The sequence below is a fragment of the Rhinolophus sinicus genome, linkage group LG04 (assembly GCF_036562045.2).
Source record: "Rhinolophus sinicus isolate RSC01 linkage group LG04, ASM3656204v1, whole genome shotgun sequence".
Lineage (NCBI taxonomy): Eukaryota > Metazoa > Chordata > Mammalia > Chiroptera > Rhinolophidae > Rhinolophus > Rhinolophus sinicus.
Window position 1 is genome coordinate 162,916,652 of NC_133754.1, and position 72,089 is coordinate 162,988,740.

The following is a 72,089-nucleotide window of genomic DNA, read 5'->3' on the forward strand; positions in this document are numbered from 1 at the left end:
GCATCATTGCCTAATTTCTAACTTGCATGTCAGGGGTAGAGGCCTGCTTTCTTTATTCCTTAAACCCAGGCGAGGGTCCTTGGGAGAAGGTCTCTACTTCTTACAGTCTAGATTCTACTAACCACAAGACCCAGTGTGAGGAGTTCCTAGCTTATTACCAGCCTTCCTTTCTCTCCGATCAGTCCTTATTTTCTGATCTCAGATCTTCTTTCCTAGGATGATATTGGGAATATCCAGAACAGTAAGAAAAATTATCGCTTTGCTGATAGGGCATGATCATGACTTGTGGTCTCTCAACAAAACTAAACCAGCAAAAAAATATTAAAACATCAAATGAATTTTGAGTTTTTAGACTAAAACAGATCATATCTTTTATATGGTTCTTTCTCAAGAAGATGTGGGGGCAAGACCTCACAGTATTTCCTGCAGATTCAAGGTCTGTATTCCAGATCATCTATGGGAAATTTACATTTGCATGAGAAAATTCAACTGCCTGAAGGCACAGCACAAAGTTAAGACACAACTATTTCTCCAAAGATAGGGCAAAACACCTAATTCCCAAGGCCCAGGCCTTGGTTCCAGAAGTACTAAGGCTGGCTGCAAAAGAACACAGGAAGCTTATTCAAATACATTTCTTGGTCCCATAGACAGAAATTCTGATTTGGTGGGTTTTCTTTGGGGGCTCAGGAATATGCATATTTTACAAAAGTGCCACAGGTGGTTCTCAAGCCAGCCAAGTTTGAGAAACACAAAGTTGATGGCCTTTTACATTGTTATATACAGCCAGTTTCACAAATACACCATTTCAGACACTTCCTGGAAATTTCTTATTACAAGCGATTGGGCTGAAACAAAAGTGAGTTCAAAGCTCCTTCTTCTGCAAAATGGAGAATTTCTTAGTTTGAACTTTGAATTGATTTATCCATGTGGGCTTCTATATCTATCAAATTAAAAAAAAAAAATTCCAAGACTTTGGCCCTAAATTCCTTGTATTTCTTTTCTTTTCTTTCTTTAATTAAAGTTTATTGTGGTGACAATTGTTAGTAAAGTTACATAGGTTTCAGATGTACAGTTCTGTAATACATCATCTATATATCACATTGTGTGTTCACCACTCAGAATCAGTTCTCCTTCCATTACCATATATTTGATGCCTTTTACCCTCATCTACCACCCTCCGTCCCCCTTATGCTCTGGTAATGACTAAACTATTGTCTTTGTCTATGAGTTTTTGTTTCTTCATTTGTTTGTCTTGTTCCTTTGTTGTTTTCAGTTTGATATACCATGTATCAGTGAAATCATATGGTTCTCTACTTTTTCTGTCTGTCTTATTTCGCTTAGCATAATAATCTCAAGATCCATCCATGTTGTCACAAATGGTACTATTTCATATTTTCTTATGGCAGAATAGTATTCCATTGTATATATGACCCAGCATTCCCTCTCCTGGGTATCTACCCCCAAAATCTGAAAACATTTATCCACAAAGATATATGTGCTCCTATGTTCATTGCAGCTTTATTTATGGTGGCCAAGAATGTAAACAACCAAAGTGTCCTTTGATAGATGATTGGAGGATAAAGATGATGCGGTATATATACACAATGGAATAAATTCCTTGTATTTCTTCTTTTCTTCCCATTTCCTTCCAATTCTTTCAAGAAAAGTGTCTCACAATTACATGGACTAAGAAAGATAGCTAAATTTTGAGATGAAAGTAGTTCCTTTCACTTCTTGAATCATAGATATATGTTATTATCCAACCTACCTGATTTAAACATCAGTGTGATGCATATTTTAATTATTTTTCTTATTGTGGCTTAAAAAAAAAATCTGTCAAACTTCAAGATTTTATCCTGGCTTTAGCTAATTAAAATTAATGAAATTTGAAAGGTGGCAAATATGCATTTAACAATAAATAAATGAGAAAAACCCTTTGCCAAAATTGAATTAGGAAAATGGACAAAAACATTAAGTAGACATTTCTCAAACAGGACATCAAATGGGTATATGAAAAGAAGTCAATATCACTAATCATCAATGAAATGCAAATCACTTCATATCTATTAGGATGTCTATTTTAAAAATAAAGATAAGTGTTGGCAAGAATGTGAAGAAAAGGGAACCCTTGTTTGCTGTGGTAATGTAAAATGGTGTGGTGCTATGGAAAACAGTATAGAGGTACCTCAAAAATTAAAAAATAGAATTACCATATGATCCAACAATCGTACTCCCAGATATATATCCAAAAGAACTGAAATCAGGATTGAAAAGAGATATCTGTACTTCTGTGTTCATTGCAGCCTTGTTCACAACAGCCAAGACATGGAAGCAACCTAAATGTTCAGTAAATGAACTGATAAAGAAAATGTGGTATATGCATACAATGAAATATTATTCAGCCTTAAAAAAGAAGAAAAGCCTGCCATATGTGAAAAAATGGATGAAACCAGAGGACATTATGCTAAGTTAAATAAACCAGACACCAGACAAATACTACATGGTACCACTTACACGAAGAATCTAAAATAGTCAGACTCATAGAAGCAGAGAGTAAAATGGTGGTTGCCAGGGGCTAGGGGGAGGGTAAACCTGGAAAGTATTAGTCAAAGGGTGAAAAGTTTCAGTTACATAAGATGAGTAAATACTAGAGATCTACTGTACAGCACAGTGCCTGTAGTTGACAATTCTGTACTGTATAGTTAAACATTTGCTAAGATGGTAAATCTCATGTTGCCTCTTAAAACAAAACAAAACAACACAAACAAATAAACAAACAAAATACAACTAAGGAGTAGGAGAAAACTTTTGGAGGTGATGGATATATGTTTATTTCCTTGATTGAGATGATGGTTTTACAGGTGTGTGCATATCTCCAAACTCAGAAGATTGTATATATTAAACATGTCCAGTTTTTGTATATCAATTATACCTCAATAAATGTTTGAAAACTGAATTAGGTACATTCCATATATTAATTGGGTCGGTGCAAAAGTCAGCGCGGTTTAAAAGGTTGAAAATAATTGCAAAAACTGCAATTTTGCACCAACCTAATATTTTTTCTCTAGGCTGAGAAATAGACTATTTTGTTTTAAGGGCTACTTTTAGATTTAAACAGTGATATTATTATAAGACTTGCACCTCTATGACAAACATTTAAATGTGCAAGCATTTTCTTTAGATTATTTCAATAAATAAATACAGACCATATGTTTTTATAAATGGACTCAATTTTGGGATGAGAAAATCCATATTCTAATCTGTTTTGCCACAGACTTGTATGATCTTGAAAAAGTCACGATTCCTCAAACTTCATTCATTCATTGAACAAACTTTTGAGTGATTTCCATGCATGCCAGGTCCTATTCTAGGCACATTAGACATTATCTTTTCATGTGTAAAATGTGGAGACATAATGAGATTGCATTCAAGCTCCCCTTCAGCTTTAAAATGAGGAATCTAGGACAAAATTCACACTTTCTCTTCTTAAGGATTAAAGAGGCTGCTTGGATTTCCTCTGGAGAACTGAATGACAATCAGATATTTGAGAAAAGATGTGAAAGAAAGCAATAACTCCCTTAGAATTGCTAAAAGTGCTCTGGTGATTGTAATGGAAAATAAGTCAAATGGCATTTGGAGCTGGAGGGAGAGGCTGAGTGGGGAAGGTGTACCCCTGGGTTCACTTCCCCATAGAACAATAACAAATCGCTAAGAGTTGTCACAGCAACAAGAGCAGTGGCAGCTGCAGCTGCGACACTGAATGTGCTGAGTACACAGTACATAAAGAAGTGGAGCCAGAATGAGTAGGGAGACACACACCACACACACACACACACACACACACATACACACACGGCAATGCTGTAGGGTATGCACGCCAACCCAGTGTGAGCTTTTTCTCTGGATGATGCCCATGGCCTCCAGAAGGGACACTTCCTTTCCCAAGTGTGGAGATTTTATTTGTCAGCAGTATTCACATCTTCAAATATAATTTCCAGGCCTTACGGGACTATCCCTCTAGAGTGGACTGCTATTTAGGAATATGCCGTGTGGTCAGTGAACCTTCTGTTCCTCGTCTGAGGGTAAACCCAGAGCTATCCCCATACTTGGAGTTTGTGAGGTTCCAGAAGGCACAGGGCACCACATTTTTATGAGGACTCTGTTGGGTTGTAATCAGTTTGATCAAGGCTAATCCTTTGCTCTTTGTCTCTGAGCAACAACCCTGGTGCTGGCTGCTGGCTCAGACTTTATAAAGATGGGGAGAAATCAGTCAGGAGTGGAAAGATCCAGTGCTTGGTCTCAACAGATGCTGCAGATGTGCAGCTTATTAAGTATGCAAATTCCTGAAATACTCACCTCACACTCAAAATAGCAATAGGAGGATAATAGTCAGGGACACCTTAAATATAAGGTATTTCAAAAGGTCTGAATTGTTATAATTTAATCTGAGATCTGAAAGATCTAGCAGAAGAGACAGTTATGATGAAGGAAGATTATCTGAGGCAAAGGGAATGGCAAGTTCAACGACCCTGAGACAGATGCAAACTTGGATGGTCAAAGAACAGAAAGATGGCCACTGTGGATAGAGTTCATGAACATGGAAAGGCCTTGTACAAGATAAGAACGTGGGAGCCCAGACAAGTCTGTTAACAATAGAAATGGAGTGAAGTGAACATATTTATAATGCAGAGGAAAAAGTGATGGATTAATTTAAAGGGCAAGGAAAGAAGAGAAATAAAGGCTAGTACTTAGGTTATTGGCTTGACCAATTGAGTAGATGGTAGTACCACTTAATGAAATGAGGATAAATGGAAAGAGGAATAGTTAAGGAGTTGGGAACCAAGAATTCTGGTTTTGGATTATTATCACAATAAAATAAAATAAATCAGTGGAAGAGAATAAATAGTTATAATGAGAATGAAATATAAAGAGAATGAAATAGTTATAATTATGAATAAAAAAGTAAGAAATAATATTTCAATACTATAGGAAGAGGACAACTTAGATGATAGAAAATATTGATATAGTTGATTATCAATCAGGAAAAAATTAAGCTAGAATCCTGACTCATAGTATATAAAAGTTAATTCCAGATGAATTCGCAATTAAAAAAAAATAGTGCTGGGACAACTAGGTTTATCTGTATAGAAAAAAATAAACCTCAATTCTTAACTTAGCCCATACACAACAATTAACTCAAAATGGATCAGAGATATAATTATAAGACCTTAAACTATTAAATATTTAGAAAATAAAATCTTTGTGAGATTAGGCTAGATAAAGATTTTTTAAACACGACATAAAAGACACAAAATGAAAATTGATAAAATGTCTTCATCAAAAGACTTTGTTATTTGAAAGAGACAGTTAAAAAAATGAAGACTAGCCATAGACTGCAAGAAAATATTTGCAAAACATATTTCTGACAAATGACTTGCATCAAGAATATATAAAGAAAACTTGGAACTTAAGAAAAATAACTCAATTTTTTTAAAAAGGGGAAAAGATTTAAAACTGACACATCACTTATGAATGGCAAATATAAGCACATAAATAGATGCTCAACATCATTAGTTACCCAGCAATCTCAATTCCAGACATTTACTCGAGAGAAATGAAATAGATATGTCCACACAAAGTTCTTTACTCAAAGACTTTTACATTTGAGTAAATAATGATATTAAATATCTCACAATATTATAACAATGTTATAACAACATTGTGCATAATAACCAAAAACTAGAAGTGATTTCAAATATCCATTAACTGGTAGATAATCACGTTATGGATTATGGATACTATGAAACATTACTCAGCAATAAAAGTAAATTAAATATTAATATACATGAAACTGCAGATGCATCTTAAATATACAAATTAAAGGAGAGAAACACGAAAGACTACGAGTATACACTCTATGAGTCCATTAATACAAAATTCTAGAAAAGGTAAAGCTATAGTGGCAGGAAGCAGACCATAGTTGCCTTTGGTCCAGGGTCAATAAAAGGGCATCAACTGTGAAATGGTATGAGAAAACATTTTAGGATGATGGATCTGTTCAACAGCTCAATTTTGGTGGCTGTTACACGACTATATACAGCTACCAAAATTCGTCAAGCCATATGCTTAAAACGAGTGAATTTTATTTTATATAAATTATACCTTAATAAAGCAAAAAAGTAAATAAAAAATAAAATACCAAAAGCATTAGAAGAAAATTTAGGAGACTATAATCTCGGGATGGAGGGGGCAGGGTAGGGGATATAGCATCCTAAACAGAAGTGTAAAGGGCAGGCATATTTGCCTGCATAACAATGAAAAAAAAAAGGTAAACTGCAAAAGAATACTTGCAACATATATGACTGACAAAGAGTAAATATCCCTAATGAGTAATAAGAGCTTACAAATTGTATTACATGAAAAGACAACACAATAGAAAAATAGCCAGAATTTACAAAGGTTAAATAGAGAAGACAATATTCAAATGGTCAAGAAATGTATGGGAAAAAAATGTCTAACCTAACGAGGAGTGAGGAAAATGAAAACTAGAATATAAGGCTATTTCATCCACCAGATTGGAAAAAAATGTGGAAGAGCAATGATAAGAGGTCTGTGAGAATGTAGGGAAATGGGTGATGGTAGTGTGAATCCTTAAAGCCTCTCAGGAAATTCATCTAGAAATATATGTTAAAATTAGAATGCACATATCATTTAATCCCCAAATCCCACTTTAAGGGCTCTAGCTTGTGAAAATACAACCACCAATACATGAGGATATATGTACAACAGTATGTATTAAACAATGGCTGGAAGCTGAAATAAAGAAAAAATTGGAAACTGTGAGTGGGGGGAAATGGTTGAATAAATTCTGATGCATCTATGCTACAGATTATCATATAGATATTTAAAAATAAGTTAGAGATTTACTTACTACCTGTGATATCCATGATGTACATTAAATAAGAAAATCAAGTAGAGAAATATGATTTTATTTTTGTAAAAATTACCACAATCATAAAACCTGCATAGGGACATATAAGTCGAACAATTAAGTTCTCAAACTCATCCTAGAAAAGTGCTACATACCTCATTGCTGAATATCACTACGGTCACCTTTGAAGTGCTCACTTGGGAAGTTATGCACCAACGCCAGTGCCTAGTCCACCTTTCAAAACTTTTTCTGGAATGGCCATCAGAGCTGTTGTCGTATTACCCTTGATGTCCTGAATGTCATCAAAATGTCTTTTCAATATTTCCTTTACCTTCTGGTAAATAAAGAAGTCATTGGGGGCCAGATCAGGTGAGTAGGGAGGGTGTTTCAATACAGTTATTTGTTTACTGGCTAAAAACTCCCTCACAGACAGTGCCGAGTGAGCTGATGCATTGTCGTGATGCAAGAGCCAGGAATTGTTGGCGAAAAGTTCAGGTTGTCTAACTTTCTCACGCAGACTTTTCAGCACTTCCAAATAGTAAACTTGGTTAACTATCTGTCCAGTTGGTACAAATTCATAATGAATAATCCCTTTGATATAAAAAAAAAAGGTTAGTAACACTGTTGCAACAAGTTTGCAAACTTAATTGTCAGACATCGTATACTGTGTCTGAATTCTTCGGGTCATGTGAAAGGATATCAACATATTGCTAAGGTAGGTTAACCTCATGACAGGGAATGAGGCCAAGAAGAGATTGTTAACCTTTTTTCATACACCTTTGCACATCTTTATCTTTGCAGTTACATCACCAGATGCAATGAGGAACTACGACTTTTGTATAATCATAATTCAAAAAGTAAATAAAGAAAATTCTAACATGGCATTTTTTTTTGTTGTTGTTGTTTTGTTTTTTGATTTTCAGGTAGTATATATTGTGAAATGGCTACCAATCTGGGTAAAAATTTTGGAGAAAAACAAAACACCAGCACAGTAAATATACATATCAATTGTAAGGTGCATCCAAATTTCAGAAACATTATAAAGGTGAAGACAAAATTAAGCTTAGTATGACAGGAAAACATTCTTTTCATAAAAAAAGATTATATTCCCCTTTGCACCATTTCTTTTCTCCTTTCACAGAAAGGAGAATCTGTTAACTACCGTATATTTCCTAAGTTCGTACACACACACACGTAATCTTTATCCTGTTTACTGGTCTTTTGCATACTTGAAAACAACTTTAAATGATGGGTGTGGTGATGCAATTTGGAGGATCAGACACAGATACATTTGTCTGGTAAAGAAAGGGGAAGTAATAGAAGAGAGAACATAATCAGGAAGGTTGAAAGAGGGCTGGGGAGGAGAGGAGGTTGAACAGACACAAGAAAATTTGGAAGCCAGTGTGGAAGAAGACAGTTTTCAGGAAGAGATGTCTAGAGAAGGTTACTTAACATCGAAGTAAAAATGCTGTTTTGTCATATATACATCCCTGCTCATGTCTTCTATGTAACCTCCAGTACAGCCTAAATTGCTCAAGAATGCTTTGAGAAGTGGTTTAGGAAACATCTTGCTTCAAGACACATAAGATGAAATCAGACACTGGCCATGGAAGTTGTGCACATCTTGCTTATAAGAGAATTCAGGAGATGCGGGCTTTACTGATACATTATTTGTATGAATGGATTTGCCTATTCTGGACATTTTCTATAAATGGGGTGATATAATATGTGGTCCTTTTTGACTGGCTTCTTTCAAGTAACATAATGTTTTCAAGGTTCATCCATGTTGTAGCATGTGTCAGGATTTAATTTTGAAAACTCTAAAGAGCAATATATTTTAGTCTAGTTGAGCCAATCCGAAGATGAAAATTTCACAGAACAGTCACTCTCAGTTGGAATTGTCACACGTTTATGTTTTTGTGAATAAAACCGCATCTCCCTGTAGCTTTTAACATGTACTTTGAAGATACTGTTGCTTCATAAATGCTGAATAAATGAGTGAATGAATGGATGTGAAAAAGGAGCTAACTCTAAAGTTGCCCAGTTTCAACTGCTACTAGATTGCAATTAATGGCAAACTATGCCAATGAGACAAAAATATAATCAGCAACATTTAGGCAAGTAAATTTTTTTTTTTTTGGCACTCAGAACTTTTATTGTCCTTAAACTTCATCACATATACAGATTTTCTTTTTCTCCTTATTCTTATACATATAATTGTGTTCTTTTATGGGCAATAAGCATTTCTAGAAAGGGAATATGTTATCTTACCAGCTCCCTGTCCTCTTTCCCTCAGTGGTCTATAAACACACACACACACACACACACACACACACACACACACACACACACACAACCTGACTTCAAAGACCGCTGATGTTATTTTAGATAAGGCTGAGCACTATATACTGTTTCTAGCCTTCCATTATCTGCTAGGGGTTTTCTCTTTGCTATCCCCCATGAGAAAGTCATAAATGTTAATCAGACTTTATAAGAAGTGAAAAAAGACTGTATACAGCATATGCAAGGGTCTTGTTTTCTTATCCACTCAGCCACCTTATGTCTTTTGATTGGAGCATTTAATCCATTTACATTTAAAGTGATTATTGATAGGTACATAGTTATTGCCATTTTTTATTTGTAGTTAGATTGTTTTCATGTTTCTTGTGCTTACAGAAGCTCTTTTAATATTTCCTGCAATGCTGGCTTGGTGGTAATCAATTCCTTTAGCTTATTCTTTTCTGGGAAGCTCTTTATCTCCTTCTATTTTAAATGATAGCCTTGCTGGATAACGCAATCTAGGTTGTAGGCCTTTTTTTCCATCACTTTGAGTACCTCCTGCCACTCCCTTTTGGCCTGCAATGTTTCTATAGAAAAGTCATTTGATAGTCTTATGGGAGTTCCCTTGTATGTAACCCGCTGTCTTTCTCTTGCTGCTTTTAGGATTCTCTTTTTGTCTTTAACCTTTGCCATTATAACTATAACATATCTTGGTGTGGACCTGTTTGGGTTCATCCTGGTTGGAACTCTCTGCACTTCCTGGGCTTGTATGTCACTTTCCTTCACCAGGTTAGGGAAGTTTTTGGTCATTATTACTTCAAATATGTTCTCGATTCCTTGCTCCCTCTCTTCACCTTCTGGTATTCCTATGATGTGCATATTGTTGTGCTTGATGTTATCCCAGAGGTTTCTTAAACCATTTTCATTGTATTTTATTGTTTTTTCTTTTTGTTGTTCCACCTGGGTCATCTCTGCTAACTTGTCTTCTAAGTCGCTGACTCGATCCTCTGCCTCATTTAACCTACTGGTAATTCCTTCAAGTGTGTTCTTTATTTCAGTTATTGTATTCTTTAGTTCTAACTGGTTGTTCATGATGATTTCTCTATCCTTATTTATGTCATAACTAAGCTCCTTAAAACATTCTTATGATCAGTGTTCTGAACTCTGTCTCTGATAGGTTGGGTACCTCTGTTTCATTTTGTTCCAATTCTAGAGGTTTCTTCTGTTCTTTTATTTGGGACATGTTTCTTTGTTTCCCCATTCTGGCTGACTCTCTGTGTTTGCTTCAATGTACTAGGTGGATCCCCTAGGGTTCTTGGTTTTTGCTGGGTGATCTTATGTAGTATGTGTCCTTTATATTTGACTTGCACCACTTCCCTATTCTCCCGTGCATGTGCTCCAAAGGTGACCCCTGTGTTGTGTATATTGTCCTGTTAAAGTTGAGCTTTTATTGCGTCTGTCTTGTCAGTTGGTGGGATTGACTCCTAGGTTGACCAGTTTTGAGACTTGGCTCTGCCCACAGTGGATGATCTGCTGCGTCCACAGTGGATGATCTGCTGCGTGAGGGTTGACCGCTCAAATGAGGCTTGGCCCCTATGGGCTCCTGTGCCTGTAGAGAATTCCCTCTGGGTGAGTCACTTGTAGGTCAAACTTGGTAATTTTCTGGTTTGGTCTGGAGTTGGCCTCCAGGTGTGTTGAATCTTGTGCCTCTTGGGCTGGGCCCTGGTAGGGCAATTTCAGAACAAAGCAAATCACCAAACACCACAACAACAATGACAACAATAAAGAAAAAAACAAATATACTCACATATAAAAATAACTGATAACCCACACTCAATACAGGCAAAAATATCAAAAATATAAAAACAAAACAAAACAAAAAAAAGCAGTGCCAGTCTTGGCTTAAGCCCACCAAGTAATCTCCAGTTTGTCCTCTGCTGTACCAAAGATCCTCTGCGTCTTGTGCAGGCAGAGCCAGCACCTGGTGCCCAGAGTAACCCTGGCACTGCAGTTCTAGGTGAGTGTGGTGATGGGGTCTGGATGGTAGTTTTTACAAAGTCAGTGCAGTTTCTGCTCTTGCCTGCACATACGTGCACTGAGAGTACCACAGCCAGCCCTGTGCCCAGGTCTCCTGAGTTTTAGGGCACTTCTTCCATTGGGGGGATGTGGAGGGCGCAAGATTTCTGAGCTGCTGAAAGCCCAGAGCTGCCTCTGCCACCTGCTGCTGACCCTTGGGGGTGTGTGTCTCCACAGTTGTAAGTGCCTTGCCCTAGGCAGCCCAGGAAAGGTGGGGGTTGGGGATGGAGGAGTCTTGTGTCTCCCAGCCCAGCAGTGTCACACTCTTCCCAGCCTCTTCCCTAGGTCACAGCTGCAAACTGGGTCTTCCCAGATCCTGAGCTATATAGTTCCTCTGTAATCTGACACTACTCATCAGTTGAGGGGCCAGCTTGATTCTCTGGAAGGATGGGGGTAGAATTGCAGTGGGAGAGTGGGGGGAGGGGCCCAGGTATGGTGATTACTTCTTTGTCTGACCTAGGGCCCAGCTGGAGGTCTCAGCTGAGGTTACTACCTCAAATGCTGGATATGCTGTTGCCCATTTTCAAGTAATCCTCATATGAGTCTCTTAGCTGTTCTGTGTGATGAGCAGAGAGTCCTTTGATGGGTTATAGATGTTCAATTTCTGGTAAGTTCCAGAGGAGAACTCAAGAAGACCACCTTGCTGTCGCCATTCTTATAACATCACAAGGAATTCTAGGCAAGTAAAGTTTTAACTAAGTAGTTAATAGACCAGAGGTGGCTAAGAAATGACATTTCCATTTCTAAAACCATGTGTGGTTAATAAACAAAATGACAGGACTTACCAATCAAAGAAGAGTCAAAACAGATGAGTGTACACTGAAACTTGCCCGAACACACCAGCGACTGTACTAATATGTACTTTCAAGAATGACCTGCCAGAAAACCAATCTGTCTTGGTGAATACTGTGAGAACAACCAGAATTTTCACAGTGAGGCTTCTGCTGCTGAATGACCATTACATTTTTCCATGTGCACACTCTAAGGGAACTTAGAGGGCAGAGTCAGCTGTGAGAAATAGTGGAACCACTGGGAGGTCAGTGAAATGCCATTCAGACAGTGAAAAACCTTCCAAATAGTGCCAAGGATCTTTTTAAAGCAGACATTTAATATAACAATGGTGCTTTCAAAGGAGAATAAAGGCTGATGTATGTTTTTAAGAAATCATAACTCACTAGAAAATGAAAGTCTTGAAAGAAAACCCTGCTAGTTTCAAATATTCTGCAATTTTGCACAGATGTATTTTTGATTTTCTAAGCAGTGGTTGTACTGAAATGTCAGCCGGGCCGGGGGAGTATTTCTTGTTAGCATTGTGGATGATTTGGCTGCTTTGTTATTTGCCAGGGGAGCACAGGCTGAGGGTTGCAGTTAAGCTTAAAGGCAACAGGAATTTGCATATGTAGTTGGTGATCTTTGTCAAACGTGTTTTTCAAATCCAATTTACAAACCTAAAATACTAAGAAACAGGGAAAGAGAATTACATTGCATAACTATTCCTGCCCTGGTAGAATAATTATTAGTTGGGGACTATTAAATATAATTCTTTAAAATAATCTGGATTTAAATACGTAAACTACTTTTAGACTAGCCACTTCAGAATTATCTAAAGTGTAGAGAACATGAGTAGAGCCATAGGTTTAACATTATAATTTTTTAAATCAAGTAAATACAAATAGATTCAAAATATCTAAGTATTTATTGCCGTGTTTTATGGCTAATTATGGGCATAAGAATCCAATTATAAAGTGAAAGTTGTAACTGGATAAACTGCAACTATTAATCTTCTTAAAACCATAAGATATTATTATTGCAATCATAGTCAAAGAGTAGAATGTATGCAGAAATTTATTTCTTAACTTCCCATTAAATAATTATGTCTTTTGAAGTAATCCTAAGTAGGATGTTAATTTTCTGGTTTCTGTGTAATCCAATTAAGTAAAATTGCTGGTTGCCTCTCATGTTCTAGGTGCTGTGCGATAAATGAGGTGCATTCAGAATGACTAAGATGCAGTGCTTATGCCCAGCAAGTTTCTAGTCTAGTAGGGAAGCCAGACCTTTAATAAATGGTTCTACTATGTGATAATTGCAATATAAATATATACAAAGAACAAATATTTCCTAGCGAATGGAACAATTTGTAATGAAGAGGTGTTGGCCAGGGAAATTTTTCTCGAGGAAGGAATATTTGAACTGAGGTTTAAGATGGTAACCACCGATTTGTCAGACAGGCAAAGTAGGAAAGATAAAAGATGCTCCAGGAAGGCGCCCTTCAAAGGTAAGAAACTTGACACATTATGATATGTTCTGGGATACAAAGAATTATAATCATTCCTATCTGAGTTGTAACTTTTAAAATATAAATATGAAAAGCTTTTTCATATATAGTAGTTCCCCCTTATCCTAGTGGGGTATGTTCCTAGACCCCCAATAGATGCTGAACCCACAGATAGTAACAAACCCTATATATACTATGGTTTTATTTCCCCCTAAACATACACACTTTTTCACGTAAAGGAGACACTTTACAGCTTCTCTTTGGCATCTCCAAATTGCCAGCATCACTGCTCTTGTGCTTTGGGGCCATTATTAAATAAAATGTGGGTTACCTGAACACAGGCATTGAGATACTGCAACAGTTAATCTGATAACACAGAGAGCTGCTACTGAGTGACTAACCAGTGGGATATGATGAACAGAGGGATTGAGTCATATCCCGGGTGGGATGGAGCAGGACGGCTTGAGATTTCATCTCTTTACTCAGAATGGTACGAAATTTAAAGCTTTTGAACTGTTAATTTCTGGAATTTTCCATTTAATATTTTTAGACCACAGTTGACTGTGGGTAACTGCAACCTCAGAAAGTGAAACTGTGGGTAAGAGGGGACTATTGTAATACAATCATTAATTTGATCCTTTTCAAAACAATGTGGACTAGAATAGCCATTAAAAAAATGCCACTTGTAAAGATACATAGATTTTCTTTAATGGAAGTGTTTTTTTTTTTTTTTACATATTAACAAATATATTTTTACTGTAATTAAAAACAAAGCTCTAAGAGTATAGCTTAAATGACTTTTAAAACTGTAGCTTAGAATGAAAGATTTATTATGCTTTTCAAATCTTTGTTTCACCATTTAACGGCCATATGACCATGGGCGAGTCACTTACCTTTAAGCATCTGTGAACTAAATATGTCAGTCACAGTCCTGCCTTGCAGATGCCCCTTCTAAAGGAAATTACCCAGATCACAGACTCTGTCATCTAGGTGACCATCTTTTGTATTATACTACATGACATTTCAACTTCCATTCATCTGCCACTCACCCTTCTTTTAGGAAATATTCCTACTATTCCTATGAGTTATGAATGGCTAAGAGAGTACACACCTGTATTATTCATCTCATACATAAACAAAAAGGGACATTAAAGGGGCAGGAACTAGATGCCAATATTTTCTCTTTTCCTCACAGTGATGGAGGCTGAAAGTCCAATATCAGGGTGCCAGTGTGGTCAAACTCTGGAGAGAACTCTCTTCCTGCCTTGCAGGTGGCTACCATTTTACTGTGTCCTCAAATGGTGGAGAGAAAGTGATCTCTCTCTACCTTTCTCTTTTTATAAGGCAACTAAACCCATCATGAGGTCCACATCCTCCAGACCTCATCTAAACCTAATTACCTCTGAAAGGCCCCATCTCCAAATACAAGCACGTTGGAAATTAGGGGTTCAACATATGAATTTCAGGGGGACATAAACATTTAATCCATAGCAACATTCCTTTTGATTTTCATTATGGAATTTTATGTACTAATTCTTTGAGGAATCTGGAACTGAAAGACCATGGATTTTGGGACCCGAGAGATAAAAATGAATCTAAAGTCCCATTACTATTTACCTTTGTGGTGTGGACAAATTATTTGACTTCTGAGCCTCATTTTATGAATTTGTTAAGTGAACAATAGTGCTGATCTTTTATTTTGCTTCCACATATTGAATACTTGCTATGTGCATTGCACTCTGCTAAGAATTTTATTATAATTATCTCCTTAAATCTTCAAAATAACATTATGATCTATTTCACCCCTATTTAGAGAGGAAGACACTGAAACTCAGAGAGGTTAAGTAATTTGACTGTCACTTGGCTCGTGAATAGATATGAACCTAAATGAAGCTGATTCCAAAGCCTGTGTCTCTATCCACTGTACTTACTGCTGCCACATTTTTAAAAAGATTGTCGTGAAGATTGAAGAAATAATTATATAATGAATTGTGATCTTCCCAGCAAAGTATCGGTACCTAACACATGTCAGTTCCACTTTCTTCCTCCATTCTTTTCTACTATTTTATTTAAGGGCCCTATCGAGTTGAAATGTCTTCGTAAGCAATGTATTTTACTACAAAAGAAATCATACAACAGCAAAAAGATTTTTAATGGACCATGGAACTCATTTTTATGAGATTTTAAAAATATGATTTCCCTTTGGTCTCCAAAAATGAGTTTAAATAAAGGCTTCAAATATTTCAGAAATTAATTTTTTATGCCAAATTTTTGATGAGCTGCTGGAGATATTTCTATCAAATATCAGTGACTTCTCCATTATTGTTTCGTAGTACTTGACTGCTGCTCAGAGATACCCACAGACGCTGGTAAAGCTAAGTCTTGTGGCTGCCAGATTCTCTGGGGGTAGAAAAAGAACTTTGCTATGTGAGATGCATTTAATATAAACTAGTTATGAAAGAATAAGAAAAGAATGTGTTGCTTCACTGACAGTTCAACTTTTCAGATTTTAAGTTTCTGTAGTAACTAAAATAGAATAAAATATTAAAGCTCAGAAACCTATGTGAGTCAGCCATCTTTATATTTCTTCTAAGTCAAAACAGAGTTATGTCCATGTAATAAAACATAGGTTAGCCCTTATTGCTGTGTGAGGGACGGCTGTATTTCTCATTTGACTCAGATGTACAGTCACACATTAAGTCAGGAGCCACCATATTTTTTTTTGTTACTTGTGAGAATGTGGTATAATGTGAGTTATAACAGAGAATGATTTCTTCCCTTTGTTCTAACAGGGCTCATTAACTCCGTGGTTTAGCTGTAACCAAGATCAAGGTTTGGACATAAAAAATATATTTAAATATGTTATCAAAGCAGCCTTTCCTCAAATAATGGGTTGGAAATTTCAGGAGCAAAGGAGGATTATAAGGTCACTTTGGATGATGGTTTTATGTAGCTTTGATCATGTCTGGTAGTGAAATGTGGACAGGTGAATTGATTAAGCCAGAATTAGGCCCTTTATTTCCCCTTCTCTGTAAAACTCTTAGCCAATAATAGACTTTATATTGTGAGGCAGACTGAAGCTGTAGGGACTCAAATTTTGTTCCCATGCAAATAAACCTACAAGTTAAATTAAAAGTAATTATACCTTTCCTGCTTAATGTCAGTAGAGGAAATAGAAGACAGACAAAACAAGTCTTTTGAGGCCCTTAGGGTGAACTGCTGGAAAGTATTTGAAAATTATCTTGTCTAAAGAAAATCTGTCAATCCAGTTTTCTCCAAGAAGATTCCAGATTACATCCAGTGGCTTGCAACAATGTTTTAGTATTAGCTTTTGACTTCGGGTAATTTGTAGCACTACCGAAACTGATCTAGGCATGAACAGTGGGACCAAAACAGGGGGTCCAATCCATCCAACAGTCATGTTGATAGTCGCAAAAGTTTCCTAAAGACTAGCACTAAAAGCCAATGTACTAAGTTCCAAAGAAAATGCTTCATTTCTTGGAAACAAGTCACTAAATCAAAAGTGACAAGCCACCAGGAAGTCAAAGACTTTGTTCAGAACATTTGCTGAATGATTTCCTCTCTGAGTCACTTGTGCAAGGTTTGAACATTGATGTAACAAGAATGCATAGAGCTCTACCACGTATTGAACCAGGTTCTCTGCTAGTACGAAACCTGGAAATACTGGGTTGGCTAATATTGTGGTAGTTAAAAGATATTTCTGAGAAAATTTGATATTGTAGAGGACTAAACTGTAAGACATTTATTGACTTTTTACTATGTGTTAGGCACTGGATTAAACCTACAATTTGGATTATTTCTTGGTGAAAAATACCATAGGATAAGGTAGCAGAAATTAGTTTTCTTAGTGCTTCTCCTTTAATGCTTGCTACAAACCCAAGAGGTAAGTATTATTTCAATTTAACAGGTAAGAGAATGAGCTTAAGAGTGTAAGACATGTGATCATGGCCACACAATTAATCATGGTGGAGACAGGTTTCTAATTCCAGGGCCATTTTCTTAATAATTTGTCTACTCTTTGTGATTAGGGGGAGGCTCAGAATTTAGTGAGAACAGAGGTGTCTATAATTTTCTCCAAATGGATTCCTGGATTTCCACTTAGTTTTTCTGATAATACAAAGAATTCTCATGTCTTTCCTACACTGGTGTTGTCTTCTTTTTGTCACCCACTTCTGAGGGAGAGACATTTGTTAATATAGCTAGTTAGAGCTTGACTCATTGATTGGGCTACAATTAAAATAGATACGATTATTGTATCTTTAAATCAGAGAGATCCATATTCCCTTCTCTCTTTAGGGCTTCCAGTGTGAGGCATAAAAGCCAAGACTGCAATTTCTTTCCATTCTTGCTTGTATTCCTGTGGAAGAACTGATAAACCAACATCAGAACACTATTTAAGGTTAGTCCCCTTGTTTGTTCTATGTAGGTATTCCTGAGAATGCTTTTAATAAATTATATAGGAGAGGGGAGTGTTGAGAGGTGAGAATTGGAGGACGAAAAGGCTCAGATGAGACCCTGAGACCAAGGCTTGTGTTCTGAATCAAATTTTAATGCATTTGGAATATTAGTTGCTTGTATAGATGTTAGCTGTTAGTAAATGGTAGTTTGATTCAAGTTCTGCTTTGATTCCTTACGTAAGACTCCCTTGGAAACCTCCTGTATGGAGGTAAGAGTGGCTTGGTTTGGCATTGTTTTGGGATATCTCTGAACTAAAGGCAGGGATGCTTTCAAAATGCTATCACAGTTTCATCCATAATGATAACAACCCTTTGTCCAATACATGTTGAACTGTACTTTCAAAATGTTTCATCTGTCTTTTTTAACTTTCTTTATGGTACCTTTTGCCATAGAGAAACTTCATTTGGGATGGTAGTCAAATTTGTTAGTCTTTCCCTATATTATTTTTAATTTTGGTAATATGTTAAGAAAGGGATTTCCCATTATAAAAATTAAAAATATACTTCTACATTATTATTTTTTTTAAGTTTTCCTATTTTTTTTTATAATTTAAATCAATGGTATATCTGGAATTTATATGTGTGTGGTATATGGTAGGTGCCTAACTTGTTTTATTCCCTTCCAATGTTTAGGCATTTGTTCCAATGTCATTGATTAATTTTACTAGTTTTGAAATTCCAACTGCAATTAATCCACTACTTGCCTTTTCAATTCTTGTCTACAACCAATTACACTCTAACATAATTTGTTTTCCTTAAACAATCATATTTCTTTATAAAAATGTGCAAAATATGCATATGCTCTTTTGGAACCATCATAAATACTAATGTTTGACGCATAACTAAGCATATTTATCTCCTGATTGAATCTCAAATGTGAATGCTTTTTACAGTCACACTGACTACTCTAGCTTTCCTTAGAGACATTCTAAGATATAGATTAAGGCAGCTTGCCTATCAACTTGGGAAGTGACACCCCAATACTACCTTCACATAGCGCAGATAATCCCAAGTCATAATCTTTTTGCAAAAGACAGTGACCTCTGTCCTATTGAATTTTAATAAGAAAAAAATGTCACTGATTTAGAGTGCCAATTTTTGTTAAGAGTCTTGTTAGGCTTTGTATAGTTCTAAAACAAGTCAAGACTTGATGGATGAGCAAACAGAGGCTTACCGAGGCAAAAATGCAGAGCTATGCCTAAAATTCAGATAAACCGTAATGATAACTATACTAATGGCATCAGCAATAATTTGAGGATGTCTGATGTTGTAGGCCCTATGTGAGGCGTCACTTAAATTCTTATAATAACCACAATGATATTTTGATGTTTTAAGTGGGAAAACCGAGGTTCAGAGAACTTAACTTTTTCATTTCATACAACCAGTCAGTGGTACCGCTGGGTGCTGGGATTTATACCCAGATTGGTCCAATCTAAAGGCTGGGCTAAATTTTCAGTTTGCTATTTCATCCCCTCTTTCCTTTTCCATTGTGCTCAGTGACTGAGGCTAGCAAGCTGAATACGGTAATCGAAGAAATGTCTTCCACTGAGAATATCTGTGTCAAATGACAGCCAAGGCTATCAATTCAGCTTTGTCTTCCTGCTACACTGCAGGGAAGTCGTAGAGAAAAGCTATTTGAGCCACTGTTTCATTGAACAAAGATGACGTTATGGATGAAAGATTTTGGCAAGTATTTTAAAGGCATTTTTATGCAAATATTTATATTTACCTATAATTAGGACAATCTTTATGATTTTGCCCTATATTTGCAGTTTCTAAACTCTCTGTCAGGACAAATTCACATTCTGAAAGGTCAACACCATCTTTAAAAATTTAATAAAATAGAAACATTTTATAATAACAACTTCATTTAAAGGAACAGTTTGAAATGTACTGGGTATGGCTTCTGGGTTCACTTAATTTACAGACAGCTTGTTTCAATTTTCTCTAACTTATACCCTCATGGTTCAAGCAAATTAAATAAGCTTTAAAAATTGAAAAGAGGAAGGGAGGCTATTTACTGGACAAGATGGGGAACAGTAGATAGCCTCAATTGCTCTCAGCCTAATGTCCCACCTCAAGGACCCAAAGATAAATGATGTGGCTGGAGATGGAGGGGATGTTATATCTCTCTTGGACCTCGGCTGATTCCTGGCCCCCTTCTTAGGTTGCTTGGTTTGGTTTTATTGTGGAAACTGAGAGGCATTAAGTTGTGTTTCAGATCACCTAGACAAGAAAGCTGGGCACTGCGGCCAATTCTACTTTCTTTAATTATACTTCTTCTACCCTCAGCTGCTGTCCACCAAAGCAGGGCTAGGTCTTAACCTAGGTCATCACATCAGAGATGGTAGGTGGGGGAACAGCCTTGATGCTTTGTTTCACCTGTGGGTTTAATATTTGGCAACTTTTTAAATTAAAACATGTCTTTGGCTACATGACAATAGCTAGTCAAAAATTATATCCAATACATGAATCATGTAAAATCTAAACACAACTACTATTTAAGTCCTGAACAAAACCTTACTTTGTATTTTTTAGTTTTTTAAAAAGAAAAATAACACTATTTGAATGTCATTAAACTGACAGTATATTGAAAAATGTGTACTTCCCTCCTTATCCTAATTTACAGTAAACATTCGCAGTCAGAGCTTTAAGGAATAACTGCTACAAAATGAAAGATATTTCTAGGCAGAGGAACTAATGGCTTTTATTGGGAGGGGATGGTCCTTTGCAAAAACCAAGCAAATCCAATGGACTCCTCAGATATTCAATAAGGAGGTGAAGTGATGATATTCTTTTACGAGATGAAAAACTGACATGAAAAATGTAAGTATCGTTTGTTGCAAACTATTCTCAATATTTTGCTTTTCAGAAAAAGGAAAAATGCAACCCAGAGCCAGCACATTTCATCATTTGAGTTTCATTATAAAAATGCCAAAAACTTACTGGCTTGGAAATATTAAAGGCAACAGGATGGGATGTAGAATCCTGTTAACAGTTGTCAAATCTAGAGAAATTTCAAGCAAGGGAAGAGGTGAGGTGCCAAATGGAAAGTTTCTCAGGCTCTCAAAAAAAAGTCTTTACAAAACTGCACTGTTCCCCAGTGGTTCTCTCTGGGGTGAAACCTATTCTACCTTTGGAAGATTTTTCCATTGTGGGAGGAGGTCATCAGGAAGCCATGACAGCCACTTGACCCATGAGCTGGACCCAGGCAATTGGAGGTTCCTCACCCTCTCCTGTCCTTGGAATGTGCGTTCTGCGTGGCCTCATCACTCCCAGAAGCTGCTCCAAGGATACAGCCTTGAGATATAAATGTGTGGAGACAATCTGAACTGGGTATGTGACTGAACCCTCTACATAAACTTTTAAGATTCTGGTGGGTGGGTGTGTAGGTAGACTCGTCTTGCGGCCACCTAAGACAGGCCTCTGTAAGTTCCCTTGCTCATTAAACCTGTCACCTACCGTTCGGGAGTGGTCTGCCTCTTTCTTCAGTCTCTTTCTGTCCTCAGATTACACCTGGGAAGCTTCTGAGGTTTCCAGTCAACACTCATTTTGTGGGGCCCAGCGATTATTAAACCAACCTTTCTGCACTAACAATGGCAGACAGACAGAAAACAATTGCTAAAGAAGACTTAGGACCCCAAATAGCAATGCTTATAAATCTAGTTTGCTTCAAGAAAAGGATACATACAACAACATCACTAAGGTAAGGAGAAGCATGGCAGCCAAAGGTTGTCTGACAGCAAGGGACCAGAGAGACAGACATGACTTCTAACTAACTGCCTTCTCTCTGTAAGGGCCACATTGGGAAAACTTTTCCTCTTGAATCAGGAAACACAGGCATGTGTACAGAACCCCTGGAAACCAGGGAGCCCCAAATAGAGTTGTTGCCAGAATTTCTTATAGCCCATTGGTCAAGCAGGTATATTCTTACCAGGTAACAGCAAAGAACCATGCTCCCCACCTCATTTCTCAGCTGCAGGAGTCTCTCCTAGAGCAGTTGTAAATCATCAATCTCACTATTATCAAACAACAAAGCTGGCAAGATGGTACGAATGATCCTGAAACTCCTCAGATTCTTAGTTACAAACCAATACTATTAATCAATAACTCCCCTGCTTTGGCCAGAGATTGTGCCTTACATGTACTTAAGCAAAAAGTTCAGGTCAATTCCAGACTTGCTGGAGTTAACCCTTACAACCACCTATAGACTTACAGGAACTGCTCAGGAAACCACAGTAAAATGTTGATTTATTTCTAGGTAATTTGAATGATATTATTTGAGTAGATAGATGTAGTGATACTTTCGGATTTCCAGTAAGTTAATTGTATAAAACAACTTTTAAGAATTGTGTTGTGAAAGGGATATCATTTTGGTCTTTTATTTTAACATCAAAGGTAAGCGAAACGCTGCAGTTCTTCTAGAAAATGGCATCATTTTAATGCTATGAAATGTATACATGATTAGGAGCCTCCAGGAGGCTCGTATTCCTGGACAGTACATAGTAGAATCTTCATGACGTAAGTGAAGGTGAATGTATCACCGCTTTGTTCATTTAGGTATTGGTTTATTAAATTGTCCCAGTTATAAATTTATGGCCTCTTAGCTCCAAACCTACCCTTCAGTGCCCTGTTTGTGATGCTGGAACATTTCTTTCCCACCAGCTGGCACAATGTTAATCTTTGTTAGTAACAGGCTCTCGAGGGACACTGGAGGAGGAAGGGGCTTCTCTTTCTGGGTCTGGGGTGCTTTGCTTCTTTCTGCTTGTATGGGGTTATGCTGATACGTAGGGTATCCAATGGAGATGACCCTTGATGAGTTCAGTAGGTGGCTTTGGGAGTGTTATAGATATGACCTCATGGAAGCAAGTTCAGGGGCACCTTAGCTTCTGAGCAAGCTCTGTGTGCAGCACAGCTATCTTCCACAGAATGAGTTCCAAGAGCACCCAGTTGACTTCCTGGAGCTTTCCCATTGATGGCCATTAGGTGAGCTCCCTGTGGGAAGCTTCCTAGCAGCATCCTGGTTAGGTCACCTGGTGTCCCATCTGGCTTTCCAAGTTCAACAGCAACGCTGGCATGCACCTTCCTGGACAATTTGTGGGCCCCACAGCAGACAGTTCTGTTTCTACGTTGGCCTTCTGAATTTGAACAAGCTCGAGCCCAGGACAATGCAGAAATATTCTGTCATCCAGTGGGCTGCAACCTTACTTTCCACAATGAGGTCTGAATCCCCACCCTAGTAAGGAACCCCATTTCTACCACTTTCAAGTTTGTTCCTTTCTTGGGTGTATTTCCTGAGCCCTAGAGTATTTTGGGGAGTTTTATTTTGTTTCTTCTTAGTTCATTCCTTGTAAAAAGTTAATAATTCTTTATATTAAACCTTCCTTGTTTAAATTACTATGTAGTTTCTAGCACATGTATCCACGACTGATATAGACATAGAAAGACTAATATGACTGTAAGTAAATTGGGAGATTTTGTTGTTCTCATGAGTCAAGGAACCCCATTTAAAACAGCAATGAGATACTTCAGTTGAATTCAACTCAAAGAGCTACATCTTGACCCAAATTATATAATTAATAAAAAAATTCTTTAAAATGTTTCCAAGTCTTCCAATTTCACCCCATCTTTGCAATTTAAACTTTCATCTTGATTGATAGGAAGTGGAAATAGAACACTAACTAGTGACTTAAGAGGAGCCAGTAAGTACTGTGTGTGCACACACACAAGTATATATAGTCTGGATCTTCTTTTCTTTCCTGTATCACTATATTAGGTGATCCAATGGATGAGTCTCCCTTGAACACCTTTGTACCGTAATTAAATGTAATTATGAGGAAGAAATTGACATAAGTACTCAATCATTGTCCCAAATGAAAAAACAGCTGAAAACTCTGAGCCTGACTGATATGCCTGTACTATGCCACCATCACCATGACTCTGCCTCCAGCAGATAAAACATACATTCCTCACCTAGAATTTTTTTTTTTTTTTGCCATGAAACAGGACTTCTCAGGCTATTACTTCTCATAGCCAGAAAAGCAGACTTCTCAGGCCAAAAATATGCAGAAATAATTACTCCTAATTATTGGAACATTAAAATGCCGTTCTGATACACCATTAGGGTTTTCCCAAGAGTCTAATTTCGCTGATTTCTTTTTTTTTTCTCTAGAGAAAGAGGAATCAGGGAGTCAGCCATCAGCAAACCTTTAAGTACATTTAGTCCCCAAAGAAATGTTACTCAGACTGGAGCAGAGAAAAATATTCTTATTCTGTACTCCTCACAAAATAAGGCTTTTCGTTAACAAGATCTAGAATAATGTTTTATTCTTCTACTTCCTTAATTCTAATTAGAATGTCCTCATCCTTCAAGGGACGTTTTTTCCCTCCTCTTTTTTTAGGGAATGCAGCGTGTAAACTCAAAGTTACAGACTATTAATAAATTAGTATTTAGCTGTTATTCTCACACCCATATGCATCAAATTTGGAGTAAGTCAGGAGCTTTGCTGAACTTGGGTTTTTCTTTATTAATTTTCTCTTCACTTTATTGGTCTGTTTTAAAACTGCAAGTTGACTCAGGCCTTGCTGTATTGCTTAAAAGCTGCCTTGAGTTCTTAATGAAGCATCCTTGATCATGTAACTGTGAGCTGAAATAGCTCTGTAGCGCTTTTGTCTTGGTTCTGACATGTTTTCTCCAGAGACTACTTCAAAGTATTTTCTTAAAGTAAGGTCTCAAAGACTCACCAAAAACACCCGTGGGGAATTTAAAAAAAAAAAATCAGTATTTAGAGAATGGATAAGGAACATATTCAAATTTTATCATTGTCATGGTTTAAGCTGCTGCATTAGATATCTAGTTACTATAGTTTCACCCAAAAGTAATCAGCCAAAGGCTCAATTTTTAGGCTTTTAAATCTTAATAGGAAAATCAGATCGGAACAAGATAACAGTGTGCAGACTTGGCATCTTGTCAGGCTTCTTTGTAAGTTTCCTAACTGGCAGACCAACAGGTTTATTTGGGGATTTGTAATGACAAATTCTTCCTAGCGTGTCTCACATCCACAGAATTGTGCCTAAGTTTCCATCAAAAGGACATTTTTGACCTTTCTAATTAATGCACACTAAGCAATGCTAGAAAAAGGACATTGCACAAATTGGGAATGCAATGCCAAGGGTATATTATAATAAAATATATTTTATTTCTTTGAAACCATTTATATTGACCTATTTTTGTGGGACAGTTTACTGATAATATTGATTCAATGATTTGCAAATGTTGAACAACTGTTTTAGCAAGGAATAATACTAATGCTAGCATTAAGGCTCTCAAGAAATGATGACTGGAAATATTTCTTTTGTAGTCTCTGTAAAATCTCCAGTTGCAATAAACGGTGTTTAATAAAGGTAGGTTAAGGGTTATGTTATCTAATTCTGAAGGTCAGTAGTTTGCCAATGCCAGAGAAATTTTCTATTTAGTGAAATGCTTTTCATTAGTCCTTGAAAATTGAGAAAAATAAAAATAATGTAGTAAGTTTAAACTAAATATATGAATTCAATTTGAAGGACTTTCTTTTGTTACTATGAGATTATTCTTACTTTTTGTTTTACATATCCTTTATTTATGAAATAATAGTAATAGCATAGTAATTATTTTCTTTTCATGCCTTTATTTAGTATAATAAAAAGTAGGTAATTGTTATTTTTCTAAGTTATTTTTAACCAGTTCATTGAGTTATAAGTGACATACAATAAGACGTTTTTAAATTTGATAAAGTCAAATTTATCTAACTTTTATTTTATAAATTGTGCTTTTGATGTCATATCTATGAAATCTTTGTTGAACGCAAGCTCACATAGATTTTTATCATATAGTTTCTCCTAGAATTTTCATGTTAGATTTTTTCCATTTAGTTCTATGATTTATTTTGTGTTAATTTAGGGGTGTGATGTGAGGTATGAATCAAAGGTCATCTATTTCTTTTGTCTTGCATAACATAAAAAATAAGTCATATTCTGGTAGTTCTGGTAGGAAGGCTGGAGTATAAAATAATTTTTTTTCTTTATCATCTTAGAATTCAAGGTACATAGCATAGATATAATTTAAGGCATCTTGGTCTTATGAGACATCTACTAAAAATGCTGTAAGAGTTGGGGTGGGGTGGATTTCAGAGAAGTTTTCATGATCAAGATAACAGTTGCCCTGGGCTCAGGGGGCAACAGGACACCAGTAAATGCTTTTAAAGAAGAGAGCTACTTGCACAAAGCATGGATGGAATGAGTAGAGGCCTCAGAATCGAGCATATGTCTGATCCTAGTTTCATTAATTAATAACTATGCAATGCTGGTTAAGTTTTCTAACCACTCTGAACAGTAGTTCACACATTTTTAAAATTGGGAAAATAATACCCGTCTTTCAGAATTGTGGTGGAAAGTAATAATGATATATTTAAAGGACCTGGAATAGTTCTTATCACATTGGCACTCAATAAAAACTAGCATTTTTGTGGATGATTTTGTGTGCGCTGTCAGAGTTGTGCTCTAGCAAGCTTAATTTTGATGTAATATATGGGGTTGCTTAGCAGTAGAGTAGGAAGGAGTAGGAGGAAATTACAAAGCCTGGGGCAAAGATAATATAAGTGTGGCATTAAAATGGACAAGAAACAGAAAAGAAGTGGAAAAATAGAATTCCCAGAAGTAGCGGTAGCTTATTGTTGAGTTCTTACTAAATTCCAGGCACTATGCATATTTCAGTCTGGGTCCAACTCGGAGATAGAAACTACACAGTAAGTTAAACAGGGGAAGTTTAATATAAACAAGTATGAACTATGATAAAAGAGTAACTATGAGATGTAAGAAAATTCTTTGCGGTACAGTAGGGTGAGGGAGAGTATCCAGGGAAGTACACACCTGGACGGGGTTCAGACCTTGCTGAAGAAGGTGTGATTCAGCCCACCAGTCAGCAGAAGTTGGCTGATTCGGCCACACTGGACCTGATCTAGAGCTGCTGGGCAGGAATACTCTCGACTGCAGGTGAGGGAGCAGGATATCAGCAATTAGCAGTATGAATGTTCAGTGGAAATTTTGATGCTAGTGGGGGTAAATGGGGCTTTATAGCACATGGGCCATATGGGGGTGTGATTTCTTAAGACCGAGGCTACTAGGTCACAGAGGGACTGTGTTCTGAGTCTGTGGTTGGGGGTCCTTACATCTACAACATGAAACCCCAACCCATACAGGAAAATGGAGGAGAGCCTCTTCCTCCTATAATGTCCCTCAAGCACCCTGTACCTGAACTTAACATCACGCTCACTTCAAAGGAGAAATGCTTAAAGAACTCCCTTGCCTATCACAGAGTATATATTGAAGAGCGCATTCAGAACAGAAAGGCAATAAACTGATACCCGACACACTGCCATGTGGTGATGCATGTTGAATAAGACGGGATTTTGGATTAGACTGTGGTTGAGGACAGTTCTGAGCAGGCTTTAGGGTGAACAGCCATGCAAATGAGTTGCTTCATTTGTTACTACTATGGGGAAAAGCGAAGCAAATGAAAATAACAGCAAACAGAGAAATTACAGATAAATTTCTTGGGTTTTTTTTTTTTTTAAATTCTAGAAAGTCAGGATATTCTTGAAGCTATGATTTTTTAAAAGAACACTTATTTTTTTCTCTTGTTAAGATAATTTTCTAAATGAATAGTAAAAAAGTATTTCTTAACCTTGGAGAAAAAAAATAGTTTTTCCTACACTAAATTTCTATCTTGCTTGAAAGGGTATAATCCTGATTAGATTTTTAACCAGAATAGGTCTATTTTTAAAATTGGGAAAATAAGACCCATCTTTCAGAATTGTTGTGGAAAGTAACAATGATATATTTAAAGCATCTGGAATAGTTCTTGTCACATTGGCACTCAATAAAAACTAGGATTTTTGTGTGTGATTTTGTGTGCCGTGTCAGAGTTGTGCTCTAGAAAGCTTAATTTTGATGTAATAGATGGGGTTGCTTAGCAGTAGAGTAGGAAGGAGTAGGGGGAAATTACAAAGCCTGGGGCAAAGACATTATAAGTGTGGCATTAAAATGGACAAAAAATAGGTGAATCCTATACTTCTTTCCCACATCATAAATCTGGGGCTACTTTTTAATCGTTAGGTCCTATCTTATTTTAAGATGTGAAAGTAAAAAATAGTACTTTAAAATTGTCAAGAGATTTGCTTGTTTAGATGTATCTTTTGGGATATGAAAACTAGGCTTGAAAAGGAAGTATTTCCAGGCTAATTAAACAAGTCACTGGAAGACAGAGACTTGATTTACAATCAGACTCCAAGTCTGAGCAAAGGCCTAGCTATTTTCAGGCTCCTTCACTTCATGTAAGTGACAGGGCTGGAAGCTAAAGGAGGCCCTGTAAGAGGATGCTCCCCACAGAGGTGAGGTCCCGAAGGCTGACGTGACTCCAACTATTTTGTTCACAAATGTAAGAACACGTTTGGGAGCATGGTAGAGTGTTGTTTATTCACATTTCGGGCACAAATCTGAAATCTTGAAAAATGATTTATTTTTTCCCAATGTATGTTATAAATGATATACAAATGGTAGGTAGGTATGACAGAATGCTGCTAATAGAATATTTTCCTAGGCTGTGGTTCATGTTTCTGTGTTCTCTGGTTATTGTTCCACCAAAAAGATACAGGTGGTCATTTTATTCTGTCAAAGATATTATGGCTGATCAAGAAAGCTGAAGGCTTATGCCCCTGCAAATTCTAGGAGTCAAACTGGATTAAGTCTCAATTAAAAATAACATAGGAACGATCATAATATATGGAGCAAAGAGATTCTGACCTTTCCAAATTCAAGAAAAAGTCAACATAGGACAGAGGCTTTTTAAATGACTCATTTATATTTGAATCCCCACCCCATGAGAATCTAAGAGTGCTGGAATAGCACACTGGTACACAGCCAACTCATCTCACTCCTGATTTTGCGGCCTGGCATTTTCATTCTTGAGCTCACATTTGTGAATCCTCATTTCCTCATAAAGCTAAACTAGTTTCATCAGAAATAACTTCCCTTCCTAGATCCTTGCTCAAATGTTGTTAGGTCTGATCCTGTGCCTTTTAACCTACGGCTGCTCTGCCCATAGTTCACATCATTATAATTGTTACACTGCAGTTGCCTGCGTTTCTCCCAGCAAGGCATCACACCCCCAAGAATCTCAGCAGATAACCCAGGATCCTGCATGCCCCAAACATCAGCAGCAGCTCTAGTTTGGTCCCATACTCAATAGTGGCAATACATGGAATTTTTCTCACTGGTCCATTATCAAGGGATAAGCTGTCTTTTTCCATCATTTCAAATTTCAGGAGGAACAAATCTTTCTTTTCAAAAGAAAAAATAATAGGTAGATGATACAAGTGCAGATAAAAGAGAATTCCTAACCTCAGGCTTCTGAGATTTGACCTCTTCTTCAGCTGTTGCTTCAATACCCGGTTACAATGTTACAGCCACCTCTCCTTGAAGATGAACTTCCTATTCAAGGACATGTTGCTCTGTACTTAGCAAATCACCAAGGACAGGACAGGCATTGAACAAATTAAAAAATACACTTGGGGCTAAAGTTCATTGAAATACACATATTTATTTCTAAAGTTTTGCCTTAGATTCCAGAGTAATAATTGCCTGATAGCTCTCCAAGGTATGTGATGGGAATGATGGCTCAGTCCTCAAGGGCCATGTGAATTATGTTTGGTCCATGTGCTTCCATAAAGTTTAAGATAGATATTAGATGCATCTTCACATCAGATTTTTGGGGAACACATTGGTGTCTGCTAATGAGCCTTCTCTGTAGTTCTTGACAGTGGAGAACTTAGGGGTCCTCTTAGACGCTTAAGGGGACCCATGATGATTAACAGCTGTTAGTTTCCTTAGGAAATATTTGAACAGAATTCTGTATGGGAAACAACCTGTTTTATTTTCAACATATTCTTGTATTTGACTCATATTCACAAAATTCTGTCTGTCCATCAAAAATTAAATACAGATTTGTAAATAGTGCATGCTTGGCATTTTCTTGTCAGGTATAGCAGAACAGCAAATGCATTTTCTTTTTAAATAAGTCAGACAGAAAAAGTCGAGAACCATATGATTTCACTGATATGTGGGGTATAAAACTGAAAGCAACAAAGGAACAAGACAAACAAACAAAGAAACAAAAACTGATAGACATAGATAACAGCTTAGTGGTTACCAGAGGGCAAAGGGGGAGGAGGGTGGTGGATGAGGGTAGATGGGATCAGGTGTATAGTGATGGAAGGAGAACTGACTCTGGATGGTGAACACACATGGTGTGATATATAGATAATGTGTTACAGAATTGTACACTTGAAACCTGTGTAACTTTACTGACCATTGTCACCCCAATAAATTTTAATTAAAAAAATTTTAAAAATCTGCAAAATTAATACAGGTATATAGTAAAAAATAAGAGCAAAATGACAGCCATTCACAATTAGCAACTCAAGTTTCAGTGGGATGTGACAGGTCAGCAGAATTTCTGAAGGCCCTATAATGTTGATATGAAGTCTACTATTCTCTACACCCTTAAGTGTATTTATGCATCACTCAAAAATTACTTTCCCCATATGTGTAGAAATAAGCTCAACTTTCTTTCTTAAAATTGTATGTTAACACTTCTTTCCTCTTCTCTAACATTGATCTATCTCCCTCCTTTCTGACATAGCAAAGCTTCCTAAAAAATAGACTCTATGTGCTATATTCATTTTATCCCTGTCATTTCATTAAAATTTTTTTCCTGTAAATATTACAACATTACATTTGATGTATGTATAAGAATATATGAGACATATATGTAAGTTATAAAACCATCATTTAGGCAGGAAATAGAATGTTATCAATATCATTGCATTTACTAAAGTGTTTCTCCCCTTCTGCCTCCCTCCATCATTCTGAATCCTGTGTTTGTTATTCTTTGGCTTTTTAATTCAAAATTAGGCTGGGGACTGGCTTTATGTGAGTTCTGCTGTACTCTGTTGGTCAAAATTATCTAATGGGTAAAACTTGTTTTCTCTTGCTTTAATTTGTGTGTTCTTGATATTATTGTGGTTGAGTTTCCTTTAATATGCTTATTTACCATTGTTTTTAGTCTTCAGAGATTTGGCTGTTTTAATACTTTGTCTATTTTTAATTGGATTTTTAAAAAAATAATTTGTCAGCTATCCTTGTCTATTAGGGACATTAATTCTTTGCCTATTATATGTTTTACAAATATTTTCTTCCTACTTGTAATAACTTTTATTTGGTTTATAGCATATTTTGACATAGAGAAAATCAAAAATGTTAGAGTAGTCAAATTTATTTCTCCCCTTTATAGCTTTTGAGTTCCCTGTCTTGCTAAGAAAGAATTATCGAAAGATTTGTGGCAATAGTTTGCTAATAGCAGCACAAAATAAACACACCTTCCATAATGTTCTTTAAAGTAAATAAAATAATCATAAACATGTCACCATACTGAATTCAGTTCAAAATAGCTCTATTATAATGATATATGGACACTAACTTGAAGGATTGATTAGCACAACAAGAAACAGCTTTTACATGAACTGAGCTTTGAAAGAAATGTTATCCTCCAGGACTTTATTTAAACCAGACTCCTGGCAGCCACATATCTTTTCCCCTGTGTTTAGGCAATGTGTCGCCAGGACAAAAAGCCCCTATCTTTTCTTCTCAGCTTATTTAATGTAGGTAGAGCTTCATCTCCAGAGCTCTGGGAGCGATGGTATCTGTGCAGAGAGATCCATTCGATGGCCTGGGTTCCCCTCCCACTCTGCCCTGACTTCCCACTAGCTTTGAATATTCTTGATTTCACCTCTACTGGAGTCTACCCCCTCCCCAACCTGCCTCTGCTTCAGGTCAGCAGCTGTAGTCTTATTTGTGCCACTGTGGAGCTTGTACCTTGGGCTATACAGTCAGTTTTTCTGCCTCTAGGCTACAGCCCTTGTTGGTGGTGGTCAATGCCGGCAGCTCAAGGCTTTGATTTCCTTCAAGTTCACTCTGATCTGAGGGAGCTTGAAAAGTGAATGAGAGGCCAGCTTAGGGTAATTGACAAATGCAGTGACCCACAGTTACCTCTCCTTCTGTTAAGAAAGTAGGCTAGTTCTCCGAAGTCTGAATGGAGACTGATTCACTGGAAGTGAAACTGGGGTTATTTTCTTTTCCAAAACTCTCTTCGTGACCATGATTCAGTGAGTATGTTCACTGACCATATCTCCTTCCTGCAAACCCCTTTCCCTTGTCTGGGACACGAGATGATTCTTTTTTTTCTTTTTTTCTTTTTTAAGGAATCCCAATGAGGCCTGCAATAGAGAGTTCTCATGGTACGATGGCTGGAGTCAAGCTGACCTGAGATCCAGTCTCAGCTCTGCCACTTATGAAGTCAGGGAATTTCACTTATTTTAATGCCTGGGAAATATTAACATAAATTTTATCTTGTAGGATTGTCATCAGAATTACTGATAATGTAAGAAAATCAATCAGAACAGTTCTTGACCCACTGTCAAGTGCTCAATAAAATGGTAAGCTTAATGTACTATATTTCTTTAGAGTATGTCAATCCATATAAAGGAAACTGACTATATTATTTAGTAGTTTTTATCAAGGACTCTGCCCAACGGAAAGAGACCTCCAGGACATATCAGCATAGGCTCAGGACTCCCAGAGAGAAAATACGTAGAAAAGCGTTCAAACAGTATTCCAGGGCTCCCATCAATTTTTACGTTCTGTATTCCATATTCTTCTCATTGGTCTGCATCACTAAAAATATATATTCTTTATATTACGATATATAAATTTTAACTTATTCCACTGTAGAAGTTGTACTTTTGCCTGAATCTAGAAATCAGAGAAATAAGTATCCCAGATTTTTATAGGCTATCTTGTGACTTTAATCCTAAATTTATGGGTGAGATTTTAGGAGGAGAAGAAATCACTTGAACTTCAACTTTTAAGTCCAGGCCCTCAGCTCTCAGGCCTGAAATTCTCCATCAAATTTTAATCTGGAATCCTTTTTGCAAACTAGTATTAGAATGTGAAGAGGGAAAATAAATTATCAGGAGATAATTTATTAAAACACATATAATACGGCTCATTTCCTTGAATGATGTTTATATCTCTTTGTCTGAGCTCAATTCCCAAAGGTTCCATCCCCCAAAAGTTCAAAAAATCAAATAAACAATATCGTTTTCATCACTTCTCTGAGCCCTCAACAGAAGCATGCCTAGATCCTGTCTATTCTTCCCAGGAAATACCTCTCAGCAAAGATACTTGGCAGTTTCCTGTAATCTTTACACTTTGGCCTCTACAAGGCAGATTATTTTATTTTAATTGTTTGATCCTTAACTGTAATTAGTAGTACCAGCTGTACCCTCTCCTGGGCTTTCTTGACATAGTGAAGCCCATATGAACACTAATTAGAGATGCTGGGATTGATCGCATTATCTTTCCCACACAGTTTCTGCCACTGACACGATCAGTCGTTGCATATAAATGTCCCATTACACACAGGGTAGAGGAAGAGGACTGATGAGTATGGCTTGCTCCACTATCTGTTGTTACAGGATACAAAGTCCTGAACTGAATAATCTGGCACGTGGAACACACTCAATGAAGAACATGCCCGGGACTGATCGGCCTCATTTTATATTTCCCAGCATGTATGCACAGTGGATGCTATTATTTTCTCCCATGTTGCATGAATGTTATACATCCTGAATAATTTTTAAATTGCTTAGGGTTCACACAGCACAACTTTTTTCTTTTGGGTTCCCAATCTCCAAGGTGGTTTAATGTTTAAACTGGAAGGTTTTCAAATAGACTAATAGAGAAATGTATAAATATTCTTTCACGATTTTAAATTGTTTTTTTGTCATTTCTTTGCCATTCTCATTTCTAAGTTTAGCTTTTATAATTCCATAATTCTACTTCCAAGGTTTATTTTGCTCTGATTCTAACTTTTAAGTTAGCAATTGTTGGAGAGGTCATCGAAAGGATGTGACTTTCAGTTGACCCACAAACTGGACCCAGGCAATTGGAGGCTTTTCACCCCCTCCCATGTGCTTGGAATATATTTTCCACCCACTGTTGCCACAATTGGAGCCATTTTCAAAGACATGGTCTTGAGAGAGCCATGTGTTGTTGAGACATCTGGACTGGATGTGTGACTAAGCCCTGTAAAGGCCTCTGTGTAAACTTTTAAGATTCTGGAGGGTGGGTTCAGAGCTCTACTCATCTTCTGGTATCCCATGACAAGATCTGTATGTAAGTTCCCTTGCTTTTTAAACATGCCATCTACCAATGTGGAGTGGCCTCTTACTTCAGTCTCTTCTTGCCTTTCATGTATGGGGGCCAGTTTGCAAACCAACAGTAATTAACTGATAAATTGTTTTCCTGTCTAGTAAGTAATGTGTTTAAGGTAGGCATCTCCTCTACATACGTATATTAGAGTTTTTAGTTGTAGCCCTTTCCCATTATTGTTGGAAGTTATAGTCCCTTCTTTTGTTCATTTGGAATTTACTCAGATTTTTCTCGTGGCTTAACACACAGTAATCCCCCCTCATCCCCAGTTGCACTTTCCACAGTTTCAGTTACCAGTGGTCAATTGAAGTCTGAAAATATCAAATGGAAAATCCCAGAAATGAACAATTAATTGATAAGTTTTAAACTGCATGCTGTTCTGAGTAGGGTGATGACATGTTGCATCTTCCCAATCTGCCCACCTGAGACGTGAATCATCCTTTTGTTCAGTGTGTCCATGCCATGAACACTACCCACCGGGTTAGTCACTTCCTAGCCTTTCAGTTATCAGATTAACTGTCACAGTACGTGCCATGCTTGTTTTCAAGTAACCTTTGTTTTACTCACTAATGCCATATTCACATTACTTTATTATAGTATATTGTTATAATTGTTTCATTTTATTAGTTAATAATTATAATAATAATTAATAATGATGTTGTTAATCTCTTACTGTGTCTAATTTATAAATCAAACATTATGTGTGTATAGGAAAAATCATAGTCTATTATAGGGTTCGGTACTATCTGCCCTTTCAGACATCCACGCGGGTCTTGGAACATATCCCTTGCAGATAAGGAGGGGCTACACTACCTAGAAGTGGAATTGTTGGGTCATAGAATAAACATAGCTTCATATTTAGCGGATAATGTCAAATACTATTTTGAAGTAGTTGTATCGGTATACTCACATTAATTGTTTATGATGTTTTTATGAAAAATAAAAATAATAAAATTGAAACCTACCAAAACAAATGAGTTGGGGAACCCAATAGGACTTTTAATGGTTTATATTGATGTTTGCTTCCCTGATCACTTTCTTCTTTTCTCACCTGTGATCCTGAGACACAAACTGCCTTTGTCCAGTCTTAAACATATCATATCACCACCCTGTCTATTTCCTGAGGCTCTTCTCTTTCTTAAATTGTCTGTGACAAAGTAAATGGTCTACTCAGTGCCTTGCTTCCCTGATGGTCAGCTTGCTCAATTACTTCAATTCTTTGAACAGAACATACAGAGGGAGGAACGGGGTAAAGAAAAGACATAGGATGGGATTCCTTTTGGTTTTAGAGGTTTTTCTGCTATTTATAACTACGTAGATAATAAGACATAAGGGTGTGCAAAGTTTAGAAAGTTTTGACAGTTATTCCGGGATTATAGTTTCTTACTCTTTTCACTATAGAAACTTGGAGCTCCATTTGACTTTTAACCTCTCCATTTATAGCTAAGAGTAAAGCTAACTGCTGAAACAAACCAACCTCCACATTTTAGTTGTTTCAAGTAGGTGGCTTGCATTTCTGAGAATGTTACCCAGTTGGGTAATATCCATGTCACTAGGTATTTACCCCATTGGAGAATGATCCCCAATGTTAACTTCTCACAAGTTCTTCTAATATTTGGAGGTCTCTCTTGCAGTTATACCCACTTTTGGAAAACTTAGAAAATTCTCATAATTTGAGATCTAAGCTTCCAGCCTGCAGAGGCCATCGATTCCCATTGTAATGGGCCCTTTGAATACTGAGAGACCTACTCCTGCTCTAGTCAAAATATGATTGTGTGCATCCTTCCCAAGTTGTTCGTATCCCAAGTTCTAGTCACTCGGTGTACGGAGGATGAATTATAATGAATAGAATCAACAACCTTGATTGGCTGGAAACTTGCTCTCAAAACTATAGCAATAGAGTAGGGTTTTTGGTTTGTTATTTTTCCAAAGAAAGAGAAGTATACAGAAATCTGGACAATAAAATGTTAATCAAAGAGAACTGAATCATTAAATTATTATAACTATAACCACAGTGTCATCATATTCCTAAAGGGACAGTGAAAACCAAATACACATAATGTTAAAAAATGGGATTGATTTTACCGTTATAATATAATTTATCTAGCAGAGGTTTATCTTTATCATCCATAATACTCAAGATGTCTTTTACTCTGCAGGACATCAGCAGATTTGTAGTTCTGCTTTAGGACACTTAGGAGCAAAATACTGTGTGTGTGTGTGTGTGTGTGTGTAAGTGCTTAGACACAGCACGTGTGAGTGGGTACACACAGTAAGATTTCCTTTCAGAGATTCTTTTAGATGTTTATTCAGGAAGGAAGAAGAGAAATAATATTGAATATAGCTTCCCTTAATAATGGGTCTAAGAACATAATTTAATTATGTATTTTAGAACTTATTCTGTCCCTGCTATCATAATTAGGGTTTGGTAACTGAAATAAAGGAAATGAATTTACAGTCTCAAAAAATGACATAAAACAATATATTGTTTGTTATTATTTTTCATGAAATGGGAAGAGGAGAGAAAAATTTGCTTCTATAGCTAAACTTTATAATACAGCTATGTAGTACCAAGTATGAATTAAAGGCTTCATACCTGTAATTTTCAATGAATACCAGTAGATGGCAGATTTATTTACTTTATCATTAGGCCAGCTGAATCTTATGGCTCTTCTAGTGAACAGGGAATAAAAAAAAAAATCTCAGATTTATCATCTATTGAATACTTTTTTGACAAATTACAGCCTTATTTATTTTACATAATTCACTTACAATACTTTCACAAATGGATGGTTGGAATATGGTGACTGGGTTCTGCTTGGGAAATTGAAACAGCTCGGGTGTGTTCCTATAAGATACACTTATAGGGGTATCATTGGTAGGGGTGCTCTGAGGGACCAGGTTCAGCTGGAAGGATTTTTTTTTTTCAACCAAATTGTAATTTATGTAAGTTTCCAGGCAAGGGAAAGAAAGAAAATTGAAATCAATAAAACAGTTGAAGTCAAATGTGAGAAAAATTAGACCAAGTGTCCAAATGGAAGCTGGGAGACCAAACTATAAATGTTTAAGCAGATTGTCAGAAGTCAGGAACATTACAGACTGGAGCCCAAATGAGGTAAAATCTGGGGTCAAGATAGTTTAGGATCTAAGTCCACACACACTGTATTTGTTTTTACTGCTGCTGTAATAAGTTACTACACTTACACGGCTCAAGAAAACCCACACATTTATTATCTTACAGTTCTGGAGGTCAGAAATTCAAAATGGGTCTTACTGGGCTAAAATCAACATGTCGTCAATGCTGTGTTTCTTTTTGGAGGCTCTAGGGGAGAGTCCATTTTCTTGCCTTTTTCCAGTTTCTAGAGGCTTCTGGAATTTCTTGGATCATGGCCCCCTTCCATCTTCAAAGCCAGTAATGATCTGCTAAATCCTTCGCAAAGTAGTCACTGACTATGACGTCCTGCTTTCTTCTTTCATTTACAAGTACCCTTGAGATGACATTGTGCTCACCTGGATAATCAGGATAACCTCCCCATTTTGTGGCAGCTGATTAGCAACCATAATTATTGTAATGCCATCTGAAATCCTAGTTCCCTTTTGCTATGTAACAAAACACATCCACAGGTTCTAGGGATTAGGACATAGACATCTGTGGAGCTATTATTCTGCCCACCATAGATATTGACTATGTTCTCATATGACTGGCTGGGACAGAGGATATTTCTTAAAAGTGTTATGGACTGAATGTTTACATCCCTCCACAATTCACATGTTGAAACCCTAACCCCCAATGTGATGGTATCAGGAGATGGGGACTTCGGGAAGTAATTAGATCCTGAGGTTAGCGCCTTCATGAATGGGATTAATGCCCTTATAAAGGAGACCCCAGAGAGCTCTCCAGCCCTCTTCCCACCATGTGAGGAAATGAGAAGACAGCAGTCTGAAACCTGGGAGAGGGCTCACCCCAGAGCCTGACCATGCTGGCACCCTGATCTAGGACTTCCAGCCGCTACAATTGTGAGAAATGAATTATATTTTTTATAGGCTCTCAGTCTATAGTACTTTGTTAAAGCAGCCTCAAATGACTAAGATAAACAGTAAAAATAAACCACTGGACCAAGTAAACATACAATTCTGTGATTACCTCTGTCTCATAGAATGTGCAGGTTAATTCTCTCACAGAGATGACAATTAATGATGAAGGAGGATTGGGTTGGGATCACCTTCCAAGTTGTTTAAATGGTAGCATAAAGTTTGTATGATTCTTTTTCATTCTTTCAAGTACAGAGGATCATTTCAACAGTTTTTATAATATTTCTGTGTCCTGGCCATATCTGTTTCCCTGAAACCAGACAGAGTAAGAATCACAGATTTGCTCGCAATTTACTTATTTAAATATTCAAATTAAGTAAATGACAGACTGTTCGCTCCACTTTTGGTGTTGACTTTTAGAGCCTCAACTCTGATCTTACTAATATTCGGGTTACTGTGGCATTCGTGAACGTCCAATCGCTAAGAAATCTTTCAGGTAATATTCTTATAAATTAATAGTCTGTCAAGAATTATCTCATGGCTCACGGACATCCTCTATTTCGGTGGTTCTCAAAACCTGCTTCCATATTAGAATTATCTGGGGCATTTTAAGAAATACTACATACGGACTCCAGTCCAAGCTGATTAAGTTAAAAAGCCTGGGGATGAGAACTGAACATTAGTATTATTTGACAGCTTCTTAGGTATTTTGGATGTGAAGCCACAGTTAAGAACTATGCTGTTTAGGTTGTTTCACTATTTTTTCATTCTTCTCTTGTCTGCCTTTCTTTCCCTCTATTTTGGGCTTGGCTGCAAGGTTACCTTTTCTGTGTAATAGAAGGAGTTAATTGGAAGCCACTGTTTTTATTGAAGCTGCCAGGCTATATTTCCTGTAGAAACCCAAACTGGCTTGTTCCTGACGGCAACTGCTTTACCTGTTTCTCTGAATCAACAGAAAAATAAAGGTACAAACATACTCGAACAGACAACGATCGGTGTTTCTCTACAGGCATGGAGCAGTGTTAAGTTACTCAACTGTTTATATTTATTGATGATAATGTTGTTAACAAAACACAACTCAGAGGCTGAGTTATGATTACTATAAACCACTGGCAAGTTGGCCAATTCAAGTTGGAAGTATATGTGTAATCCAAGTCATTTGCATTTATCTTTTTTATCACTCGAAACCAGCCAGATTTAAGCTACTTAGAACTGACTTCGTAGCAATTATGTACAATGTTTGGACATGAATGATATTAAAGGCACCATGAGATGTCACAAAAACTAAGTGCCTCGTCATGACATCTCTGAATACTACTTTGTTTGTAGAGCTTTGTGTTCCACAAATATCTAGTGGATACTGTACAGTGATGATACAGTATTTGATTACAGACAATTCTGAATGAGTATAACCTCATGTTACAGATTTGGAAGAAAGGGAAGTTTTTTTCTTACCTCTCATGTCTGCAGCCAACAATGTAATCATGCTTTTGCATGCCAGACGATTTTTGTGTGTCCTTCTTTGTGTGATAATGGATTTGCTCATTTCTTAAATATATAATTTTGAGTAACTTATTACGCGAAATTAAACATTACATACAAGTCTTCCTGCTTTAAGGCTTGTTGACATTTATTCATGTTTTGGCTTGTCCTGAGTGCTCACTGCGTCAGCCCACTGAGAAGTGATTTACATGTTGAACTACATAGTTTTACAGAAGAGATACCTGACTAGAGTCTGAAGTGCGAGTGGACCTCTAGGACTAAGACATCAAAGCTACAGTAAAAGAAGGGTCTCCCCTTCTTTGCAAGGCCCTCAGAGGGGAATGGACCTTGCAAGGAAGGAAAGGGAGAGTGGAGGTTCATCACAGTGGATGGGGCACCAATGTCTGATATATCCAGTTCTAAAACACTGAGATTATCTTTCAGTCTCCACACTAGTGTCAAAGTAAAAATTGCAGATTTAACCAGGCAAGGAAGAATTTATTTATTTAAGACTATTGCAATAGGGGAGAGAGATTGAACTCAACTACACTGAAATAAAGGGTGGGAGAGGTTTTTGAGCACTGGGGTGAGATCGTGGATAAGTAGTGGTGGACACTAAAGGAGAGGCTGATGAGATGTGTTGAGCACATTAAGTTATCCCTGAGTTTGCAAATGTTTTTCTCTGCTATCAGGGCATCTGTGTTTGCTAATTGACATCCATCCAAGTTAGGCTCCTACTCTCCCACAGACTTTGGGAGATAGGGATGCTGTCTCCTTCATTGTTTACATTTCAAAGAGATGGTTCCCAGGTCCTGAGGAAGACACTTTCTGATTTGTAAAACTGGTAACAGGCTGGAGATTTACATACATTTCAAAATAGAAAAGAAAGAATTTATAATTGCAAGTTTTGTAAACTAAATGTTCTAAGAAAAGGGAGGTCAGGGGCTTATAGTCAGGAAGAAGCCTATGTAAAGTGTAATCAAGCTGAGGGGAACACTAGGCCATCTTTGGCACTGAACTAGTGCTAAAGTCTCAAGGAGAGATGACCTCAATAAAGGATGTTCAAATAAAAAGTGATGTGATGAAAGTTTCTGTAATAACACAGAGATCTGGGGCAGTGCTGAGAGAGGAAGGGCATTTCTCCGTTCCATGACCACACAGCAATTGCTGAAGCAGAAAGGAGAAAAGCCTCTGTCAGGGCCAATGAAGAGCAAGGGTCCATGAAAGATCAATAGGAAGTAAGGGCGGAGCTGACAACAAGAGGCATTCTTATAGCAGCATCTTTCTGGGAGTAACTGGGGAGTTCAGGTTTCCATTTGGGTTGTGTGACAATTGTGGTGCCAAGCACAGGAAAATCACTGGAAGTAATGGAAGATGGCAATTACTTCTCATGGGCACCTGTGAGTATCCCATGAACCACTCTGGGGCCAAAGAGGTTATGGTTTCAAGTGACACTGCTGAGAGAAGTGATCCTAAGAGTTTGCCTTATTTTTCTTTTGATTGCACAGTACCTTTCAAATTTTAGTTTTTGGAACAATGTATTTTCCTGAAAAATAATCACTTATTTCTATTATTCCATTCCAGTCTCAGTTTTGCCACTTACTTATGTGAACTTGAGCAAGTTACTCAAATTCCCTGTGCTTGAATTATAATTCTTCTTCTGAGAAATAAAAGCAAAAATACTTATAGTACATCATTAGTGCAATGATTAAATGTATAAAAAAATAAAGCCCAGTGTCTGGCACATGAAAAGCTCCCTAGAAGCGTAAGTCCCCTTCCTTTATTACATTTTTATGAATGTACAGAGATCATAAAGTATCAAACATGTTAAATTATCTCAATATTCAAGAATTTAATTGTTATTGAAAACTTGACTAAATTATTTGCTTTCCTTAGCTGGCCTCTATGCACAGAAAGTTTATAGACTTGACAAACTCTTCAGTTATTAAATTTCTTGAAATGCTTGGCCTCAATTATGCTTGGACTCAATTACTTGGATAATTCAGATGAAAAAGAAGTAGTATTTTCTTAGCATAATGGCCTCAATTCTTTGATCAATTTTGCATGTTTAGACATAACTAGTAAGTCAGAAGACCTGGAACAAAATGACTGCAATTTGTAGCTAGTATGTAACTAAATTAGTTTTAGTAACAAATTTTGACAAGGGGACATTTCATCATGCAATAAAGCACTAATATATTAACAAGAAATCTCTTTAACCTTTCTCATACTTTACTAAAAGAATACAGATGCCACAATACATCGATGAGCGGTACCTTTAATTTTATTATAGCTAACCTATGGAGCATATATGAACATGTATAATCTAAATGCACAATTTACAAAGATTTTATGCCATTAAAATAACAATTAGCAAAAAGTTATATGAAAAAAGAGGGATAATTTTTGTGTCTCTCTGTAAGTGTGTATGTATATGTGGGGCCGTGGGGTATGAATTGAATCAATTTTACTGAGTTTCTTGGCTCTATATAGTTGGTATTTGAATGTTTTCTTTTTTCCCCCCAGTGTTCCTTGCTTTGTGTAGCACCTGTGAATTTCTCTAGATAATTGGTTTCATGTGATTATACCTTCCCCCCAGCATCCCTAGAAACATCTTAAATACCAATATCTCACATCTTTTGTCATGCAGATATAAGAAGATGGGTTATCAAAAACGACTGTTGAACCTTAGATAGGTGTGCTGCTGTGCCTAGAGCATTTCTTATTTCTAACATCTGTCTGCGAAAGCCCATTTGCCTCTTCTGTATCTATTGATACTCTATATCCTTGTGTTGTAGGCAGAATAATGCCCCCAAAGATGTCCACATCCTAATCCCTGGAAACTATGATAATGTTACCTTACATGGCAAAAGCGACTTTGCAGGTATGATTAAGGTTGAGGACCTGGAGTTAGGGAGATTAGCCTGAATTGTCCAGGTGGATCTAATAGAATCATGCAAGTCCATAACAGTGCAAAGTCTTTTGGAGTTGTTGTCAGAGATAGAGGTGACCACTGAAGGGTCAGAAAGAAGTCACATTTCTGGCTTTGAAGACAGAAGAAAGGGAAGTGGAAGTGGAGATAAGGAATGTAGGCAGCCTCTAGAAGTTGAAAAAGACAAGGGAACAGATTTTCTCCTACAGCTTCCAGGAAGAAATGTATATCTTATGACATCTTGATTTTAGTCCAGTGACGATGTGCTGGATTTCTGACCTACAGAACTGTAAACAAATGAATATTCATTGTTTTAAGCCACCAAATTGCCAGTAATTTTGACAGTAGTGATAGAAAGCTAGTACCACTTAGGTCCATATATACAACCTTGGTATAAGCTGGATAGTGGAAATGGGATGGGGATGGGGGCATTCTGCTTTACTTTAAGGGCTGCCACTTTTCCTAGCATTCCACTGAAGATATGAACATAAACAACTTTCAAGATTCATTCTGGACACATTTTTAACATAGTATATTGATCACTTCTCTCCCAGAACCAGACTTTGTATGCAATATGCTTTATATCTTGTGGCTGTATATAAAAGAGAACCACTCCCACTGTACTGCAGTCTTTACACATTTCTAAAAATCTACAGATCGTGTGGTTCTCACCAGCTACTTAACCCTTTCACTCAACCTGTGATTTCTCATCGCTGAACTCTTCTTAATTTAGCAGAGGGAGAGGAGAACCTAATTAGGTCCTTTTCTGTCTATTCTTAGGGTCTTTAATATTTCTTTTCTTATTGCCTCTTGAGGCTATTTCCTCCAAATCAATCCACAAAAACCTTTTCCGACATACTAACTCCAAAAAGGGTTGGGGGAGTGGAGGTGTCTCTGTTATAAGTTTACTACAGAAGTGTAGGTTTCTTAGTTTCTTTTGATCCACTTTTCTACCTGTGATAAGTTTTTTTGTTTTGTTTCTTCCCCCCCAGTTTGCCTTCCTAGTTCTTATCACATGAATCTTTGGCTTTACATGTTTACAATATAGAACTAAAGAATGAATTATGTATGTCTGTATTCGTATGTGCATGTATATGTAGGTCTACATGTATTTATTTAATAGCAATTAGATAGAAATTGCTATTCAATGTCATATGCATACATATACATGTGCACATATGTTAACCAAAAACAAAACAAATTAAAAGTAAAATAATTAACATTAGGTAATTTGACTTTGCATTTTTCTCTGTAGGCTGATAGATCTTGAGGTCTTGATGGGAAAATGAGTCTATAAATTGCTAACATTTTGAAAGTCTTTTGTTAGTCAAGGTTGTAGTTTTCATTCCTTACTGAAATTACACCATACATTATGATTGCCAGTGATTGTATTTGGTTCATATTACAAGTGATGACAAAAGTCTCTTTTTTGATGCCTCCTCTATCTTCTGCCCATTAAATAATTCATTGAATCAATATGTATTACCTAAAAATTATAGGCTGCACATAATTTAAAAAAAATGTAGACAAACATTTCTTCTCCTAATTAAAAGTACAGCAAAACTAGCATGGTATGAAATTGAGTCAACGGTATTCTTACTGCCAGTCTTTGATTTATTGAAGCTTTTTACTATTTATGAAGCACCTGAGCTTCCCCAGTCTGTGCCAACTCCCACTCCTGTTCCCACCTCTCTAATATTCCTCCTCTACTATCTTTCTTACACATATCCTCAAATAGATAAAATATTTATTATAGATAAACTCAAATATTGGTTTAAACAAAAGCTAAATATTCTTGTAGCTGTAACACTGCATGTAACTTAGAACGAGCATCTCTATACCACTTAAAGAACTGGAAAATGACTTGCAGCTGGTTGGATACAGACATATTCCTATAGAAGTTACTTTCTGGGCAAAACTTGGAGTATAATGAGAAATTTGGAGCAAGTGAAAAGAAATTGAAAGTAGCTGGTAAGTAGAGAAGATGGTAGTTCAAGGGATTTTGTGACTTTTAATTTAAATAGTTCTATGAAGCAAACATCCAAAGTAACCAAGCCCAATTTCTTTTGAATTGCACTCCAGGAATAGAAAACTATAGGCCTGATAATAGTCCATATTACTTAGAGATAATTAAGAAATAGCTATTCTTTCCCATTCTAAGTTGATTAAAGTAGGGACATAGAATAGGAAAGGGCAAAACACGACCATTAAAAGTTCTTATCGTACTTATGCTTGTATTTTTTTTTTGCATCATAATCCATGGCAGCAGCTGTATTTAACTGCTTGCTATATATTCTAGTTAAATAAATTGTGCTTTCTTCAGAGCTAACTACTCATGGACATATTCTGATGACTCTGGGGTGAATTCACTCACTTCAGTGAACACAGTAATAAGCTAGACTCTGCACTATGTTCTAGTGCAATTCATATACCAAGTACATGGCATTCCAAATTTTTGGAAGCAGCAAAATGCAGTCAATCAAATGCTATTCTCTAATTGGAAGATAACCTAAAAAAGTGAGGATTTTGGGGACTGTTTTATACAAATGCACACAAAATCACTGCATATATGTGCGTATGTATGTCTGTGTATATTTTTATATATGTATATATGTGTGTATATATATACATATATATTTCCAAATATATATATATACCTAAATATATATATATATAAATGTATATATTTTATGTATATTAAATATAATGTGCTTGTAATGGCACAAGACTTTCTAGTTGTGTACATTTTTCAGCTTTACTAAGAATTACAAGTAGACAAGCTAGAATTTAGAATGTTTCCAGTGTTCGAGTTTTGTTAAGCCTGTGCAATAATGTGTTTAGAGTTTATGAAATATTTTTTGAGATGATCAAGCATCAGGTCTAGACCAACAATAGAAGATAACCCAAGATGGATGTGATATAATGGTAGAAAATGAGAAGAAAAATGGGTTAGTAAGGTCCAAGTAAGATTAGGAGTGAAAATAATAGGGTAGATAAAGCACCAAGAGATTCAATAGGATCAGAATTATTATTGAAGTTCAATATTTCAAAGATGGAACCATTTTAATTAATGTCAAGAATGGATGACCAAACTGAAGAGGACCTGAAGATCATTAGAGTTGAGGTCAATGATCAGGTCAGTGTATATACACATGGGCTTTGAAATCACTCAGAATATGACAGAATCAGGATGGATACACTGAATAAATCATGGTCGATACGTCTTCCAAGAATGTGGAGTGACCGTGAGAATTGTAAATATCAGGGACAAAGAGGAACCAGTAGTGCTCAATGAAATTTCAAGGAGCTGGGGTTTAAAAGAGGGTAGACTAGTAATTATAGCAAATAGGCTTAGGAAAAGAAGGGAATCCTATCTCATTTTCTCACTTGTAGGTCCATGGAGAGTGTGAGAATGGTTAAGTTTCAGTGGAGCTATCTCCTGGAAAATCTGGATGTTTCAGGGAGAGCCTGGTTTTAGTTAAGGTCAACAAACGAATAAATTAAAGAGGAACAAGGGTTCCAGAGTGTGCAGAATAAAGTAGGGACAACATTTAGCTGTGTGGGATGACAACAGGGGAGAGGAGAAATGTAGAGAGGAGTTTAGGAGGCCATTAGAGTTGATAGAAATTTAAAGAATTGGATTATTAATTGTCTTGCTACTTTAAACACATCTCTGAGAAAGAGTCAGTGTTGATGAAAATCGAGGCACAGGTGCCATCAGAAACCTGGTGAATCACTACTGGCAGCTAGGTATGGATGGAAGGTGCCAACAGGCAGAGCTAGAACAGACTTGGGTGGCTAAAGCCTCTGTCCATAGGCACTGAAGCTGTTACAGGAACAGATGTCAAGAAGCCCGAGAAGTGGTAAGGAAAGTAAAATAATAACCTAGGCGGTGAAAAACCTTCTATACGTCACTATGCGTACATACACTACACAAATATACACAGGGGTACTATTTTATTTACAAATTGACTTTGAATTCCCTTATTACTTCATTAAATGTACATCTATACAACTTCACTTCAGTTATTTCATTTTCACATTGTAAAGGTAGAAAATGTTTAAAATCTCAGAGGCTGCATATCATGGTTAAAAACAATAAAAACTGGAAAAGTGAAAATATCCACGGGTGGTTGAATCCACATCACATAAAAACCCTGATTTGCTTGGACTTCTTTTTCCTGTTGAATGGGGTATGCTGTTTTCATTCTAGCTTTTGTGTGTAACCAACAAACTTCTAAAGTTGAATTAATACTCTGTGCACAAGAAGTTTTACTGCCTCTTTCAAATGAGGAACTGACCTGCCCTGACTTTTTAAATAGGGCAAAGTGATAATTGGTAGAGTGTGGTGGCAGGTTTACCCAGCTGGTCACCTGCGCAGATAACAGCTTTCCTATTAAAGTGAATCCATCCATGAAGGCCCTTTGGATGTGCTGCTTCTGCAGGGTGGGTGCTCTGCTGATGCATTCTGCTCAAACCCCAAATGAAGACACGCTTGGCTTATTTTTGATTCAAAGCAAGCAAGGGGGTAATAAGCAACTGCTTGTTCAATTGGAGCATATGCTTGCTGAGTTCTCATTCTCTTGTTGCTTTGGGACCAGACGCTGCCTCCTAGCCATTCCCAAACCTGGCCAATCTTTAGAATCATCTAGGGAGCTTTGAAAAATACCAGCTTCCAGGCTTCCCACTCAGAAATTCTGATTTATTATATGTTGGCGAGGGTATAGAAATCTGTGTTTTAAATAACCTCCAGATAAATATTTCAGGTTTGGGGATCACTGCTCTATATCAATGGTTCGCAGTCATGGTATGGGGTTGGGGTGGGGAGGAAAATTCTACATGAAATTCATATACATCCCCCACTCCCAAACCCTCTATTCCCAAATAAAAAACATGGCTCTAGACTACTTCTTAGATGTAGATATTTATCTACCTGATGAGCATGCTTTGGGATAGCACTGCATACAAAAAGTGTAAAATATTAAACAAAAAGTATAAAATATTAAATGGTAAAATGCTTGGCTCTTTGACAAGATACAGAACTGGGGCCACTGCCTTCCCTGTCACATACCCTCCTTAGGGTAAAGGCCTTATACACTTTCTGAGTTACTCTCAAGTCACATGCACTGTGCTTAAAGTTCAATTTTCTTTATCAGGAAATAACTCTAAGTACTTTAAGCTAAGATTAGTGCCTAATCTTACCCCAAAAGTAGAATAGTGCGTAAATCAGAGATTGACCATTTACCAGTAGGGCTGTCTGAGGGCAATATTCAGGGATGAGAGGTCTAGGGCTATGTTTAGAAGGTTCTTTAATAAGTGATTAGCTCAAGAGCATACTGGGCCCAGAGAGAGAACACAAGTTGCAGTGTGGTGATAAAATACATGTTCAAAATCTTGGAGTGAAGATAAAGAGTGGAGTGGCTGGGTTTCAGTCCAACAATTGGCAGAAATGAATTAAGCGCAAGAGAAAGTAACAAGATGGCCAGAAATGAACCAGGGTACCACAGAGTGAGGGCACTTGAAGAACTAAATCTACTTGTACATCTAACAGAGTTGTTTTTACAGTAGATTTCTTAGACTAGATGGAGGAGTCATAAATGACTGGACAGTACATTATAGATGATAAAGCGGCCTGCCGTGCACCTAATTATGTCATTCCTTTCCCCATTAAATGATCATATGGCGATATCAGGTATTCTCTGGATACTTGTTGTTTTTGTCTGTCTAGCATTGATCACCCTTCATTTAGCAACAGCATTCTGGTTTTCATTGAGGAATTACCCTCTTCCTGGAGATATTATGGTCTAACGGTTACTGTGATGGGCATGTTACCAGTTAGATCCAATGTTCAGGGAATGGCACATAGTACGTAATGAGAACAATCTATGTTCAATCTAATTTCAGTTGGTTTTCTCAGGGTTGTTGGAATCTTGCATTACAAGGTAGGAACAAAAGCCAGTGAAACATGGATTATGGGCAGAAACAGAACACACACACACACACACACACATTTATAAAGTTAATTGTTATCTGCTTCTAACCGGTACTCCTATCACAGAGTAAATTTTAGTTCCTATGAGTATTGAAAGGTAAATTTCGTCCTCCCCATAAAAATTAAGAGCTGGGTTTACAACCATTTGGACAATCAGTTGTCAGCAATATGGGCATTAGGCTCCAGCAACAACAAACAACGCTGTTCCTTTCATTCCCTGTTTTCTTAGAGCAATGAATTCACATAATGCCATTTTGACATTGTAGAGACAAGTCTATTAAAATATGAATTTATGGTTACTTTGTCTCTTATGTTGGTCCATTTAGCATAATAGTTGCAATTGACCTAGATAGCACAAAGTACATTTTATTTTAAGTATTTGAAATTAAAATAGATCGAACGATTTTCCTGTATATATCATTGCTGAAGTTTTGTTACACTCTGAATTAATACAAATAGCAGTAATAACACAACTGGATGCACCTGGCATGTGTTATTGGATTTATCCCAAGCCGCTTTTTAATAATTGAGCATTTCTATCCATGCAACTGAGTGTTCTTAATGTTTTAAAATCAGAGTGTTTTAAAAATCAAACTTGCAGCAATATAACCAAAAAAAGTAAGCAAGACAAGAGGTTTTTCCAGACTGTAAAATAAGAATTTGCTGCCTTTTTGAAGTGTGTTTTGTCACCATATATCAAAAGCCATGAAATGTGCATTGATCCAATAATTCTCCTTCTAAGTTTATTCTAAACATATAATTAAAAACGTGCATAAAGATTTAGCTAAATTTTGGTCATGAAAAAATTCTTTATATAGTGGAAAAAACTTTACATAGTGGAAAAAAGTGGAAATAAATATCTAATAATAGGACCTTGGAATTATAAACTACCATATATACAAACAATAACAATTTGGTAAATTTTAAATTAGCTCTTTATATATTTTTTATTTTACATTGAAATGCAAATATAGAAAACCACATAAAATATGTATAGCTTAATGAGTTATTGTGAGTTGAACACCCCTGTAAACCAGCACAGATTTCTCTCTTTTTTTTTTTAATTGAAGTTTATTAGGGTGACAATGGTTAGTAAAGTTACATAAGTTTCAAGTGTACAATTCTGTAATACATCATCCATATATCACATTGTGTGTTCACCACCCAGAATCAGTTCTCCTTCTATCACCATATACTTGTTCCTGTTTACCCTCATCTACTATTACACCCAATGAGGCAGGGTTCCCTCGTTGGTCAGTTATACCTTTATTTAGTCTTAGTTCTAAAAGAACTAAATGTCAGTCCTTATGTCATTATCTCTCTAGTCATTTTGATTATTTGAAGCTCTTTCTCTGGTAGCAGACTCCTCAGGAAGATCTCATAAGAAAAATGATATAGTTCTTATATGCCGATAACAATTTGCACCCTTTATGGAAAGTTAGTTTTGTTGGTTATAAATCCTTGGCTCACATTTTTTCCTTGAGCTTCTTAAATATGTTTCGCCATTTTTTCTGACATAAGACATTGTGTTGGCAGAAAAATCAGATGATAATTTATTTTTCTATCATAATATGTCACGGACTACTGTTTTTCCTAGATGCCCAAGGGAGTTTTCCTTTGTTTGTTTAAGACTGGGAATTTTCCTAGGAAATGTCTTGCTGTTCATCATTCTGGACTGATATTCTGAAGCACATGATATGCTCATCAAATTATTTTAATCTTCGAAATTCTTCTGAAATTGTATTTGCCGTTTCTTTGCATGAAATTGATTGTTTTTTTCCTTCAGGGACTCCTGTCTTAAATATTTGTCATTTTCTCTCAAACCAAGTCTATATCATTTTTCCTTTTTGATTTAAAGGATATCCTCTTTTTTACCTTCAATTTTTCTTAAATGAAAAAGATATTTATTCAGCCCTGTGGTTCTTCTTCTTTGAATGCATTTTCTGATTTTTTTCCTTTATTTCTAATTCCATCCTGAATTCTGATAATTTCTGAGATTTTTTTCCAATTCTGATTTCTGTTGCTCTTTCATCTGTTATATTATTTTCTTAATGTTATGAAAGAGAAGGTTACGTTTTGATCTACTCTCTAGTCATATCTTTTTTGGCCTGTAGGGAAGCTTTTGTGCTCCTTATATTTTTCTCATACTAACTTTGCATGGGATTTGGCCTTGATACTTTTCTCTTGTTCATTTTTATATGAATTTAGTTTTCTTGAACTGAATTTTTATGCAAATTTGGTTTACTTGAACATTATCCTGAGCCTGAGTTTGAGGGTAATGTTTCTAACTTCCCAGATCTTCCTTTTCTATTGTTTTTGTGAAATGTTCTACATTATGGAAATTTTGTAATTTTTCTGCTCAATTGTATTTCTAGTCCCAGTAGTTTTCTCCTTAGTATGTGCCTCTGTCTGTAGAGGGAACCCTGGTAAGTTGGACACTAAAGGAGTATAGGTGGGTTATGAGACTAAAGTGCCTCATGTTTTAATCTCTCTCTCTCTCTATCTCTCTCTCTTTCTCTCTCTGTGTCTCTCATTTGCCTACAATACATTTTTACTGTGCATAACAGAATTTTTAAATGCAAATGTATTGACTCTGGATGACGAACATACAATGCAATAGATACATGATATATATTATAGAATTGTACACTTGAAACTTATATAATTTTACTAATTAATGTTACCCAAATAAATGTAATAAAAATTTAAAAAAATAAATGCAAGCGCAGAGTAGTTTTGATAGCAAATCTCCAATCTTTCAGTTTCAGCAGATTTACTTTAATTCATAAAAGAGATATTAACCAAACCCCTACTATGTTCTTGTCATTTGGAATTTACCTGTAAACAAAACTATGGTACTTAAAAATCTATTGCAAAGTTCTTCACAATCATATCTAGCAGGTCTATTGAGCTAGGACCCATTCCAACAGAATGTTGTCTGACCAGTAAGTTTAAGTTTTTACATACAAGATGATCATTTGGTCATGTTGCTTTTATTTATCTAGTTTTCCCACAGTCCCTTCAGGCACATAATTATTCAGTACCCTTTGATGGCTTTTTCCTCATTTCAGACTCTTTTGAAATAGTCTCCTTCACTGTTATCTTCATTCTTCAGGTTCAGTTGATGTTTCTTATTTAAATTTGGGTTTAACTCCTTAAAGTTATTTAAGTTTTTTAAAGTTATTATATAACTTTATATAAGTTATATAAGTTTATATAAAGTTATTTAAGAAGTTATTAACTTCTTAAAGTTATTTGGGAAATAGTTTGCATAGAAGCAGATTATTTAAAGAAAGTTGCTTCATTTTTCTACAAGGAAACTTCATATTTCTTCATCAGTCTTAAACTCCAGCATTACTCCTCTTTCTAAATTGTTCTTTTTAATAGCCTTACATACTATTTGTCTAGAATCCAAATGATTAATTTTTGGTGAGTTATTTTAATCTGTAATATACTGGGTGAATTCTTATGCTCCAAAGTATGTTCCACAGAAATTTAATTTATTCTTCAAAATAAAACAATATTTTCTGTTTAAAGAATCAGATGTGCAGCTTATCTGAGCAATTTTAAAAGAGTACATGTAGCAAAGATGATCTTGTAAAACCAACATAAGGTTATGACTTATTCTTTGTGGTGAAAGTTCTTGTTCACAGATGAAAAAAGACTGGCAACTATGATAAATCACTTTGTCCACTTTGCATCTTGACTTTAAAACTGAAGAAAGATGAAAACAAACTTGGGTGTGGAAGATGCTCTGCTAGTTGACAATTTAAGAAATGAGAGATAGTTTTATGAAGCAAATAATATTGAACCTGGAAAAATATACAGTGGGCTAGAGTCCTTTAGGGATCAATTGGAAGGAAATAATGAGGCAATAATTTGTAATACCTAATAGTTAATACCTAATACCTAACTATCAGGTATTACAAATTAATTTTTAGTTGTTTATAGTGATATTGAAATCACAGAGATAAAACTTAAAACAATCAAGTGTAATTTTCCATACTGAAGAGCTAAAAGCTCTTTCTATAACCTTGGTATATCCAAAAATATTTCTTTTGTTGCATCTACCTGTAACAAATGTGAGCTTGTAGCCTAAAGCACTCATTTTTCTGGCTAACCCTGAAAACAAGGAATGTATTCCACTTACTTAAAATGTTTCTTTCCCTTGCCAAACTTGATTTTATAGAATGTATTTTTCTATATTTTTCTTATCATTTTTCTAACCAACAATAGACCATTTGCCTTGTGCCAACTTGTCCTTAGGACCAGTCATAGTGATTGTAACATATAAACTTTGTTAACTATAGTGAATCGAGTTTTCTCTTTTCTCAGTTGTTTTCTTGTGGTCTCCTATTAGGGCCATCAATATCAATCAGCTATTTATCTGTTGCTTGCCATTATGCTAGGCATATATAGAAAATCTATAATGAAATCTAAATCTGAAATAAAATAAAATAATAAAGAAATTCAACAGAAAGAAAATATCCAATTTAAAAAAAATTGGGAAAAGACTTAGACACTTCACCAAAGTAGGTGATACGGAAGGCTATTTAGCACATGAGAGAGTTCACTATCATCAGCCTTTATGGAAATGCAAGTTAAAACTATGCTATGATGTGACATACTACACATCTATTAAAATGGCTGAAATAAAAAGTACTGACAGTGTCAAGTTCTAGCAAGTTTGTAGAGCAAATGGAACTCACATCCATTGTTGGTGAGTATGCAAAAGGTATAGCCATTCTGGAAAACAATGGCATTTTCTTACAAAACTAAACATATACTGAGTATATGTCTCAGAAACTCTACTCCTAGATATTGACTATAGAAAAATAAAAACTACGTTCACACAAAAAAACCTTACTCAAATGTAACAGCTCCATTACTAATTTTCAAAGAATGAAAACAGTCCAAATGTGCTTCAATAGGTGAATCGATAAACTGTGGCCCATCTACACAATACTATGCACAATAAAAAGGAATGAAATATTGACACACACAACACTTTAGATGAATCTCAAAGACATTAGGCTATGTGAAAGAGACCAGTTTTGAAAGTTACATACTGTGTGATTCCGTTTATATAATATTTTGGAAAAGGCAGAATCACAGTAATAGAGAACAGATCCATGGCTGCCACGGTTGGGAAGCTGGTGTGATTATAAAGGGAAGGTATGCGAGTGTTTCAGGCTTATAGAATTGTTCTGTATTCTGATTGTAGTGGTAGTTACATGGATATATACATGTATTCAAGTTCATAGAACTGTACATAAAATCTGTACATTAATTGTATAGTGATTTAAAAAAGAAACAAAGAATAAAACATGAACCCCTAGGTCTCAAGATATGAGGGTCAACTATTTCCTTTGAGTAAGTAAGAACCTTCCTAAAAGTGTCCTGTAACAATTTACCAGGGTAAGTTTATAAAGGCAAAAGGGAAACACCTAGACCTTCTGGGGATTTTTGGATGCCAACTCTTCATATCCTATTATTACTAGAGACCCGGAAGTCCTCTATGCTTCATGAGTCATGGCAGGACTCTATGGAGGTCAAAGGACAGTTTGGGTCCAGTTGTGTCTCCCAGAGTTGTGTGGGACAAAGGCCCACTTTGTGGTTATTGCCCCATTCTCAAAATAAGTAGTAGAAATATATGTACTTAGTAGTAACCACAGAAGTCATACACTGATTCTTGAATGATGGAGCGAGGGCTGTTTACAATATTATCGCCTTCAATGATCCTGATGTAACAAGGGCCAACTTCCTTGGGGCCCTTCAACCCCAGATTTATAACCTCAGCTACATGCTTTTGTGCCATATCTCTATTTGGTATATGACCTTATGGGAAATACTGAGAGAGAAGATCAAGTTCACCACATCTATGTTTCCTCCCCCGCCACCCCTACCCCACCCAGATCTTGGACCATTAGGTCCTCCTGAAGGTCATGGTTGCTCTCCCATGCAATGCCTTCAAAGAGCTGTTTTGTTGTTGGTAGTGGAAGTGGTGGTGATTTTTTTTTTTTTTAAATCCAACTCTTGTAACTGTTCCAGGAAGGATGGTTGAGGAGTTTTTAAATGCCAATAAATTTACTTTTCGTTACAAAAGAAAGGAGTAGCACATCTGTTCTCATCTGTTGATTAGCAGAAGCTGCTGTATGAGCATCACATGGATGCCCTAAATCCACTGAGCATTGGCTGGGCTGCCTCCTCACACTGTGACTGCCATCTCTCTAGCTCTGTAGGCTCTTTTGCCTCTTGCCAAAATTTGTCTGCAGGTTGCCAGTTTTGAGTGGGGCCAGAACAATAAAAATCTTACAGCAGTTCCAGGCTGTGCTATATCTGAATATATTAGAAAGACCTGTGGCAAACAGAGGTGGTGTATGGGGCTTCCAGCAATTACTAATAAGATCTCTAGGGTTTTGAAACAAGTCATGTCATCTGCAGATGATATACTCTCCATTTGAAAGCAGCTTCTGTAGATGGGACCACTAAATATTGAACACTTGCTAACATTCTGAAATAAGTCTTACTAATTCATTGATAATACAACTTACACACACTAGAGCATGTTTTTGCATTTCATGGTATAACAGAAATATGACATAGCACATCCAGAAGGTTCCAGGAAATGGCACAAGCAGACACAGCTTCCAATGATACCTGCTCCTCTTGCCTTAGTGTCTTTCCTTCAAACCCACATTTCAGGAGAAATTCCCTGAATGACAACGGGGACAAAAAAGTGATGAAATGGTATACTTTACAGGTACTACCAGAAGTTTCTGCTTTACATTCATGCTCAAGAAGTGCCCCAAAAGAGTTGATCCCTTGTGAGCATATCTTTGGACGTTACATGTGGTTGTCTACCTCACATGGAAAGAACTATTGCCTGAGGTGGCATTACCCTGCTTCATGGGCAGTTGCTAATGGTTTGGCTGTCTGTTGAGGAATTTGTAAAGATCAAGATAGGAAAATTGATGACAAGGAGGTTTTGAGGAGAAGTACGAAAATACACCTCTCAGATTAGGCATCTCTTTGACATACATAAATGCCACCAGCGTGCATTTATTCCTAGAGGAGACTCTTGTTTTAATTATGTATTTCTTTTTTCAATTACACTTGACATTCAATATCATTTTATATTAGTTTCAGCACAGTGGTTAGACATTTATATAATATATGCAGTGATCCCCCCGATTAGTCTAGTACCCACTGGGCACTGTACATAGTTGTTGCAGCATTACTGACTGTTGTCTCTATACCATATTTTATACCTCCATGACTAGTTTGTAACTATTAATTTGTGTTTCTTAATCCCTTCAGGTTTTCGCCGAGCTTCCCAACCCCTCTCCCTAGAGGAGACTCTTAATAACATTTTAAGTTGTTTTAGGATGTTAGCTTCTTTGCCCTGTCCCCACTCCCCCCTCTCAAGTCTTCTGATGCTTGCTCATTGAGTCTATACACCACTGTCTCAGAGAGGAAGGCGGTAGCAGCTGCTGCCATTGCCCTGCCAATAATGCCTCGGACTCTATCTTGTCGGTGTATTTAGATGACTTCAAACTGATGACATCTGCATGTGTGCCTAAACTTTTTTTTTTCCCTGGCCTTTCTTTCACACATGCATCAGACCAGAATTCTTTGGGAATTAAGACCACTAGGAGTAGACTTCAACCAATGACTGATAGGGACTGGTATGTAAATAAATGCCTTAGCTCCTTCATATTAAGATAGGTCTGTTCTAAGATGTGTGTTTTACACTTTTTCTCAGTTTCCTCTTGAATTAAGCTCCATTTGCCCATTGTGGTAGCTGGCTTCATAACTCACCCCTTATTAACTGTCTTTTTCTTTTTTTTCCCCCCTTTATCACTTCACCATTCCACTGCGAGATTTTCCGGCTTCTCTTAAATAAGCCACCTGTATTAGGACCATTTTACTAGTATCTCTTTTCAGTGGAAGCAGAGCTGCTTTTGGCTACTCCTACTTCTGAATGCCCAACTTTCCAACAACAGAGGTCAAGGCTAAATCTACAATGTCACCATTTCCTGCAGATTCCAGCAAGTTACCTCCCAAATGATGACTACATTAGACACTGCCCATCGTGGAAAGATGTTTTTACAGAGTAAAAACACGTTCCTGGTAGGCATTTGCTATTTAAACACAAAGCTCTTCTGCCAACACCATATGTAGGACTTTATAAAATGTGTTACCCACTGACATGGTATTCACACAATGTCTCTGACCAAGTGCATACTCTGGAATGAAGGCAGTAGCTTGCAACCATAGAATTCATTAGTCTTATTCCACTAATAAGAAGGAATCGCATTGATATTAGTGTGGAATGGGTTGTTTAAGACTTAGTTATAGCATCAGCAGGAAGATAATGTATCATGAAAGATAGTGATACTATCCCAAAAGGTTCAGTAATGTTTTACACTAGTGACCAGTTACTTCAGAGCCAGAATGCACAGGTTGGAGCCAAGGAATGAAAATATGGGTGACCATTCTAAATCAAGTGCTTAATAACCCACTGAAAGTTTTTGTTACCAGCCTCAACCAATCTTTCAGCACTGGTCAGTTTGAAGATCCTTGTGTCCAGGGGAGGAATTTTTCTACCAGTGGACATAGTCATGGTTTTACTTAACTAGAAGCTGAGAAGATCAGCGGTCATTTGGGGTCCTCATTCACCAATGCCTTAAAAAGACTCAGGATGATTGACTCTGATTCCCAAGTAGAAACATGGTTTGTGGTATACAATGAGGGCAAGGGAGGCTATTTCTAGCACACAGAGGATTCACTGGGACACCTTTTCATATTCTCTTGCTGAGTTTCCCTGGTGGATGGAAAACGAGAGCCAGGTACTGGGACAGGTTAACGATTCTATGGAATGGGCAGTAGAAGTAGGTAGTTGTGCTTGACTTAGGCTTCATGATCAGCTACTGAAGCAGGGACTAAAACACATTTGTTTTATGCTAGTTATTTTTTCTTCCTTCATAAATGTTTTCCACATTTCCTTATAGAAAGAGCATTGCTGGCAGCTAATATTTTTGGTTTCAGATGGGAATCTGACCAACTTGAAATGATCTCATTTTGATAGAGTAACTGATGAAACTTTTTGTGCCGCCCCCCTTTTGAGAATGCTAAATTTTATTTGAAAAAAGACAATAAATTAATCTTAGGGGCAGAAATAGTGATGACATGCTGGATATTGTCTGTTGTTTTCTTTAAACTACCCACACATTTGTCACTAATTTTTAAAAACTCTTCTGTACCCAGTTTGAGTATACACCTATTTCCTGCTTGGACCCTAATGGATACACTATTTGAAGTCACACTTTCAGAAGAAATAATATATGTGTATGAGGTCTGACAAATAAGTTCACGAACTCATCCTAGAAAAAGTGCTTCGTACATCATTGCTGAATATCACTACAGTCACCTTCGAAGTACTCCCCTTGGGAAGCTATGCATTGACTCCAGCACCTAGTCGACCCTTCAAAGCAATTTTGGAACTCTTTCTGGAATGGCCATCAGAGCTGTTGTCATATTACCTTTGATGTCCTGAATGTCATCAAAATGTCTTCCTTTCGATATTTCCTTTATCTTTGGATAAAGAAAGAAGTCATCAGGGCCAGATCAGGTGAGTAGGGAGGGTGTTCCAATACAATAATTTGTTTACTGGCTAAAAACTCCCTCATAGACAGTGCTGTCTGAGCTGGTGCATTGTTGTGATGCAAGAGCCATCAATTGTTGGCGAAAAGTTCAGGACTTTTTTGTCTTTTTCATGCATCCTTTTCAGCACTTCCAAATAGTAAACTTGGTTAACTGTTTTCCAGTTGGTACAAATTCATAATGAATTCATCACTCTGATATCAAAAAATATTAGCAACATCATTGCAACAAAGCTTGCGAACTTAATTGTCACATCTCGTAAATCATGCAAAGTGTTAAACTCTCAGTGAGATACAATTTATTGTACTAGTTCAATATTTTTAAAAGTTTTAATTTTCAAAATTACTATTACCACAATTTTGGACCTCCCCACCTTTTCTATAGAAAATTATTTATCGGGTTATATCACAGATACTTTTTTTTAATGAGTTCTTTCTGTGTCATTTATCTTCTGCTACGTCACAGATATATTACTGGCAGATTTTATGAATTATATAGGTGCTCATAAAAGCATATAATTGAGTATTATACTTGGTAAGCACTAAATAAACATTTTGGCACAAATTACATTATCCTCAAAACATAATCAGAATGAGGCATATTTGCAGGAACGACCCTTGGAATAATGAACTTGACAGGTCCTCCCTTCAATGTAGAATGCTTTGGTTTTGAACAAAAACCCAGCCTAAGGAACATCTACATTGCTTAGAAACACTGACTAACAGACCTAGAGTGTCTTTGTCAAGTGATGTGAACATTTATAGCCTCCAGTAGTCATGAAGAAGTCTGAAAGACAGTGACTGTATTTAATCAGGAGACTTATTTAAATATTCAGGGTGAACACATAATGCAATGTATAGATGCTGTATTATAGAATTGTACACTTGAAACCTATGTAGTTTTGTTGACCATGGTCACTCCAATAAATAAAAATAAATACATATTCAGAGAGCGAATTAAGAGTATAGGGGGAACTTTGTATGGTTTGATGAGTTTCGTTATGTTTATTTAGTCATTTCTTTGTCTTCCAGGCCCTGGAGTGTGATAAAGACACCCAAGTACAATGAACCGTTCTCAGACCCCTTCAAATTTGGTTCTGTTTCATTTTGACATAATTCCACTAGTCTTTAAACTCTTCCTTACTTTCTGGAACAAAACTATATACTCAATTAGTATTATACTTTTCCTGTCTCAGACCTAGAATTGAATATTCTCCAAGGACTTTGTTCAGTAGGGAATGGTGCTAGTTGGATATGAATGCTTCTAGACCTTCAGTGAAAAAAATATGTAGTATATATATTCATGAATTCACACCCATATCTCCAATTCAAATCCAATATCACAGTTCCCTCCTCATTTTACATTTCTTAGTTTTTAAAACATTTCCCATCAAGGTAGTATGTTTTATTTCTGAAACAGTTCTGTAGTTCTTACATTCAGATTTATTTTAAGTGTTTATGTGTTAAACTCACTTGTATTCACCTGTTGTTTTTTTTAAAGATCTGTTGTCAAAGGTTAAAATCTCTGTAAAATCTAAACATGTTTTAAAATTTGCTGTAAATGCAACAGATTCTCAATTAAATTTTATTTAGAATAATACCCTCCACTGATGTTACCTTTACCCCCTGAAGACTCCAGAGGAACATTTACAAAAGATTCAAAGCACAGCGCAAACTTTCTTCACAAAAACTGTTCAAAGGCTGATGCAAAATGTGAAGCAAATTAAGAATTTTAGCTTCTTGGAAACAAAACCCATTGCATCTGAGAAGAGTAATCATTGGCGATTCTCCAGCAAGGGCCCATCTCATCTTTTCCAGTGGCAGGTGCGCTCTGCTCGGCGTGCCAGAGCTTCTGCGGGTACCTGATGGAGCAGCAGGAAGGGTCCCAGCAGAAGTGGTACAGGGCCACGTCCTCACGGTTGTAGCACCACTGCCTCTTGGTCTGAGAAATGAGCTGTTTGTGCTGCTCTGCAGCCTTCCTGACATCTTCCACAAACTCCTCTTTCCACGTGTCCTTTACTTGCTTGCATTGTCTGTGTGTCTCACCATGCACGTTTGCCATGGCTTTATTTACAGCTTGTCTTTTCTTCCATTTCAGAATGCAGCTTTTCCAGGGCTTCTAATACAATTCTTTCAGTTCTCGCTTGTGATCAGACTTTATTCGGACTTTCAAGTCATTGAAACTTTTGATGTACTTGTCGTGGCACAAGCGCTGACACTCCGTCACTGGCACTCTGGGTGCTCCCATGCAGCATCCTTGCTGAAGAGGCACTTCACTTCTTGGTCTGAGTTGACATGGAAATTTTTCCCATTGGCTTGAGGCATAGTAGGGATTTCCTGGCTGGAGCCGAGGGCTTCAGTTTCAGGCTCTGATTCTTCTTTTTTGGGTTCCACACTTTGATCACGTCATCCTTTCTTTGCTCTTGGTGCTTGAGTGACCTTTAGCTGCTGGTAGAGGAGATACTGTATTCCAGCTCGTCCTCCCTATGGTCCTCATTCTTAGACTTCCAAAATCTTCCTTTACGAAAGAAGTGTTCATGCAGTTCCAGTTCATCACAAGCCTTTTCCCAGCCCAGACTGCGCTTAACATGCAGCCAACGGACACTGACTATGACGTCCTGTATGTTTTCTGAAGGAATCCGAACCCTTTGGTGGTGGTGACCGGAGAAGAGGATGTCAACTTGATTGTCCTCTTTCTGTATGACTCTGGCTGGCCAGAATCTAAAACCTTTCATTTTAGCCCAAACCAGCTCATGACTAGGTACACAAGGAGAGCAGAACCAGTTGTCAGGATGAGCATTTGACAAATGGAAGCAATTCTTGCAAAGCTGTAGTTCACCCAGCTCATGACAGGTGGCTTTACACAGCACCCTTGCTATGTCAGCTCGCTCACTGTTTGTTCCACAGAAAATCACTGTGTTGTGGAGAAGTAGCTGAGCATCAGCTTTGAATGCTTTGTAACTTCGGGATTTCTTCATTCACTTTCTCCTGGATGGTGGGTCATTGACCACCGGCTGCACCAGCCTCCAGTATGTCGGGTGTTTGCTGTCCTCCTTTCCATCAAGTTCTATAGTCCTCTCCTTCATGCCAGAGACGATGAACCTCAAGTATTTGCTCAACTCCTGTTTGTTTGTAATTTTCTTCTTGATGCTCCTGTAAATTGGGTGCTGCCAGTAACTATTGCTGTCTCTAAGCCTGTGGTCATCAGACAAACACTTGGAATGATACACACAAAAACGCAGGTCATGTATGATTACCTCTCCATGCCAATGGCATTCATGGTTTTCTGTTTACCAATCCATCTCATCTCCTGGCAACCAATATCCCTTTTTGTTCAATCCCAGACTTTGAACCTTTGCAGCCCGCAGTGAGAGTTTCAACAGTAAGACTGTCTTTCACAGCTGAACTCAGCTGACAGGTGGTCTCTTTTGGATGCATACTGTGCATTTGAGACATAAACCTCAGAGAGATTGTGTGTTTGGTTCCAGACTACTGCAACAAAGCGAGTCAGAATGTTTTTGCTGGTGGAGGGTCTTGCCTTTCATTTGTAAAAAAAAAAAAAAAAATGCAACATTTTTGTACTACGGTCAATGTTGGCATTTGCTTCTGGTTCCATATAGGCGCTGCTCACATGGTGGTGTGTGTGCTGGGCGTCGCTCGCTGCCAGCCTCCCCTTACATTTCTTATTGATAATTCATTCTTCCTCAGTGGAAACCGAGGCTCCCAACAACAATACATTTACTGATTTGATTACTCCTAAAATACTCGTAAAACAACTTCAGAATTACTATAACAATACCACTATCCCCAACAACCTCCTGAGGCCTAAGAACTCTTTGAATTATTTTTGTCCTTAGAATATATTCCACTTAAGGTCCATAGCCAGAGTATATATGTGTGTTACTGTGTTGTGTTAGCTGGCTTAATAACTACGATGCTGTGTAGTGATTAATTTATTAACAGATAACTGATAAGCTTTTAAGTTTCTTTTTGTATTCTAAAAAATGGAGAGCTTATATTTTTAATCTTTTTGACTTAGTTGTAGCATTTGTGAAATATTAACATTTTCAGAATGAAAACTGTATAAAAGAATATATCACTACTCCTTATTCCTCCACCCTTTCCTCACTCATCCCCTACAGGTGACTATTTCCCTAAGTTTCTTATCCTTTATATGTTTCTTTTGTTTAAAAGAAATAAACAAATGGGCATATAGAACCTTTCCCTTTTTTCTTGCACAAAATCAGCACATTATTTATTACTCTGGGCTGCATTGATATTTATGTACCCTTTTTATTTTTAATGTTCTTATTATGTGATTTTTTTCATCTCCAGAAACTACCTTGTACCTTTGTTGATCCTATTTATATGTGTAATTATTTTATTCACTTCTGCTCTTCATCAGGAGATGTTGTGCTTGGATTTTCTGCATCTATTGGGATGAAAATGTAGGGTTTCTTCTTTAATCTTTCAGTTTACAGAAAATATTAGTATATGTCATAATGTCGAATTTTCACTGATTCTTCAAACAAAGCTTATTTGGTCATGAGTAATTAAAAAAAGAAAAAACACAACATTTCTGAGTTGTTGTTAGTATTGTAAAAATTCAGAAATGAGATTCATCTATATTTGTTTTGTATTGTCTCAGTTGGTTATGAATTTAAGGCGACATTAACCCCACAGAATCAGTTTGGGCATATTCTTCTTTATATTCTCTGAAACATCTGAATAAACAATAGGTTATCTGTCACTTGAAGGTTTGTTAAGATTTATGTCTAAGATGGTGGAATAGGTGCTTTTAATGGGGGAAGATTTTAGATTTCTCTTTAAAATACTTTAAACACTATAGGTTAATTCACATTTTATATTTCTCTCAGGCAATTAAAATTTTATATAAAATTGTCTATTTTATCTGATTTCAAACTTATTGAATTGCAGTTTAAATACTATTGTCATATAAACAACTACCTACTATAATTATAGTTAGGTTCTGTCTATCTAATTATGGCATCCTTATTATTTTTATTTAATAAGTCTTGCTAAAAGTTTTGTCTATTTCATTTGACTTAAAAAAAGTATTCCTTAATGTTTCTTTGTTCTGTTTCATTAGTTTCTGGTATTATCTTTACTGTATTAAAATTATTTAACTTCAGTCTTAATTTTCACTATGTTGTATTGATATCACATTTTGAAAAGAACAATTAGAAATATTTTTTTTTTTTTAATGTAGCTAACAATGGGCAAAATGGTAAACACAGGAAGTTGGTTTTGACATCCATTTGCCTTTGTCCTATTCTTTTCTGCTTTTATGAGGAAACCCATTCTTTCCCCTAGGTTTCAATGTCTATATTTTAAAGAAAGTTCTTACAACCTTAACACAAAGTAAGACCTATCTAATTAGCCTCAGGCATTGAGCAAGGTTATAATAGAAGAAAAGGATAGTTTTTCACTTCCTTTGTGATCATCTGTCTTTTTTTCTAGTTCAGAGAGTCATGTATTGTTCAAGAATATGTTTCTTTTTCCAGCTATTATTCAATGAGTGAAAAACGCTCCTCAGGGCCAATTTCTGTCTGTATCATAATGTGGTATCATACTATGATGCTGTCAGCAGGTACCGTGAGGAGGTCAGCTAGTAAAGTCTGAACCATTCTGCCTTGAAGTCTGTCACATGAGCATCTGAGATGGCTACCCCCAAACCTAGTAAAATCCACTAAGCTGAGAACTGTGTAGTTATCCTCGGGGCCCCCTACCTGTGGTTATGTCATGTTGGGTGGATTTTTGATTATATTGCATAGTAGTCAATGTCTTATCGATACAATTTCCTTTTTAGCCCAGGCACAATTCTTCCTATTGCATCTTTTACTTCCTCTTCATGAAATACTCTTAATTATTTACCAGCAAATATCAAAATCTATACATTTGGAGCTAGCTTTTGAGTGTCTGACCAATACGGATCATTTCCTACTTGAAAATTTCAGTAGAATATTGAGATGATACCTCAAATTCAACATATCAAAATCTGAGCACTTCGCCTACGCCAAGCCATCAATGATGTTGCTCAAGCCAGACGCATGCAAGTTGTCTTTGACTCATTCCTCTCCACTACCCACTGCCTGCTTTCCTTACTAGCAGGTAATGTTTGTAGAGACTAGGGCTACATGTGAATTCTTTCCTATTGCATCCTTAGTGCCATAAAAATTGTCTGGCCTATGGTTAGATGTTCTGAGAAACACTTATGGAATAAATTATTAAGAACAGTGACCCTATAGTCAGAAAATCCTGGGTCACCTCCTGGTTATGTAACTTACCAACCAAGTTGATTAACATTTCCTACCCATTTTCTGGTCTTCAAATAAGTCAAAACATTTTCTACCTTATAGGATTGTATTAATGATTCATTTGGATAATGCATGTTAAATATTTGGCACATGGTAAGCACTCAATAAGTGCTGGTCATTAGATTAAAAAAATTATAATACAAACGTTGGGGATTCCTACTGTAAGTGGTTTGTGTTCTTTATTCTCATGATCCAATTACCTAAACTATTGAAAAATTCTTAAATGCTCATTGGCTTTTTAGTGAAAGTCTAATACACTAATGCTTTTTTTTTAGTCATCTGGAAAGAAGGATATCTATGCATTAACATGAGAAGTTGATTGTAAATAAATATGTTCCTTGTACGTATTCAGCTTGAAGCTGGTATTTCATCTTATAGAATTATACTCCCTCATTGGGAAATAAAACACTGCCAGTGTAAAAATAATATAGATTTTTCTTGTGAGAGTATACTATTTGTTCAATGCTAAAATAAAAATATAAAAAACATGAAGAAAGCATTTATTATGATTCAGAAGGTAACTTTGATTCATGGGTCATGCATACAAATGTAAGATATTTTAAAATCATTATTCAGTCATCTTTGGATTATATGGCTCCCAATGCTATCATATTACAAAATGATATTATGCTAACTTCTCTATAATTTTAATTTATTAATATGAGTTAAAAGTTTTCTTTTTTCATTCTATTTCCCAGGAAGTCTCTGAAGTAAAGAAAATGGAACTAGATGGTTAACATATAAAAAATTCTAGAACAAAGGACAGGCTATTCATTACTTGTATCTACCTAGCATGCAGGCTACGGATCACATCCCATGTTAGTTTACCCATTTTTGAAACTGAGAAAAATAAAATATGTTAAAGGAATTTTAGAATAGTTAAAAGCTAAGTTTAAGATATTTAAAAAGATATATTAGAAATATCCCCTACTGAAGGCTGTTTTCATTTTAATGTGTAGATAGGGTCTTTCAATGGATGCACACATTGTAAATCCTGTTGTAAACACATAGTGTAAAATAAGCTGCCATCAGGTCTTATAAATGAAATTAAACTCTGAAGAGTTAGACTAGTAAGACATAAAATCTATGAATAAGATCAGTTACTTACTAATATTTTCAGATCCATGGAACATTCAAGAAATAGTTGGCTGAATGGCTTCAAGTAACGTAATGTATATATGTGTTGGCTATTTTTTTCTGAGATCTTGTTAAAATAATTAGAAAGGAATAAAAAAGTTACAAATTCACTAAAATAAAGAGTGCAAAAAGGAGATAATCAGTGGATGGAAAAGTTTAAAATGTTTGCTAAATGTGGAAAGCAGTAATTGATAAAGCAAAGTAGAAGAAGCCACAGCCTAAAGTTCTAATGAAGATGACAGCAGCACGAGGAATTCCATTTTCTTGATGTAACTCAAAATAGGTACCAAATAACATGTAGAATGGAGAAAAGTTATGAGATGAAAACAGGAGGATTAATTCAACTTCTGCATACAGCAGCAATATTACATCTATTTATAAGAGTAGAATGACTGAAATCCAGACGTTTAATCCACACACACACACACAAAATTATTTGATTTTCAAAATGAATTGAAAAAGTAACCAGGGAAGAATCAATACAGCTTGTATGGAGGCCCTCTATGTTCTAGAATTCAGATTTACACCAACACAACTACTGGATCTATTCCTGTATATCCTAGAAAAAGTCTCCGAATGAATAAATATCATCAGCCTATAAAGCTCTTAGGTTCATATAACGTTTTTTTCTTTTTCTTAAATATGAATGATCGTGGATCACCAAATACCTTGCAATGTGAAAGAGAAATACAAATAAAAAACAAATGACTTTGGAAGAAACAGAAACTTGCCAAACCCTCTCACTAGTATGCTCAAAAAGAGTCATAAAATATTCTGTCCATGAAACAAAAACAATAGGATATATATAACCCACAATGACATCATTGATCAATTTATAAATGTTGCAGGCCATGAGATGTACAGAAAGGTGAAAAACCCATCAAAGATAGATCCAAACTCTTCAACAACTTAAATTAAGACCACAGGAGGTGGCATTTACTATAAGAGTAGATTCAGATTAAGAAAGGATTAGTGATTTAGAATTTAGAGTATTTGTGAGAGAAAAAAATTCTGACCAAAGCTGAGAAAAAAATATGATGGAAAATAAAGAAATAAGTATAGGAAATATGTGGATTTCCATGAAAATGTCTAACATATGTGTTATTAGCGTCCCACTGAAGAAAGTGAAGAGGATGAGTAGATGCAATATTTGAATAAATAATACCTGATAATATTTCCAAACTGATGAAAAGCAAGAAATACTATTCACTGCAAGAAAGTAAATGCAAATAAAAACATACCTTGGCACATCATAGTAAACTTCCTGAAAATAAGAAATTACAAACAATACCCCAAACACAGGAATTTCTAAAGCATTCAGAAAAATTATAACTGGGGCATTCACCTCAAAGGAGAAATAAAACTGATGACTGATTTCTTACTAGTACCATGCAAGTTAAAGATAACAAATGACTTCTTTAGAATGGTGAAATAAACTAACTACTAGAAGAAGCCTATAATCAGAAAAAAAAAAAAACACCTTAAAAATAAAGACAAAATGAAAACATTTTTAAATAATCAAAAACTGAGAGGATGTATAGTCAATAGATCATTCCAAAAGAAACTTTTACTAAACAAAGTTCTTCATGGAAATGGAATAATGATCCTCAGTGGAAACACAGAAAGGAAAGAAAAAATAAAGAGTAATGGAAAGGGTAAATGTGTTGGTAAATCAAAATGAAAATTGACTATAAAATAATGATTATAATTTCTTTCGAAGTTTAAACTAATGAACAAAATTGATAATAAGAACATAAAAAGTAAGAGGAGGGTAAAACAAGAAAATTTCTTGCAAGTTTCTTGCTTTCTCAAGGAAGTGGTAATAGTATTCCCATATAACAGAATCTAGTCAAGAATGTATGTTTAAGTAGGGCAGATGCAAAAGAGTAGTATAATTACACAAGCTAGTAGAAAGGGATGTTTAATTAATTAAATATTTAATTAATAAAAAGAAAATAGGAAATAAAAAGATAACAGGAAAGATGGGACAAGTAGATGATAGAAAAAGCCAAGTACACCAGTAATATTTTTACCAGTAAATTGAATATACGAGTATGCTCATTTCAAAAACTGAATTAAAAATACTATTATATGTTGCTTGTACTTTATGTTGCTCACAGCAGACACAATTTGTATATAATAAAGTTTGAAAATAGAAGTATGGAAAAAGGTATATGTAAACATGATACAAAAAAAAAAGTTGGTATAACTGTTCTGATGTCAGACAGGGAAGTGAAGAGGATTTTAAGAAAGAGTAAGTGCGTGATGAGTATCTTAGCTCTTGACAGCTTCGTCTTTTTTCCTTTTCCTTCTATTCTTTGGAACAAAGGAAGGGAACCTGGACTTTTGTTTCTCTTACATCAGTCTCCTATGTTAGGATAGCCAACCTCAAGATCAAGGTCTCTTTACTGTGAACGGATCCTTATGATCTTAGTCTTCCGTGATTTCTTAATACACATAGGTATGTAAAATTTAGGAAATTCTATCTCTGATGCTTTCCTCTGTGTGTGAGTATGCGTGTTTAATGCCCAAAGCTATTTGTTATTTATTTTTCTTTCTCTTTGAATTTCTGCTGTACCAACTCTTATCCCTCGTCAGAAAAAGAGGTGCCATCTTCATATAATAGAGAGGATTGTATGCATCAAAATGGTTAGGAGAAAAGTACAATGATATTAACAATATTACGGTTTACAGCATTTTCTACCCTGTATATGATTTATATCTAATGTTATTTTATATTTATGGTTTGAAGTCTTATTAAAGCAAGTTCTTATGTCTTCTTTAAGAAAAAAATCATGTAATTGTATCATTTATCTCCCACTTTCAGACACCAAGTAAAGCAAAAGTTTTCTTTTTAGTCCAACTTCAATCTAGACTTGAAGTTGGTATAACTAATTTTGACATATGGTCAAACCATTTTGGCACTGTGAGCCTGGCAATAGTAAAAATTTAAATTCATCTCATTTTCATTTTGTCAGAAAGAAGTCTATTCTGAAAATAAAATTCATCCTCTCATTATCTCTTTATACACTCTCAGATCGAAACTCTATGTCCTCATAGGGACAATTAACATCAATAAAGTGGGGGTGGTGAAAAGACTTATGACCTGAAAGTAGACCAGGCAAACCATGAAGTTCAATGTAGAGACAGTCCTTTATATCTATTAAATGGCATCCTCAGGTGAATCATTTGCTATACTCCGTGTACACCTGACCATTCATATTGTGTGACCTTGGGCAAGACTGCAAATCTGCCTGCACCTAAAGTTGACTTATTTGTAATATTTGAGGATTATTATAATACCAATATTTTTATAGTAAAGGATAAAATCAGTTATAAAATCATTTCTTAATTTTTAAGTACATTTTATTTATTGTTGGTGTAATGATACATGAATAATGAATTGGGCTTTAGGTGAAAATGATAAATGAATTGGGCTTTTACTATATATTCTAATAAAAAATCTGCTTCCTAATTTCCATCCCTCTCAAACACTGAAATAACCTTATTTAAAAAACAAAAACAAAAAACAAACAAACAAATTTAAATTCCTAATCTACCCATGCCCCTAAAAAATTTAAACTAAGTAAAATACCCAGGCAGTATACAAAGAGTATATTCCCCCCGTGCTTCTATTTTCTCCATCTAATGTTAATTATGTTATATACAATGAAAGGCATTTTGCATACGTTTTTAAATTTAATCCTTGCAGAAACTTGTGGGGTTAAGCATGCAATCCTCATTTTTAGACATGAAGAAAATTATGGCTCTAATAGGTTAACTAATGACGAAGGCCACTCAATTCTTAAATACCAGCCAGTTATTTGTCGCAATTTTGTGTGATTTGAAAACCCATGTGTGTCAGATGATAATTTCCTCCTAATATCCATTTTTCTCTTTTTTTTTCTTACCAAGTTTCCCAGAGAATAGGACCTAACTGGAAAGTAAGCCCTAGCATGATTTTTCAGGATGACATCCCCTGAACATAAACCCTAATGTGTCTTTTGGAGCAAAAATTAATATAAGACATGGTGTTATTTTCGGGGAAACACAGTAATAATATAACCTCTGGTTTTAGTTGGGCACAGGCTACCCAATTTAAAAAGGACATTTTCCTGCTGGGCTGGTTACTAAGATCTGGAGTGTGGGATGTCAGCAAAAATGTCATGTGCAGCTACTTTGTAGCCATCTTTCAATAAAGCCTATCTCCTACTTTTGCCCTTCTTTCTTCCTGCTGGCAAATTGTAGGCATTATGCCTACAGATTCAATAGTGATCATACCCATGATGTACACATCACATTGATCATGGTGGGACACCCTTGGTGGTCACGGAACCACCTTACCATTCCTGGAGTACTTATTGGACTCATATGAGGAAGAATAAATGTCTTATTTAGGCTTTTCCTATTTTGGATTCTCAATCACTTACATTTCACCTAATACAAACTAACAGACTAGATTCATTCCATTTCATCAAACTACTGATTGAAAGCACTGCATCCATTGCAAATTCTTTATAGCAACTCTAGGTCTTAACTTTATTTTATCTCTACAGACTAAGAATGTAACATCTAGTACATGTACTGTTATAATTGAATTCTATTTCAACATAAAAACACATAAAACTTTTGGGACTTTATTACAATTGCGTTTAAACGTTTTTATTGCATTAATGAAGATGGATATAATTGTTATTGATACACAACATGTCAAGATTTTATGCCTTAATATATTCCAGAGGGCTTAACTGACTCTAATTCTGCCACACTAGGATGTGAAGAGCAGAACACTAGGTGTTTTAAGTCAGTTTCAAGGAAATTATATGGGCTGCTGAAGTTTTGTGAATTGGAGTTAAGCCAGAGCAGAAGCTGTAACAGCTGGTCAAACATCCAAAATAACAGGAGATCTCTCTCAACAGAGGAAGTTCTTCCTTTGAAATGTAACTTGAGAGGGGCTGTCACACACTGCCAGTCCTTGGAAGTCTTTATTGAGAAACTCTGCTGGCTATCTATCTTCATAAGAATTGTTATTCAAACTTCTTGGGGAGAAATACTTACATTACTGAAAATATAATTTAAGACTCAATATGGTAGAAAGAACATTTGTTTGAAACCAGGTAGATCTGTGTTTGAAAATCAGCTTTCTTAATTAACTCTGAAGCATTAGACATTTCCCTTAATCTACCTGCAAAAGAAGATAATAATAATCTCCCAGATTTGATATGAGAATTAATTGATATGTAATATTTATAAGTATGTAACAGAGCTTGTATCTAAAAAAGTATTAGTGGTCTAAATATATTAGTTTCCTTATAGAATGCCTTAAATCCTTGGAGCATATAGCTATATCGCCTTGAAATCAGAGCTTGAAATGATTTGGGTACAATTTATTTGGAATGCGGTTTCCAGAAGTGAAAGTGAAAAAGTGGGGAAAGTGAGACAAGAAACAGAAAAACGCCTAATAAGTGTGGCATCGAGCTGACTACCACTGGAATTGACACTGGTCCTCAGCCCTCTTGGGGATCCACTGACAAATTGTATAGAATTTGCCTCCAAATGATGCCAACCAACAAAAACGGGGAGGCTGAGAAACGATTCACTGACACTCATTCCTCATTGGTTGCCTCTTGATCTTGGGAGAACTAACTGTCCTACACTTAGGACAGTGTATGTGGGCTGTGACTACCACATAAGAACTAAGTGGCTTTTCATGACTTTGGGGAAAGCTCCAAGGCAGACAATCAGAGGGACACGGTGAGGGGCTCCTGAAAGAATGCTGATAATGCACGGGGGATTTTTTACCACAGCTACACTGAAATAGGATGAGCCAAGAGGATTTGGCCAGGGCACCTTAAGGTCTGTAGAGAAGCGAATGCGTGCATGTGTGCGTGCGCGCGCGCGTGTGGTGGAGGTGTCTGTGTGTTGCTGTCAACAATTGCCAAAAACCTAAATGTAATGTTGCACAGAAAAAAAAAGGCAGGCTGAGAAAAATATCAGTTTTCTGAGTTTGGTTGCACTTATACCACCTCAATATATTAACACTTTTTTTATGCAGATGAGAAAGAAGTTCTGTAAATGAGTAATGTTTAAAAACTGTGTGGCCTAC

The 72,089-nt window shown here is 36.3% G+C and overlaps 1 long non-coding RNA gene and 1 pseudogene across 1 annotated transcript; one reads left to right on the forward strand and one right to left on the reverse strand.

The window, feature by feature from the left end:
- Positions 1–17,854: 17,854 nt before the first annotated feature.
- Positions 17,855–32,628, forward strand: LOC141571355 (uncharacterized). The gene is made up of 3 exons (XR_012496114.1): positions 17,855–17,982; positions 20,913–21,376; positions 32,549–32,628. It is a non-coding gene; the product is annotated as an uncharacterized LOC141571355 (long non-coding RNA).
- Positions 32,629–60,306: 27,678 nt separating this feature from the next.
- On the reverse strand, positions 60,307–62,478 carry LOC109446141 (zinc finger MYND domain-containing protein 11; annotated as a pseudogene).
- Between the last annotated feature and the right edge of the window lie 9,611 nt (positions 62,479–72,089).